General features: G+C 39.6%; 1 protein-coding gene across 3 annotated transcripts; it reads right to left on the bottom strand.

The window, feature by feature from the left end:
• Positions 1-984: 984 nt before the first annotated feature.
• LOC121628872 (disco-interacting protein 2 homolog C-like) lies at positions 985-59,285 on the bottom strand. Of its 3 annotated transcripts, XM_041968242.1 has the most exons (38): positions 58,889-59,284; positions 46,991-47,053; positions 46,274-46,378; positions 44,496-44,621; positions 40,477-40,773; positions 38,880-39,002; positions 38,152-38,298; positions 37,547-37,666; positions 35,694-35,891; positions 34,983-35,074; positions 33,526-33,636; positions 30,490-30,613; positions 30,145-30,254; positions 27,406-27,508; positions 27,224-27,288; positions 26,954-27,047; positions 26,723-26,842; positions 24,596-24,710; positions 24,096-24,235; positions 20,277-20,413; positions 19,516-19,724; positions 17,974-18,088; positions 17,277-17,478; positions 17,069-17,169; positions 15,265-15,345; positions 14,996-15,119; positions 14,769-14,890; positions 13,249-13,360; positions 11,938-12,047; positions 11,566-11,696; positions 10,545-10,713; positions 9,285-9,455; positions 9,109-9,170; positions 8,964-9,021; positions 4,858-4,932; positions 4,422-4,596; positions 4,212-4,335; positions 985-4,083 (listed from the first exon to the last, which is right to left on the bottom strand). In XM_041968242.1, exons 1-38 carry the CDS (start codon positions 58,965-58,967, stop codon positions 3,831-3,833), a joined length of 4,863 nt encoding a protein of 1,620 aa, XP_041824176.1. In that variant the 5' UTR covers positions 58,968-59,284; the 3' UTR covers positions 985-3,830. The 3 variants fall into 3 exon arrangements, with proteins under 3 accessions (XP_041824176.1, XP_041824178.1, XP_041824177.1); XM_041968244.1 differs by lacking the exon at positions 37,547-37,666 and having other exon boundaries at positions 58,889-59,285; XM_041968243.1 differs by lacking the exon at positions 46,991-47,053.
• Between the last annotated feature and the right edge of the window lie 1,663 nt (positions 59,286-60,948).

The raw sequence follows: 60,948 nt of genomic DNA, 5'->3' as shown, positions 1-60,948 counted from the left end.
GCTAATCTTTAAGCCCTCCAGGGGCTCCTCCAGAGAGGGTTGATGGAGTCAAAATGAAACAAGAGTATGTTTAGTAGCCTTTTATTTTATATCTGAAATGACAAAAAATAAGATTAAATTTTCAGAGAATTCAGATTCATGGTCCTAAACGATGGTATCTTTTAAACGTTGATGCTGCAAAACAGCAATGCAGATAAAAATACATTTCCATTTCCTCTTGGTTTAAACCGACATCAAGTGTGCAGAACTCGACAGGAATGATGTTCCCTTTTAATTGTGTCCCTATTTAAAGACAGAAATAAACCAGAGCATGCACAGAGGGTTTGATGGTGAGGATCTGTTGGAGATCAAAGAACGGCGGATGAAGACAGTGGAAACTTCATCCATCAGCTGAACTCATCTTTGTGACCCCACAGATTATTCAGTCATTAATGACTCCGCATACAAAACAAGGATTCTACTGCAGGTTATATAAAGAGGCCTGAAAATTATAAACAGCCTTTAATTTACACTTTAAATATTTACTGTTTTATGTTGGTTTCATCTGTTCATTAGCTGGAAAATGTGCGTTTCTGTAAACATGATTGTCTGTATAAATGTAGGTTTTTCTTTAGGAAGCTGGTATTTCAGCTAGTATTCTTTGCTGTGAAATGCTCAAAAGTTCCATTTTTACCTGCTTTCATCAGACGGTATTAGATAATTGTTATGTTTTCATAAGATTTTGCAAATGTAAAGATTAATGTTATGTTTTTGTGATCAAATCTTCTGCAAAGCTTCCTAAATTATGGATTATAGATATATTTTAGAAGAACATTATAGGAACCAAAACATGCACCTGAAAAGGATTAATGACAACGAAGACAAACTGTAAGGGAAAGTTCCTGCAAAAACATTCCTGAAATGTTTCAGCAACATAAATTTGTTAGCTAGGACAGGAGCAGAAATAAAAATAACAACACAGTCATAAGAATAGGAGCAGTCTAAGTTTTAGCCAATCAAAGCACTTTATTGCACTGTATAGTGTGACGGTGAGCCAGTAGCAGGCTCTTATAAAAGTGTCATTTAATCTTTTCATCATGTGTACAAAACAAGTCAAACACACCTTTACCGTACAAAATCAACACTATTTACATACAGTATACACACACACACACACACCATGCAGTCTCTCTCCCATTCATCCCTGAACACACAGACAGGTTCTCTGGGTTTCTGATGGGATTTCCTCCTGATCTACACATACACACACACACACACACATTGGGACAGAAACATGACCACTACGCTGCTACTTACAAACCCAAACTGCTAAGTTAGCCAAACAAGCGCTAAGCAACTTCTGATATGCATAAAGATTTTCTCATGATGAATATGTGGAGTAAAAAAAAAAGATCATGATGTCAAACAAAGATGAGATGATGTCACACATTTACCCATAGACATGTAAACAAAGTCATTGTTCAGGATTTTTTCTAAACACCAAGACTCTGAGTAAAATGCTTAATACGACCTGCAGCATTTGCAACAGTCTGATGATTCCCAGAAGTCATTAGACAAGAAGACCTAGAATAAACCCATATTTCCTTAAACTCTTCATATAACTCTTTTATCATCTATGTTAAAATCTTATATACCCTCAGTTCATTTGAGGAAATGTTTAGTCAGTGCACATCAGGTGGTAGCTGTCGTACCGAAGCTCAGAGGATGTTCTTTATTGGACATTCTCACCAAAACAGAGAATGTTTTTATTGTTAGCAGACTCTGCTGTGAGAATATTTCTCTACCTCAGTTATGATGCTCATATAACGCCTGTCAATGTGAGAAAAAGTCAATCTTAAGACATATTTAATGATCAGCTTCTCTTAGGATGTGGTGTCATCTAGTGGCACATATGACATATTGCAAACATCTGAACACTCCTGGCATTAACAGACTGTAGAGCCACTGTTTGTTTTGTCCCTTCTGAGCCACTGTAGAAACATGGTAGAGGGCGAGGAAGGTGACCTGCAGTGTGTTTTGATTTAAAACCTACATTGTTATACGACTGTACACTGATACAAGTACAGACATGAACATTGTATTGCACTTCTGCCAGTAGATCATCATAAAAGTTATACATCGGACGCTTAAAATCACATAAATATCCGCTGCAAGGCTGAGTTTGTGATGCTTAAAGCTGGAGTCAGAAGATGATGCAGGAACTATTGTTATGAGATATTTATCCCCAAAAATGTGGAATCCAGACAGCCAGTAAAGAACGTCCTCTGAGTGATTATTGCTACAATAGGAGCTTTTCTATGTAAACTTTATCTGGAGTTCCCTTTGTCCCAACAGCTTTCAGATGTTTCTGCAATTGAAATCTACACCAACTGTGAGGCTGAAGCCACATGATCTAAAATATGACAAAGTCACAATGTAGAAAGGATAGTTTCAGGTCTTTTTGGTTAATAAAAAAAAAACTAAACCAAAATAAAATGGATCAGTTTTCATTAACTGCACTGCTTTTAATTTCACTAAATTTTTAATAATTAAACTCGGCATAATTTAGACTTTTTTGTGCATCATTAAACAACTTTTTTTTCTCTCCACACCATGCCTTGTTTAGTTGATCTTAAGGAAAAAAATCAATTGCTCATTGTTTAGTTTACTCTGATTGACCACTGGCCAAACATAAATCCACTGCAGCAACAGCTGGATGCTGTTATTTCTGATCCATGATGTAGCTTCTCTTAGACTCCATTTACACATTGATAATAGTTATATTTCTTCTTTATATCACACAGTGCACTCTGCTTGACAAGATGCTTTGGGACTGAATTCACAAATCAGTAATTCAGTAAAGAAAGTGAAAGATTGGTTAACTGGCGATAATGAAACATTTTTATTCTCAATTTGGAAATCTGCATCATTTTTACTTTAATTTATGGAGAGAAAACACACATTTGTCTCCCTTTTGTGTTGTTTTTTTTTGTGTGTGTGTGTGCCAGAAAAGTCACAAGAAGAAAAAAACTGCTTTCGTCCTGAACCTTTCACAGTTCAAGATGTTTCCGAGATGACACCGAACGCTGAAAACGCAGTTGTTTTCAGTGGGGTTTGTCCTGCTCCAAAAAACTGTTTTCTTTGATCATTTCAGGATAAAATCTGCTTTTAAAACCTCTTAAAATGTCCCCTGTCACACACCAACAAAGATAAACACGCACATGCACACACACACACACATACAAACACATAGGGTGCAGGTGGAGAGAGCTGCATATAGGGGCTACTACACCTCATTGTGTTTTAGGATCCACTCCATATAGATTATTATGTTTATGTACAATATTTATATTTTTACAACAATCTGGATGCCCCTGTTCTAATTGAAATAATACCACAAATCTGGGATTTTCTTGTTTTGAACAGTAAAACATGTTGACAGGTACAGTTTTTAGTATTTTTCTGGTTCTACTTCAACCTCCTAAAACCTCTGAAAGACGACACGCGGTGTGACGACTGGAGCTGTGGCCCCGAACACAGTGTTCCCCTAAGGCTTCCTGCAGCGACAAGCTCCTGGTAACGGTCATGAGATTGAGCGAGGGTGGATCACTGAGCAGTCAGTCAATCGCTCAATGAGCCAATCAACCAACCGGCACAACACGACTTTAAAGAAAACGGACGACTGACGACCACACCATATGCAGGTTCAAAAATACAGTACATCTTGATTTTGGGAAATAAATGAACAACAACCGCGATATGCACAGCATACAAAAGCATGCTCGCTCTCGCTCACTCCCACACACACACTCCCACACACACACACACACACAGACACGAGCGCAGTCAGGCTACATGTTGTAGGCCACATAGATGGGGTCCAGCTGGTCTTGTAAGAAGCCATCGCGGAGGTGCATGCGCTGTTTTTCGCCACGGGAGTTGATGGGGATGACGCCAATGTCAGTCACCACGACAACACCCACGATCAGGTAGTGCTCCTCTAGCACTGCCTTGGTCACCATGGGAACCAGGTCAAGGGCTTCCTGCTCAGAGCCCTCCAGCTCCACCACCACCACCAGCAGGTTGGTCCAGGTGAAGACGGCACTGATGAGGACAGACCAACACGTTTACGTCGATACGAGTTCTGAAGTTAAATCTATGAAACTGGAGTTTTACAGCCAAACAGGAGGATGTTATACATGTCTTCCTTCTTATTGTTAACATAAACATACCACTCCATGATGCTCTTGTGTGCGCGGATGACGGAGGTCTCGATGTCGATGGGATGGTACCTCATCCCTCGCAGCTCCATGGCCTCCTCCAGAGCCCCCACCACGAACAGGGCGTCATGCCTCTCTGCTCACACAGACAAACACAAAAATCAGTCCTGGCTTTGGCCTCAACAGATTGAGGAAACTTCAGAGACAAAGAGGCAGCATCACCTCCGTTGGCATCGGTCAGCTCAGTGCGACGGAGGAAGCCCAAGTAGCCTGTCCTGGCCCAGACGGTCTGAGTGTCACCGAAGCTGAGTCGAGAACTGAAGTGGTCCGACTGAAGGACCTCCTCACCGTAGCCGCTGTAGTAACCGCTGCCGTTATGAGCACTGTGAACCCAGATCTGCAGGGGAAGCAAAAATACCCATAAAAGAATTTTTAAATCACTGAAATTAATTTTACATTGTAAATAAAAAAAATGCTAAAATGTGATGAAGACAGGAAAAAGATAAGAAGAAAAGGATGTAAAGCACCTGACAGAACCCCCCCCCCAGCCCCCCCCCCCCCCCAAGGACAGCTAAGTTATCGTAAGAAAAGGAAAAAAAGGAGGAAAAATACAAACAACTGTAAGTAAAAAGTACAGAAAAAGTTTATGCTTGTCAACCTCTCCGAGATGAGAGTCTCCCAGCGGTCCTTTGGTTTCTGGGTTGGCAATGATTATACGAACTCCAGGAAGGATCTGGGGGTTTAAAGGAAAAAAAAAAAGTTGCCATGGTTACTATTTCATTCTGAATCACACCTTGGAAATAGATGCAGCCGTTTACATTGAACAAATTTAAAGGCTGATGTCACCAGCAGATTTTTCCACTTACACAACAAACAGTGAAACCTTATGTTCCACTGATTAACTTGGAAACATTTTTTTTCCTCCTCCTCCTCCCACATGCAGTGAGTCAAAATCAACAGCACACTGATCGATTACCGGCCCCCAAACATGTCGTCCTGCCTTTGTGTGTCAGTGTGGGGGAAGATCACATGCGAACAGCTCCATCAGTTTAATGTGCTTATTTTCCTCACAGATCAGAACTTGTTTTCAGACCATGCAACCCAACAAATGGCGATTACTTCACAGAATTCACTCTGATAAATAAAAGTTTACACCATCTGTTTAATGACTTGTTTAGGGAAATGTTAACAGTCTGTTTGGGTACATTGCATGTGTCCAAACGTCTTAGCAGTTCTGTAAAAAAACATCAATTCCATTTTTGTGCAATTTCAAAATGAATGAATGAATGAATGACTGTTGTTTTTTCAAAGATGTAAGGAGTGTAAAATGATCTTGGTGTATGCAAGTATGGTGCTTTAGAGAATAAAACCCAAAGCTCTAGATATTGCCCACTGTTGAGATGAGGAGTTCTATGGAAATCGCCCTGTGTTTGTACCATGATCCAACATGCTAATATTCAGTACTATAGGTGTTGATTAACTGTGCAATAATGCCATCTCAAAGAATGTCATTCATCTTATATATTTGCTAAATTCAAAGGCATTTGTCTTCCTGTTGCATTAAAGGAAAGTCAGGAAATTACAGAAGCCAGCAGGAGACCAGCATCACAAACATCTGCACCAAATTAATCGAGTCAAATAACATTTGATGATTGACACACTTCTATCTAAAATGACTGACTATTACTTCCATCCATCATACGGGAGACTGAAGTCAGAAAAATGAAACGGTAAAACTAGAGGTGATGAAAATGTGTCTGTATCGATAAAATGCGCCGCTTGGCCGTTAGATGAAAGAGTGTAATTTGCTCCTGGATTAAAGCAGCAGATTTGAGGCACCAAAAGAAGGCTTGGTATTTAATGAAGGATAATTTGCATCTTTTGCCTTAACAAAAGCAGCATAGATTTTTTTTCTGTGTATGTATGGCTGCAGGAAGGACCGAAGTTGAGAGGTGGAGGACACCCTTACTTGTTAATCAAACCAGGTATAAAGAACTAATTCTTAAAAAACAAAGATAAAAAAATATGCATGTACCAGATCCTAGTACAATATGCAAGAATATAGAAAAGAATGAAATCTCCACATCTAAGTTTAAGTAATCAGTCAGTTGCCATGGTTACCAGCCTCTGCCTCCTCTGCTTTTGAGGAAGAGCTGAAGCACAGCAGAGAGTGAGGTGGATGAGGCAAAACAAGATGTGTTTATTTAAATTTCCCAACCAACACATCCTGCATGAAAATGTAGATTTATAGTGCATTTATAGTTGTGATGCACATTTGTATAACCTAAATAATATCTGAAAAAGATATATTTTTCACCAAGAATCTTCTTCGTTTGGTACAGATTTATATTAATGTTACCTGTCACCATTTTCAGACTGAAAATATGTGTTAATGTTTGAGTTCTGCAGATATAACTTGCATCGTTACATCTGTAATGATGCTTATTTCTAATGATCCTGGGAAACATCAGAGTCCTCCACATATTTCTGCAAATGTAAGGGTACATTAAGGGTTCTGTTTCAAAGATCCACAACTTTGATGAGCTAAAATCAAACATCCCTGCATTTATTTTGTCACAGTTGGCACAGGAACAAAGGAAAAGACAGCTGTCCTTTCACTCAAGAATGATGACAGAAATGGACATGATCAAGAGGCAGATAACCACTCTTCATCCTAAACCACCACACACCACAACACCTGCTGTTTTTAAATGTGCTCTAAAAATAAACATTCTGTACTGGACTTTATCAAGCATGGGTGAGCTCTCCATCGCAGGTTAGAATATTTCTTCTTTCTCCATCTGTCAGCCTTTGATTAGTACTTGATATGCTTATTTTCTTTCCTAATCTCTTTAGATCATGAACAACTGATAACTTCAGCCTGAAAACAAGACAAATGTAAATAAAAGATGTTTCTTGAGAAAAACAATCACGATTGTAGAATTTTAACAGAACAGTACGTCCACAAATGGTTGTCAAGGTTGTAAAAATGATGTTTTATATATATATATATTGGCTTCATGGAGCTGAAAGCGATAAAAAAAATTGAGCAAAATGACAACAATCTGCACACGTAACTGCAATCACATGATTACCATCACTACAAAACAGATTTCTCATCGACTCCAAGATATTTGCACTTATACCATGGTCTGTGTGAATACTCGATTCTGATTGGCTGGAGGGTGCCCATTAAAAAATGATAATGGACACCTATGAAAGAAGTTCCGGCCAAATAGACTTATTGCTGTAAATTATTGCGCTGACTAAATGATAGTTGTAACCGCGGCAACAGAAACTCAGACGCCGGGCTGCAGACACGCCAGATCATGTCTGTGACGGCTCATAGCTGTGAAAGCAGGTGCAGGCTTATTGGGCTCCGTCAGTCCAGGAGAGACGAGAATGAAGCAACATCAGAGCCGGTTACCTTGGCAACGCGTCACAACGAAAGCGTCCACTCAGCCGCTTCTTGTGAAAAACTTACAATTTTAATGGTAAAAAACAACATTAACGCAATAATAATTTATTTAATATTTTTTTCTTTTGTAAGCGACCATGGTATAAGCGGGATAATGACCTTCAAGGTGTCCATTATTATAAATTAATGGACTTCGCGGAGGAATGAACCATCTTCCGCTTCCATAGGACAGTTGCCTCCGCGAAGTCCATTAATTTATGATAATGGACACCTCGTTGGGCATTATCCCTTACTTATATCATATTCTCTGTCAAAAATAACCACACAGATGAAGGAAAGTCACCTTCAACTAAATGTAGTCAGCCAGTTAGCAAATCTATGGTACACCATTAATACAAAAATGGCCTTTTTATCTTCTCTTGAAGCCACTGCAAGCCGGTAAGACAATTCCCACATGTGACGCTCCCACTTTTCCACAAAATCCTGTAACTTTTTTACACTTTATGACAGATGACAGGCAGATAGGTATTCACATGCTCCAAACACAGCAATGAAGGAGTGACTAAGCTGTTACTTTGCTTTTTTTTCTTATCGTGATGCATCTGTGGTTTGATTAACTAGCTGTTCCTCTTCTCATAGACCTCCACTGGCTGCTGACATAGCAGTGCCTGCAGGATCTGCAGCTAGTGATCTAAACTCAATCATCCAGGCTCATGCTCCTCCTCCACAGCGTCTGGTACCGACTTTACACACAAAGCAGAAGCTTGTCAGACTTTTCTCATCTTTGGTTTCATGATTGAGGAGCAAAAGATTCTCTCATTTCTTTGGAAAACACTCCTAACCTTGCACACCACACTGCTATTTACTTTTTAATGTGTTCTACTAATGCCCTGTCCTTTGAATGTCTCTTTTAATGATCTCCACTGGTTTACATTAATGATAATCAGGATGAGCTAAGAAGCATGAAGTTCTTATGTAAAACAGAATCTAAGAGTATCTAAACCTTCGGAAATGTCTCAGATCTGCAGTTCTGCTGTCTCAATAATGGATGAGGCAGCTTTTCTAACTATGTTTTCAATTTTCTTCTCCCACTTATTCACAGAGAGGGAGGATGAATACTGAAGGCTCATTGTTGACTCAAACCTGCTGTCTGTTCTGACTCACTGAATGTGGGAGGACATGTAGTCGAAAGCAGAGGAAACATCCTGGAAGGTGCTGTCATTCACTTTTCATTCTGACATGTCCTGATTTCTTTGGTATTTAAGACTTTAACTGCTTGTTGTTCCCAAGTGGAGTTCAGTGCAAATCAGATTAAATTAAACTGATTTCTAGTTTAATCCACTCACCTTTCCAGACTCCATTAAGGGCAGACTGTGAGGAGAACCTCTCTCCACTAACCGAACCCTGACAGAGACAAATGTTGACACGTCAAACCTTTGCACACTAAGGAGGGAAAAGGAAAGCTGACAGGATTAACTCAGTCTGTCGTACCTGTCGTGGCGCAGTGCTCTCATGTCCACGTACACTGTAGTAGGGTCTGGTCCCGAAGTGCCCTGCAGACAATCACAATGGAGACAGTTCATTTAACAAGACCGAACAGCTGTTTTTTCAAGATTTTCTTTACACAGAAGAATGAGTCTTAAGAGTAAGTCTTGCTTTTTTTTTACCTGCAGGCAGATGGCCAGGTTGACTCTGCAGCCGAAGGCTGTGCTGACAGACCGCGGGTGAAGGCCGAGGTCTTTGAAGAGCTTAGAAAAAGAGTGTGTGAGTGACATCCTGGGCCTTTCCTCTGCTACTACCACACAGGCCCGAACCCGGGACAGGTCCAGACCTCGAGCCTGGATGTAAGATGAGGAGATAATCAAATATTTATAACCCTTTGTTCTTTAAAATGCTTTGAAGGTTTCTGCATTTATACATTTAGTTCCATTAGAAAACACTTAAATCCCATCAGGTCCATATAAGGAATCCAAAAGTCTGTAAATAAAACCTCCTCAAGTTAAGAGCTTCTCTACCTGTAAATAAAGAGTCCTGTAAAGAAAAAGCCAGTAATAAAGAACATTTCATTTTCTAACTCTGTGTTCAGTCTCCATGGAGACTTAAAGACAGATAATGACTAAAATTAACTCTGCTGCTTGTATCGGTGACCAATCAGAGGCGTCTATGTGTTACTCCAGTCCTCCGATGTGGCCTCCGGCTGAGCAGATGGAGACAGAGTTTATTACCGCTGAGCCAGAGGACAGACGCCTCCTGAAGAGGATGATGAAGTGAGTTAGATAGCAGCAGACTTGGTCGCGATGCTGTCTCGGCTCTCTCAAAGACTCACAGGCTGTGGGTTTATGTGACATTTTACATTTAGACTTTCAGTCAACCTGTGCTGATGCATTCTGGGTGAAATGACTTGCACAGATCCTCAACAAGGACCTTAGAAGGAGAAGTTTCAGGACAGGATTAGGATTTTTTTTTGTTTTTTTTAATCACTATGGAGTTAAATTGTGTTTTATTCGGATTAATTATTTTTAGATGACACCGAGTAAGAGAAGTGAACATTTTGTAACCACACAATTAAACCTGAGGTTGTCTCCTGCAGTCAAAATGAACCACTCACAGTGGTTGTGTAAAAAACAGCAGCAATGAAAGGATTAAATTACTTGTTCACATTTGGCTCTGAAAGTTCTCTCATAATCTTTTGTCATAAAAATTCATTTCAGCTGACAAAATGCTGCAATGTGATGACAAAAAAAGGTGGATGGAGGCAGTTGAATCTATTGATATGTAGCGTATTTCTGAACAGCATTCATAAACGACATAATCAGTTGTTACAAGATTAAAAGAAATTGGTGTGTGACAGGAGAAATACAAGTACATGCATTGTTGCCAAACACAGAAACAAGTATTAGTAGAATTGATGTGTGTGCCACGCTGACCTTGAGGGCTTCAGTCTGCAGGCCAAGTCCTTTGGTGCAGAGTTCCATGACGCTGTAGGAGCAGAAGGTGTCTCGCACCCTCAGCTGGCTGACGGCCAGCAGCCACAGTGCCGGGTTGGACTCCAGCTCCACTGGTGGGATCAGGATGGACTGGTGGCCGGAGTAAACACTGCAAACATGGTTTATCAACAAATGTGTCCAATACTGGATTTAAAACAAAATTATACCATGAAGTTTCTCCCTCTTGTGTTTGAATCCTTTGCGTACTAATGCTGTAAGCAATGATGATTTAACAAAACTAACAATCATATTTCATATAATCAGCCAGTCATGTAAAGATTGGGATTGTACATTCCAGAAAATCTTTAGTCAAAGCTGCAGGGTCGTATCTCATAACAAGCAGTTGTAAATGTGAGTTATTGCTGTTTTACAGTCACAAAGGGGGAAGAAATTCTCATCCTGATGGTGATTTGTAACCTGTTTTACTTAGAAGATGTAGTAGCAGAAATCTGGTCCAGCCAAGTGCAGAATTTATGAAGAGAGAAGCAAGCAGACGTGCAAACTGGAACCAAGATTTAGGGTTTTGAGTTTCACAAGGAGCTTAACAAACTGGACTCACAACTGCAGCTTTGCTCTTCTTACTGGTGAACTTTCTGATGCATATCATAACGTCATAATACAATCATCATTGTATTAAAACACACAAATTCTGACTTTATGGCCTAAGTTAAACATGAATAAATATTCGAATAATAGTTTGTCAGTTTAAAGCATCTTTAGAAAAAGGCAGTTGTTGTGGATTTCTCTACTTCAGAACAGTACTCCAAAGACACCTTAAATGTATAAAGACATTGAACATGCTGTTGTATTTAGCTAACAGATTTGAAAGTAACAGGGTTAAATCAAGCCTACTTCAGCAATAAATAAAATGTACATCCCAACAACAGCTGCTGGGACTTTATATGTTACAGTTTGTCTCTCAAGTTTCATATTAAATCATCCAAAATTTTGTTTGACCAACCTGCAGAGACACCAGAGAACAAAGCCGAGGCCGCAGTAGGGATCCAGGCAGATGGCTACCTCTCTGGACGGGTACAGCTCGCACTGCAGCTTCACCGAGCGACAGAAGGCTCCAACTGCATTATGGGACATCTGAACACAGGAAGGGAACGACAGAAAGACAGAACAACACACACACAGACGAACAAGGAACAAAATAGGAAAAATGATACTTAGTTTTACACACTTCACTCGGTTTGTTTGTGTGTTTTTAAGCTTAATGTCTTTTTATTCTGCTCATTTAGCTGACTTTCACTCTGGAGAGGAAAAATAATTAAACAAGGAGGCCCTGGTGACAGTGTGGTGGGGTGGAGAGGATTAACGCTGAGCTGACCTGAACCCCAGCCAGCATGCCAGTCGTTGACACACTGAAGTCCAGATAGGCCAGCCCGTCGGGGTTGGTGGGCTTATAGAGAACTGGAGCTTTCTTCTTTGGCAGGTCATCTAGAGTACAAACACACACACACATATTTATTTCATTACATTCAAAAGAGCAGTCTGTTGAGGTTTTTTTCCATATCAGAAAGCCTGACCTCCAGCTGAACCTACAGAGTCACTCTGGCAGCTCGGTGAGGAAACCAGAATATTCTGATGTAACACGACACATGCGCCCCTTTCTTTACTAAAAGCAGCTCATTAAAACACGAGTCTGGTCATATTCTTCGTTTTTCCTCACTGTTGATGAAGCCCATGAAAAGACACAAACCAATCATTTCTCTTATTATCATGTTTTCTGTGTGTTTATTTAAAGGCTGATGCAGTTTATTGCTTTGTGCTGCAGGGCTCCATTCTGGTCCAGAACCATTAAAAATCAATGATTCACTCTGGTTCACTGGGAAACAAATTCTTCCATAACCATGAAAATATTACTTTAATTTCACCATATCATCCACATCCATAGTCGTGCAACAAACAAACCAGAGAAAATAGTGATATATAAAAAAAAAAAATTAAGGTGATTCAAAATGTTTGGCTGTTCGTTGGGTGTAAGATTTCAAGCCTCAGTTTTCAGGTACATCTCTCTACCTTGACCATTTGATGATACACAAATGGGGACTGAGCACCATGTCAGATATAATTCAAAGCCCTTTTTAGACCGGTTTAAAAAACCCACAAACACCTGCTAATATCTAGATTTAAGTGCAGTGGTGAATTTTTACAACTGATTTTCAGTCCTGCATTCAATGACATCTTTTAATAAATCTAATCATTCCAACTTCAGCTATTATTCTGCTGCTAACTCAGTGTTTAATTAGCTGCTGTCCTTTTTCATTAACTGTCTGGGTAAAGATTAGGTTAAAGGTCTACTGATACCAACAATCCAAAGTGAAAGCTAACCTGGATTTTTTCAAGCTGCTTACAGATCTCTTCGCATCAATGTCAGAGTCATTTCTTTGACTTTTAGGCAGGATGTGGTTTATTTAGCAGAGAAAAATGTCAAACTTTTCTCACTCTGCACTGAATTATTGACATGAGATAAAAAAGACGGAGAGTAACTTCACTGATCATTACCTCACTGCATCTTCATGCAGCAAATAACCATTTGTAGCTGTAAAAAAGGTGTTAAATATTTCATTCTGGCACTTTTAAGGTTGAAGATGTAGCTTAGGCTTTGGGCAGGCTTGAATAAAAGAATGACTGTTACCAGTGTCCAGGACAGGTGGCCAGTTCCTGATGTCCACAGTGGCCGTGGCCTCCTTGGAGCGCAGCAACTTACAGATGACCGCTGTGGTCATCACACAGGCCGAATGGCTGACCTGCAGAGGCAAACAGAAGAGGTAAAAAGGAGTAATTTAGCTGTGAAAGAGGGCATGTTAATCTTCTGGAGTTTTTCCCTTTAAATCAGTGTAACACATTATACAAATTGTTTTTCCCTTAAGAGGGAAGGCCATCATCAGGTCATTATTACATTAGTTATGTAATGCCTGTCTAAAGGCTGGTCTGACACGTCATTGCAGTTTTAATGTGGTGTCACACAAGCCACTCGGCTGGAATTCAGCTGTGCTCATTAAACTCTGGAATTAGTTGGCAGCAAAGTCTGTGTTTGCTGCTTTAACACTGGTTGATTGAAGGTCAGTGAACTATGAAACTGTAAATATACAGTACTGTGCTAAAGTCTGAAGCTACCTCTCATTTCTCTATATTTTCTCAGGAAATGGTAAATGGAATTCCTTTGAAACATGGAATGTCCATATAAAAGGCAAAGCTTGATATTTGGTCTGAACACCTTTATTCATAAACAACTTTTTCAAGTAATCTTCATGAATTGTTCTCCAGGCTTCTTGAAGGACATTTCAAAACTCTTCCTTTGAAGTTGCTGCCTTTTGTTTCATTCTCTGTCAAGATGATCCCACACTGCTTCAGTAATGTTGATGTCTAGGCTGTGGAGAGGATTCATCCCTCCATAAGACCTGCCATTTCTGATTTTCAGTGCAGTTCTTGTGTTACGTGGCATCCTTCAGCCTTTAGTCCTCCATCAGGAGGAGTTCCACTGCAACTCTCAGGTCCTCTATCAGGTCTTTGTTGTAGTTGTCCTTTATCTTAGTGACATCACTATCAGATATTGTTAATCTGCTGAAGATAGAGTTTTTAGTCCTGACACTTATCCAGTTTTTTTAAATGTTTAAGGACACAGTGTGCTCTATGGCGAGATATTCCAGATTTTTTAGGTAACAGCTCTCTGGGAATCACCTTGTTGGTGCAAAAATATTATTTCACGTCTGTAAAACTGTTATCTTTGGTGGTTTTCAGAGATGCAACAACAAAAGATGTGTCCTTGTGACAAGTGGCTAGTAAAAAGTGTCTAAAGATCTAATTTAAAGTTGGTTGTTTCTGAGTTGTCAGTTATGCCTCAACTTAACATTATTTCATCTTTTTTATGGTTATATGATTCATAAGTCAGTATTAAGTGGCTGAACACATAAAAAAAAAGGTTCAAGTGGAAATAGTCGATAATAAGGACTGAACTGAAACTGAGTGAAAAATCAGCCAATGTCAATAGACTGAATGGAAAGACCTTCGAAAATCCTAGAGAGCTATTAAAAACTGTGCTAATTAAAGATTACAAGAAAGTCTGGCTTCTTAGAGGCATTATATGCAGATATGAATTGTGGCTCGGTACTGTATCGGTTTCATAGAAAGTGCAGGACAAAATGAGAGTCTGACCTCGACAATCATCTTGACGGTGGGCAGGGTGGTGGCAATGTTCTGAGGATGAGGAGGTCGCACTGTGATGGGAACGCAGCCGGCATACAGGCAACCGTAGAACGCTGCAATCAGATCTATACCTGCAGGATGAACACAAAGACAGGAACAGAAAAGGGGAGACATCTCAATGATCACTCCATCCAAATGTTATGTAAACAAAAGGTTTAACGTGCATTATTTCTGACCTGGAGGGTAGACCAGAGCAACGTGGTCTCCTTCCTGCAAACCTCCTCTCTCCATCAGCAGAGCCGCCACTCGCTCTGCCCTCTTATGCAGCTGCAGACAGGTGAGGGAGCTGGACACTGCTCCCTGGAGAATGGGAGGACACATCAGATGTTTAAAAAATGATATTTTTCTTCTTAAAATATTTGTCTAAAAAACTTCTGGCAAACTAGATGTGGTATGGTTGTATGTGATATGAGCTATGACCATGATCAGAAGTGTGTGCTGTTACCCGAGAGCTGAGCAGGGTGTAGAGGACATGGTCTGGTGTAGTCTGAGCTCTCCACTGCAAAACCTCTGACAGAAACAGAAACTGCAATACAGAGACATCAGTCATTTTTTTTTAACCCACACCTTCTTTGTGCAACATTTGATCAAAATACTGTTAACAATCTCATTTTTAATCCCGGAGTTAATCAACTCCAATCTGCAAACTTCTGAAAAGTGAAATTCGCTGTAAATAACAGGGATGCACATAGTGTTTCAGAGTTTTATTGTAACATCAGCATTAAAATATAACTGCAAACTGCATAATTCTTCATTTTAGCCAATATCGGAGTGAATCTGCAGAGCATGTATGCATACATCTTCAGTTTATTAGCTATTAGATGGAGCCTGTCAGTATGTGCTTACTCACAGCTGCTGCAGACAGTATGATTTATTTTTACTGCTGAGTCTCCGTCCACTCCATTAAAGTGGTTTGATCGATATTACCTGCTGTGAAATTTACTAAGAAAATAAAATAAAAAATAAACTTGCAAATACTTCAACCTGCTGATGAGACACTGTATCAGGAGTTTAGTTATGCAACAACTGAAACTTTGCTTGATCAGGCAGCTGCGAAAAGTGATCAGCTGCTCAGGATGTGTTTTGCTGCTTTGTGATTGTAAACCAATCAAAGCTCTCGACTGAGACAAAATTATTTATTGTGATGATTCACTGAAATGTCAAAATTTTCAATCAGAAACAATTAAAAAAAACAAAAAAAAAAACTGTCTTAACCTTCATACTGTTCAGTTATTATTCAATTAAAGTGAATTATTTTAATAAAAATAAGATTTTGTAAGTTTATAGTCCAACACGAAAAGTTGGTTTTCAGCTTGTTTCTTTAGATCCATTTAACATTATGTTTACGTCATTACAGGAAAGGCTTTGTGTGTTCTCACCTGTGGAAAGAAAAATACACATTCTGTTCTGTTAGTGAGATCAAAACTCAAAAAGGGACTTTTTATGTTTGTTTTTTGTTTGTTTTATTTTGTTTTTTATATAGGTTGGGCATAACTTAGTTTAGAATTAATCTGTTATAGGAACGGAGTCTGACTGCAAATATTTTATATTTTTCCATCTGCAGGCAGTATTTAGTGTGTGAACATGCAATAAGGAGAACACAATAGCTTTGATACCAGTTATGCAGACAGCAGGTTTTCCAGCAATGCAAAAATTTGAGAAGATGTTTGGCTCAGATTTTATTCAGCCGAGTCTTAAAAGATTAAATTATTTTCAACAATGTGAAGAATGACCTTTTTTAATTCTAAGGTTTTACGTGGTTCTTACCATGTGCTGAAATGAAGTAAATGAAACTTTGTATGAAAACAAAACATTGGCTATGACATGGTGTAATTATCTAGTAAAGAAAAAAAACTAAGTCAAAATGCAGAAGCAGCGTGTGAAACACTAAATCCCTCCTACTGTACGATTCAACACCTAGTAAAAACTGGTCAAGTCTAAGGCATGATATGCCGCATCATTTTCTGGTCTTTTTTGGTATAAGTGAAATGCCTGTTATCATCATTTGGCCATTGGTAATATAACCAATTTATCCATATTTTGCTAGCAGTGCAAAACCTAGCTAGTTTGGGAGTCACTCAAGTTAATCAAAGATATTGATTAACAGCTCTAAATCAACTGGTTTTATCTCTTTCTAGTCTTTCTAGCCACAGCAAAACAGATTTAAAACTTGTGAATTCGATGCAGCACTGAGCCAACATCTGGACAATATTCTACTTATCATTAAAATATTACGTGTGTGTGCTCACTTGGTCGTTGTCATCTGTCTGTCCCAGGTCTCTGCCGCTAGCCTGAGCGATCCTCTTCCCTGACACCAGATTCCCCACCATCACAGAGGCAGGTCCGATCTCTGCAACACAAACAGAAAACTAGGTTGGCAAATGTCCACACAGTGGCTAATGACAGAAGCTCTGGAACACAAACAAACTCCATGAGTTCTAAACATCCCAATCCCACCTGGCTGTTTCTGCCGCGGTTTAGGCAGGTTGGTGACGCAGGTGTGAGGGCACATCAGGACATTGCAGGGGTGCAGCCCCCCATCCAGGTACAGCTGTTTGATCTCTGATAAATGGATGCCACCCAGAGGAGTCTTGGGAAGGGTGTTGGCCGGAACCAGAGCAAGGCAGAAGACACCCACTCCGTGGATGCTGTCTATGGCCTGGAAAGAGGACGAGAGGTGATCAGCTGAAATTTTTTTTTTTTTTTCCATATTTGTAACTTTTTTATTTATAAAAATAAAATTTACTTCTTCTGGGCAGTAAGTCAGAATGAAGATTTTATTGTATACTGGTTATCTGCTTCTTAATTAATTAATTAATTAATAGATGCAAATTTTATCAGAAACAAAACAAAAAAAAAGTTTTTATTATCCTAACTACAATGCTTTAGAGAAGTGTTCAAAGAACAAACATCTTGCAAAACAAGGCAAAATTAAAGTGAAATTTAATACAGCAACAAGATTTTGACGATCAAAGGTCATAAATCCTGCAGTTCTGTTTATTATTTCTTTATTTGAGGAGCAAATAATAAAGATGTTACAGTAAATGCTCGACTATTACTGAGGCAATTACATGAGGGTAAAATTACACTATTATCTGACACAAACGCTAAAAAAAAAAAACCACAGCATCAGGCTTTTCTCTAGGACAGGTACCTGCAGCACACGACTCATCCACTGGAAGCTGTCCTCCTCTGTGGAGTCTGGCCTCTGCTCAGCTACCACCACGATCCTCTCATCTCTTAGGACCGTCACAGAAAACACAGCTATCCTGCAGCGACAGAGGGCAGGAACATCATCAGTCCAACTTCACTTTACCTCACCCTGTGTTTCAGCAGCCAGGACTACAACATTACAGTATACTTTTCATTAATTTCTCATTATTTTCAGTCATGTGTGCTGGAGCAGGGATACATGGAAAACCTGCTGGATTGCTGCTCTCATAGGATGGGATGGGGTGACTCTGCATTAGAGCATGCATTGGGTGTCACATTACATGGATCTAAAACCAGGTGAGAGAAACTGATTTCAGAGGGTCGTCACTTTCAGACAGAAGCTCCACTGTAGGCACATCACACTGTTTGATGCACCTTTGATGTGTTTGATGTGTATTCCAGCTATCACTCTAAATAATTTTGGTGTATGTTATGATGATGTGTTGCACAGTATAGTTAGACTGCAATGTGTCCATGTGCTTTACTCATATACTCGCCAGAATTTAACTACAATTTACTATTTCCACTTTGCAAAAAAGGTTAGTTTAGTTGCAGGCCAATGACGTGCAGGTTCTCCATGTGCAGTACATGAAGCAACATGAATAACTTGTTGGATCATTTGTCCAAGTGCCATCTGTTAAACCCTGAACTGATAAAAAATTCTATAAATACTACAGTGCCCCAATGTGTCAGGTAGTGTATTTAACTACTTAATTTCCTCTCCAATATCACCTAGATAAACAGTTACTCTGTTCATCGTCTGCTTGTGCATGTGCTGTATTATCTCTACAATCACTCTAACATGAAAGCTGAATCTTTCAAAACAGATTTATCCAACAAAAAAAGGAAAATCAATCCAGTATCGTTAAGGTTTAAATTATGTTTCAGGAATATACTGAAGATATTTTTAGAATTCTAAAAATAAAACCGCACAACTACAGCTACACTCCATGGATGCTATAAAAGCTTTGCAAACAGATGGCACTAAAGCCTGTACACAAATACAAGAAACTAGACTAGAAAAGATCACAACTGCAATAACAAACAATGTAAACCACAAAGAAGCTGATATTAACTAAAAACAAACAGGCAGTTTGCTTTATGGGTTTTTTTTACGAGGATTTTGTGTGTTAACAGTTCCTGCAGCTGCTCTACCCCCAAGTAGAAACTTTAAATAGCTCCAGACGACGTCATCAGAGCCTGTCAGGTAAAAGATGAATTTCCTCTTCGTTGGCTGTAGATACAATTAAACTTCACTTTATTACCGCGTCTGGATTCATCCGCCATTGCTTTTCTTTATTAGATTTATAATGTGTGGGGTACTGCTCATTTATCAACTTGACATTAAATGTGCTAATGTTGGACATCTGGCTGGTTTTATATGGCTGTCAATGAGAATAATAATAAAGTGTTCACTCTGCTGTGTGCTCGACATGTGGCTGTAAATCTGGTTGAAAACATCACAAGTAGGAGTCACACTGACCTGCCCCTGTAGACAAACTTCATGGGTTCCACTGCCAGCGCCGTGGCAACGATATCATCCGCGTTGTGCCTCCGCCCGCTAACCATGATGAGTCCGTCCATCTTACCGGTGATAAAGACGAGGCCGCCGGGTCCGATGAAGCCCAGCAGGCCAGTCCGTACAAAGGCGTACTCGCTGATCAGCGCCCCAGTGGAGCTTACCGGGTAAACCTGCAAACACACACAGAAGATCATCTGCACAGTCGCTATGGCAACCAGCCTGGGCTGGAGCTAAAATAAGATATTTCATTATTCTTTTAACTTCTTGATTCAGATTGATATTGTCATGCTGCTGGTTTTAATAAAGTGGATGTGATGATCAAAAGCTGCATAACTTTAAGCATTGTGTTTTAACCATGTGTGTGGAGAACAAAAGTCAACATTGGACTTTTACTGACTGTAGAAAGAGCTCAAAAGAGACAGAATGGAAGACGGATACTGAATTTAATCTTTATAAACATTTCTACTTTACTAGATCATATGTGAATGTGGTGCGAATGGATGACGTTCAAACATTCTGACTGCATCTTAGCTCTTTATAAACATCCCTTTATTAGTGCAGAAAAGGTGCTTGCATAATTTATGGTCTTTTGCAGAGGACATTTTTAAAGGAATTACTCAGAAATTAAAGGTGTTGGATGCTAAACTGTATGTCATCACTATTAGCTGGTAGTGGTATCACAAATCAGCTGCCTACATTAACCAGGCTTCAGCCCACCTCACCTCAAAAGTGCTCTTGGTCATGCCCGTCAGGCCGTAGTACGACGTGCCGGTGGCGATGGAGCAAACGCAAAGTTCACCGATTTCATCTGTCTGGCACAGCTGAGGGACGCCTTCTGGCTTCACTACACATACCAATCCTGAATATCAGAGAGAAGGACAACAGATGGATTCACCTTATTTTTCACACACTGGGAGGATCCCAGCAGCTGTTTAGTCATTTCTCACTAACCTTTAAGCCTAAAGTAGGTTTGTTTGAACCAGTAAAGGCAGGTTGCAACTGTAACTGGGTTAAAAACAGAACAGCTGGAGCAGGAAGTTTATCCATGTAAGGTTATTTTCAAAGTTCCTACTTCTACTGGTAAATAAATCTGCAATTGTAATTTGCTTATATCATGTCTTTACCTATCAATCCCAAAAAATCCTCCACACACAGTTTTTAAAGAACAAACTGTTAGCATACAACATTATTGTACATTTCTGGATTTTTAAATCACACTTTCTGACTTTTGGATGATAACATCAATCATCATGAGGTGGAACGTCTGCTTCCAACCTATGTCCATAAAGCTAAAAGATTCATAAACTGGTTCTTGGTTTAGTTTGCTTAATGGTAGTAGAGATGTAATTCCCATGGTGAACACATGGTGGTGTGAGTTGACAGCGACAGAAGGCGAGGACAACTTCCAGTTCGTGACGGAGATGTTTAAGAAGCTGTGGCAGCCTGCGTGTTTGATCAGCAGGGTTTACACGTTCCCTTCTGCAGATTACCGCCGTCTTTTTGGATTAAAGGAGAGCAACCTTCACTTACTCATGTGAACTCTATTTACATTCAGTCAGAGCGCTCACTGCACTGCAGCAGAAAAACATGCAGCTTCACTTCCAGTATTGGATGAACTCCCTAAAAAAAGCATAGTTTTACAACCATCTGCATCATTTTTATGGCACACATCTGTAATTCTCTGCATGACCTTAAAAAAAATGATTGAACTGCAAAAGTTACAGACTGTTACTGCTGTAGTTGTGATTCTTTGAAATATCAATTATGATTTTGAGCTGTAGCTAACAGCTAACATGTTTAAATAAACAGCAGTGAAATGGACTGGACTCCAATCCAAAACTGTGTTCCATATACTATTTTTACTTTAATATTTTCAGAATGCAGGTAAATAAACATATGTATAGACAGAATTGCGTATTGGAAATAAAAGAAAAAACACTAACATTAGATGACTAGCTAAAGGTCTTAAACTGAAAACTATATAATAGAGAAATTACCATTTTCATTAATACTGCAAAAAGATGAATAAAGTGTCATTTCTCATAGTGGAATTGTGTCAAAATGGATTGGCTACATCTTGCTTACATACAATGCTGAGTTCCTCCAGCTTTACCCTCAAAAAGCTTCTTGGTTCTGTGACCACTTTGCTGGCTCAGATTTAAATCTCAGCAGCAGATCTACTTCAATCCTTCATCCCTGATCCACATCTGTACTTTCAGACAGGACACTGATGGAGTTGAAACACTGTGTGAGAAAGGTCGCAGACTGTAATGATCCACCTTTGTTTTTAACCTGTGCATGGGTTTACAGATCTGAAACAACAGAAAGTATCTTTTTGGGGAGAAATCAAATAAATGTAAAGCTTCCAGCGGCTCAAATGTGCATATTTTTGGTATTCTTTGCATTTTTGTGACAGCAAATAGGGCTGGGAATTTCTACTGGCTGACATTTTAAATGTAAAAATAACATGTTTTAGATCCAATATGATGGAAAACTTCTTTCACACAAAAATCTGCAGATGATGGAAGAGGCATTGCTGTCTTTGCTCATCTTTACTGGTTTTACACTTCATCGTGCTGAGGTGACGATGCCCTGGTGTACGCCCTCACACAGGATGCTGTAGTACTTCAGAATCAGGGGTGTGATGTGTGAGAGAATCGGTGTGTAGTCTGGAGCATCCCACCATATCAGGCATACATGTCACACATACATTGATTCACTTCTAACTTATTGTTTTTAAGGGTTGACATGTTGACCCCGACATTTTGATTTCTTGGACTTAAGTTGTGGTAAAATCTCCTAGTTTGGTTTAGTCATTCTTGGTTTTATAAGTCTGTTTATTGTTGACTTACTTTTTATGTGTTCTTAGCTGTTTTGCCCTGTTTGGTATTCTTAAATTAGTGTTTTCCCAGATCCCGCTCCTTATTTTGGGGTTTCTGTTATTTTACAAACTGTATCGATTAACCTGCTCCTTCAGCTCTTTGGTTTGTTGCTCCAATCCAGTAAATCATTAAAAATTTGACTTTGCTCCTCACTAACTCCCTCTTGCTTGTCTGTTTGAACAAACTACTTTAGAGAGATAATAATTTATCAATAGCATAATGTTAGACATCAATTATTTGTATCATAAACAGGTTTAATCCATCCATGACATGATGGTAATATGAATTTAATAAATAATAAGACGGGTGTGTTTGGATGAGTTATGTATTTGTCTTATATCCTGGCAAGTAAAACTCAGCTGATTAGGATGGATCGCAGTCGTATTGAAAACTGTTCCATCTTCTGTTTCTTTTTTTTTTGTTTTTTTTCTTCTTCTTTTTTTCAAGTAATCAAGGTTTTGATGATATGAAGCAGATCACATTTAACTTGCTCGGCCAGGAGCAGAGAGGGAGGTCCAGAAATTGGACATTGATGAACAAGAGAGGGCACTCATTTTCTCACTCTTATAACTAATTTAACAATTTAATGGAGTTAATGGACTTTTTGCCATTAAGTCACGCGGTGCGTGAAACAACGGAGGGCTGATAGTTTAACTCCTCCGAGGAGCAGAAGCAGCCCTATGCTTCATCACATACAATAACCTTTACTTTGATTTAAGATGTTATATTAATGTGTACTCTTTGAATACAACAGTGGTGGTTAACTTGCGAATAAACAGTCAACAAAGCAACATCATCCTTCATTTGTAAGCCTGTTGATCTCTGTTGGTTGTTTTTACTGGTTTGAGTCTCAATGAGCACAACATCTGCAGTGTGTTAATGTTCACCAGCTTGTCTCTGCTGGTGTTTGATGTGTGCTGTTAAACAGATGATGTGTTAGGATCTTTTTCTCACCAAATTTCATGCCATGAGAGTAGGTAGGAACTAGAGCTTTTCATCTTCTAATTGTATAAGCTTATATTTAACCGAAGGGCTAAAAAACAGATCGCAGTCTTTGTTTGGAAATATCTCATTTATTAAGCCATTCAAATTAACTGTGGATTTCAATGTCATACTCCCAGCTGTGAGCAGAGGTATCAAACTTCCTCACGTTTCTATCCAACTAGCTTTAATTTACTCCTTATTTTTGTTTTGATATTAACAGCAAATTCCTATCAGCAGTTATAAAATTACCTTAAGAAATAATATAACAATCCTAACTCAGTACGTTCTTCAAATTAAGGAAATCTGACTTCTTGTAAATGTTCTTTATTCTTTAATATAGTCAGACATTGGAATTACTGTTTTCGCTATAAATATATCACTTGTTACTGGTCCATTGCTAGAATAAACTTCTAAATTATATAAACAAAAGTTATAAAGATTAGTCTCTGAAAGTTTGAATAGAGCACAGAAGAAGGGTCTAACAGTGATGTTCAGGGTTTAATGAGTTTATATGACAAAGAATAAGTGCTTGAGTTTAGACTGGAGTATACACTTGAAACAGTTTGTAACTTATGTGTCGTCTTCGTGGTTCCAAAACTACACATTTAAATCATAACGTCAAAGCAATGAAGAGAAAACACTGAGACCAAACGTTTTGTCATGTGATATATTTACCTCCCGGAGTGACGGTGCCCACGTCCTGCACAGTAAGCACAGACAGTCGCTCTTCTGTGTCCACCCGGACCACGCCGTAGGTCAGACCTTGCATGGACAGGACGCCTCGACCCGGAGGCTGGCTGCTATCCTCCACCGGCCTAAACATCAACACATACACAGATTACTGAACTACTGCGTGTCATCATGAGAGTTGTTAAAGACCTGCAGCAGTACATAAACTCTACCAGATCTATTTATGCTAGTGTTTAAATACTTTTTTAATGGATGTGTAAATGTGTAAATAAATTAATCTGCTGACTAGTAACCGACTGGTTAGTGACAGCAGGTTAAATTTCTGTGCATGATGGAAGTAAAAGTAAAAACATGACCTCCTTCTAATGTTTATAGTGCGTATTCTCTGTAGATTATTTGCATACAGTAAGTGGGTGTGTGTGTGAGGCTGTTTGCATATTTATGCAGATGTTTGCATTCAGGTGTACTTAAAAGTTTGTGCATACCTTCTGATGGCGACAGTGAGGGCCTCGGGGGAACTGGCGCAGGGACAGATAACCTCGGCTCTCAGCCCTTTCGTTTGAAAGACGTTGAGGAAGGCATCGCAGGACGAGATGGACCCTATCAGACACACACAAACAACCACAAACATGAGAGCTGTTTCATCTCAGATTTAGAGCTACTTTTGCACAAACTTCTCAGATGTGATCAGAAGTCAACCCACCAGTCCAGGTGAGCTTTTACATCACCACTTTAGGATGTGATTGTTGTCATCGGTCTGGCCGTCAGCAAGGTTATTTAAAATGCGAATGTATTTAACCTTGTTAACATGTCTTAAGATGCTTTTTATGTGTTACAAGACATAACATGAGCCACATCAGCTGAGGCGGAACATTGTAGGAACTAAATCTGACAGAACCGATGAAGAAGCTATGAGGAAAAGAAATCCTGCTGCTCTGAGCGTCTGTTAACATCAGTGGCTACATCTCTAACATCACAAAAATTAGACAGTTCAAATGTTTCAGTTTACGTTATCCTGCATAATTTAGCTTCCTCTTCTTTAGAATTGCTCTTTTGTTTTAAGAAGTAGCCAAAGCATAGCACAGTCAGAGTTAACAGAGCTGGCCAAGTCTTGTTGGCAAATTTTTACCCATTCATAGATCTCCATTCATGGAATGAGGACATTACCCTGAGCCATTTCAGCACTTTAAAACTCTTCAAGAAAAAAAAATACAACTCTTAGGAACACAGATGAGTTTAATATCTACTGGAGCAAGACTGATAACACAGTAGGCCATGGAGTGGTACTGAGACTGAAAAGGATGCAACATTATTAAGTTGTGGAACAGTGGACCAGCTCTACACTCTCAGCAGGGTCCTGGAGGGAGGACGGGACTTTGCACAACCAGTCTGCATGTGTTTTGTGGACTTGGAGAAGATAATTAATAATGTCCCTCCAGGAGTCATGTGGGGAGTGCTCTCTGGTGTCAGAGCTTGGCTCGCATTGCCAGCAGTAAGTCAGACTGGTTTACAGTTCTTTAAGTTATTATGTGCATAACTTTTATGGACAGAATTTCTAGCAACAGCCGAGGTTGTTGAAGGGGTCCAGTTTGGTGGACTCAGGATATGATCTCTACTTTTTTGCAGATGATGTAGTCCTGTTTGCTTCATCAGGAAGGGATTTTCAACTTTTTACAGAAGAGTGCGAAAGCATTGGCACGAGAATCAGAACCTCCACATCTGTTATCATGATCCACAGCTGGAACAGGGTGAAGTGCCCTTTCTGGGCTGGGAATTAGATCCTGCCCCAAGTAGAGGGGTTTAAGTAACTTGCCGTATTGCTCTTAAATGTGGAAAGAATGGAGTGGGAGACCAACAGGTGGGTTGGTGTGGCATCCACAGTGATGCGGCTCTGAGCCAAAAAGTGAAGCTTACTATTTACCAGTAGATCTATATTCCTACTCTCACCTGCAGTCATGAGCTGTGGGTAGTGATCAAAAGAACGAGATCACAGATACAAGCTGCATAAATGTGCTTCCTCTGCATAGACTGTATATAAAAGATGGGACAGAGCCACCTTGATGTCACCTATAGGCTTCACATTTTACCGGCGGAGGTTGCCGCTTGTGTCTGACCCTATAAATCATGTCTAGAAAATTTTAGGGGTGCAGTGCATGACTGAATGACAGTATTGGCAGAAAAACATACCTAATGTACTTCTTAAGGGTTATGCTATTAAAATCAGGCCGATTTTATCTGTCTTTAAAGTTATTATTTTGTACTCGAGTACTAAAGAGAGACATCACCTTCTACAAATAACAACATGTGATCATGGTGGGGCTTTCACAAACTCAACAGTATATTAGAATGCTACCATCAGGGTATGCTAACATCACTTCTTGTGTTGCTGTTTTACCTCAAACCTCTCTTCCCCTTAATTCTGACTGGAAATGATCTATTGTACCAAATGTGCAGAGCTGGACACATCTTAGTCTATTCTTGTAAAGTGACCCAGTTTTCAGGTACCTCAAGAGAATATATCAACTTACTTGACATTTTCTATCTGAAAAACACCTCACTAAACATCTCTGTTAGTGAAAAAGCTTGGCTGTGGAGGCTGAGCATGACCTTACAGGGATTTGATCCATCGGCCACCAGCAGCATACGCAGCGAGCTCAGGTTGATGTCTTTCTGGTCTTTGTGGGCCACTAGAGCCCAGTGCATGTCTCTGGACTTCACACATGCTACCTTAGCTGCAGGGCAGAATACACACACAAACAGAAGAGAGAGAGAATGAGTATTTATCTGTTTGAGAGATGGGAGGATGGCATGACGTGACCGAGCTGAGAGGGGAAGGGTCTGACCTTTGTACTGGCAGACTTTCTGGATCCACGACAGAGGATTGACCTTCATCAGTGAATACGGAACGCTGATCACATGCATCATGTTCATCACGCTCTGCAGAAACAAACATACACACAAAGATTATTTGGGACATTTAAAGCATTTGCTCCATGTTTTTCACTTGTAGCAGATTTCTAATGAAAAACAGTAGATTTCATGTGTTTATAACAGACATAATGAACCTAATGTTGACATATCTGCCAAAACAGTCTTGTAGCTGCAGGTCTTACCGTCAAGATGCCGTGCCACAGGCCCACGTCCTTCTTAAAGTCTAAGACGTTCACTATGGTCTCGGCTGCAGGTCGAACGGGACACAGAGGAGGTGGCTCAGTCAGGATTTAAAAAAAACAGAGGAGTGTGTGTTTTTGTTTGTGTGTGTGTGTTTTAGAGCAGTTTCTGTGTGTGTGCCTACCCTCAGTGTAGCTGCAGGACTGGGTGAGAGCCTGGCAGTGTGTGAGCAGAGCGATCCTCGTCACTGTGACTCCCAGCACGCTGCCATCCTTACAGGTCTTATACTGTGATGAAAACAACAGATGGATCATTCAAAACAGAGGAAAGGGAAGCTGTCAGGGGGATTGTTACTACATAAAAGTCACAAAAGAACTTAAACTCTGAGAATATGTCTTTGAGGGTCCTTTGTTGTTTTTGAAAGAGCTGCAAAAGGTTAATAACAATTCACATTTTTAATTTTGGTTTTTCCAGTTTAATTCAGATACCCGGGCAGGAGAGAAACCTCAAAGACTGCTGAAGACTTCAAGAGCACAAACTTTAGAGTATGACTGGCAGCAGTAGGTTGGCCTGGGAAAACAGTTAAAGTTTCTAGACTTCATCGCTACAGCAAAATTCAGGCCAAACTTGTTCCTGAGACCTGTCTCTTCCAAGTGAGTCGTGCTTTTAGAACTTACAGTTCCCTGGTACTGAACTGAAGAGGCAATCATGCAGAAAAAAAAAAAAACTATCAGGAGCTTGTTGAGTTCTGCTGGGGGAATGGGTGAAAGGCCCATTGCAATCCCATTGAGAAGGGCTGCAGGGGATTCACCAGGGAAGTCTCTGCACCATGCATCCTGCACCTTGACACCAGAGGTGTTGAAGTGATGAAATCCACTAAGAACATCAGTAAAACGGGTGGTATTGGACCAAAAGTGTAGCAAGCTGCTTGGATACAAGCCAGGGTCTAATTGCCCCAGGTTGGGTCGCCCAGGTGAGGGTTTCTAAAGATCTAGGACCCAAAACAGATGAAGACCCTGGGTTCGTTTGGGCCCTGATCTGTTGATGTAATTGTAAAAGTTGCACCCACATATGCACTTCACAGCAGGAGATCCTGATAGGTGTTTTCACTGCTGTACATTCTTTAGTGTGGCATCTGCATACAGCAGGAGGCAAAATATGATGCAAAAGTCACATTTTTGCTGTGTTCACAGCTCAGTGAACACAGCAAAAAATGTGTGTTCAGTGAGGATGGCAGATGAGGCTCCCTACTCATCTGTTTTTATGTTTATGTCAGTACCATCTGTGTTTGAAGGCGGGCACATTGACAATATGAAGACAATATGAAGGCCAAAACAAACAAGGTAGGGAGAAGCAACTGTTTAAAAAGAATGCACATTATATTTTGTGACAATAAGACAAAAAATTAGATCTGGACACACTTTTGTGGACAGTGTAGGTAACAGTGAGGTTTTTAAATATTGTGCTTGTGGGGGTTGCACAAACTTTGAGAAAACAGAATCTCTGTGACCTAAAGAAACTATTAAGTGTATGCTTACCTGCCTGGATGCACTATGTGCAGGTGAAGAGACAGGATTTTTATTATAATAATCATAATATTAGTAATAATAATAATTATATTTATTTATTTATTTTTACTTTATTAATCAGAAAATTAGGTTCTGTTTTAAATGTTTTAGATTTTCTAAATAGCAGTGGGCTGCCATGTTTCTGACCCAGAGAGCATTCAGGAAGTTAAGGGCCTTGCTCAAGGTTCAGCAGTGGTTCATCCCTGTTAGCCTGTCCAGGACTTGAGTTCGAGTCCTCTTGATTCATGTGTGAATCATCTGAAATAAGTAACCACTGGCTACCACTCCCCCCTTTATGATGCAGCTTGAATTAAAACCATGCACGGAGGTTATTTTAGAAGACAGGATTATGTACCCAGATATTAAATGGTGTTCCAGATGGGATATAGAAGCTGTCAGAATTGATTGAAATTGATATTGGATAGCCGTTTACTGTGTGCAGTTGCTTCTATGGTACATCACCATTTGAATCAGGCTGCCAGAGCATTGGTGTGCATAACCAAGGAATGGGCCATGACCCAGTGTTGAACAACTGCTCAACAGAGACGTGGAGTGATGCACTGCAAGTTGTTTTCTGTTGGTTTCTCTTTCATGGCTCATACAAATATATGTTATCCTGGGGGTTGTGGCTTAAAAAGTTTGGGAACCACTGAACTAAAGTCACAAACTCAGCAGTGCACCAGTTCCGTTCGCTTTCTCCTAACTTCCACAATTACTTTCCCCTTGAAGAATGATATTAGACCTGGTCCTTGTCTTTTCCATGTCTATCACACGTACCAGTACCATTATTATATATGATTATTATATATGATATTTTAAGTGTTACAAAAGTCTTCTTAATCAATCCTATGAAGCTGAAACTTTACAAAAAGTCTGATCAGTGTGAGTTGGACAGTTGTGTTCTCATATGCAGCCCTTCTGATAAATGCCCAGATATTCCCATGTCTTTAATATATCTGTGAAAACAGCTTATATGTTCACACATACAATACAAACAAACAAAAATTTTCAAAAACCTAAACAGAATAGATTAATAAAATATACTTGAGGCAGCAATGTCTACGCTTAAATTACAATACTTCATGCTGATACGCCTCTTGAATCATCATGCGCTCATAAATAAGCTGTTAAATTTTGTCTATATAATCAAACTTTATAAAATACAGCTGAATATAAATATTTACTGCATATAACATGGCTAAATGTCCACTGCCGGGGGCATTGTGGGGGCAGATGCAATCCACAATGGCAAACCCAGTGGGCAGTGAGGTAAACAGACAAATGTCAGTTCAAATTTAAGGCAAGCTTCTGTTTGTGTGTCCACAGTGTGTCAATGCGTGCTTGTGTTAGCTCACCTCTATGTAAGCTGTGTCATTGTTTGCATCTTTGATGTGAGGGAACCAGTCTCTGGGAGGTTTGGAAAGGTGCTTGGACTCCGTTACAAACCACAGAAGCTTGGGCCAACCTGCAGGGAGGACGCGTGACAGTGTGGAAAGAGTAACAGGGTGAAAAGACGAGCTCAAGCAAGCAGAAAGATTTGTTGTCATAAATAACCCAGCCAGATAAAAAGCTAATTGTCTCTGAAAACTGTGAACTTTCTCAGTATTTCGAGCACTCCCATTATGTGCACCGAGAAAAGAATCCCCTCCCCCACATCAGGCCTTTATGATCCCAGCCTGATGGATGATTTTCACTCTCACCTTTGAACTGTGGGATCTCTCCTGTTGCGCTTTTGGGAAGTCCCTTATGGCAGGCATCACTGGTCAGCGCCACGGTAACGCCACAACTGCCCAACAGGAATCCAATCTGCTGGCTGCCGGCGTCCTATTGAACAATACGAACAGTGGAAAAAAACAGACAATATACTAAGAAAGATAACAATTTTGATTAAAATGTGGAAATAATTCAAATCACTGCAGAGGATACAATTCTTTTGTAGAAACAACATGCCCTTGTAAGAATTGGTTAATTACAAAGTGCTCAAGTGGGCACTGTCAAGTTTTTAGCTACTGTATATTATTGGTCTTTGACTTTGCGGCAGATGAGACAATGGTCAGATCCACTGGTTACAAATTGAAAGACACCTCGTGGCCCCCCTGACACTACAAGAGTTCCTGTTTTCAGGTATCTCACCTAAATGCTATTCTCTTAGACATGACCCCATAATCACCTTTTTTTTATTTAAAAACTTTTAAAATGGCAGAGAAGCATTGTTCACTGTTCCATATTAATAAAAATATTGATAGGGAATAGACTATTGACAAGAGGCCCATGGGTAGGTAGTGAAACTAAATTATATACATGGTAAATACTCTTAACATAGTTTTTGTGGTTTGGCTTCTTGTTATAATATCCCTATTCATTCTCTGTTTTACTATTTTAGACTATTTTCAGCCCTCAAGACACATAGCATCCAGTGGGGCCCTAATCTAAAATTACATCCAGCTACTGATGTCATTTTAAATGCTCCTGAGAAGATTTTATCATTTATTAACTTTTGACAGTCTGACCATTTGAAGTCCTCTAATTATACAATTACAAATGGCAAAAAGAAATGGTAAATTTGAAGGAACACATTGGCAGTGATTCTGTCATGGACAATCAAATAAAATGAAATCAAATTTTATCAATAGAGCTTTTCATGCACAAAGCAACATAAAAATAAATAGTGCATATTAAAATTAAAATTTAAAAGCCTTTACACACCAGAGTATATAACAGAGCATTCAAACACACCTCATTGTAGTCTTCTTCACACACAATCTCACATGGACTCACACACATACAAACAAAGAGCATGTACACTCCCCACACCCACCCATACCCCATTCTGTACAAACTTGAACTCCCATTCCTAGTTACTGTCTTTAACTGAACGTAAGAATGAAAATATCAATGGAATAAAAACATCTGGTTTGACTCTGCTGTGAGGAAACTGTATCTTGGGGATCCGGTCACACAGGAATCCCCCAGATCAGGGCAGACCAGGGTCCACACCACAGCCACAGGGCTGCAGTGCAGGACCCCCAGCCACCCAGACAAGGGCAGTCACCATGGCAACAACCCCGCAGACAGAGCAGGTAGAGCTACTGGTGTGGAGGATCCCCAGCAGGAAAACACTGGAGTTCAACAGTAAAAACAAGAATAAATAAACTTACAAACAATAATAACTGATAAGAGCAACAAGAATAAAAGTACAGATAAAGGAGTTCAGGAAAATAAAATAAATTAAAAGAAAAGAAAGGTGTTCATAAAAAAACTGTGTACTTGGGTACAATAATTTAAGTTTATCTAAAAAACACCAGTCATTGGTTTATTAATTTTAATATATGTGAGTTAGTTCAGGAAAAAAAATGTATATATGTATATGTATATATATATCTATATATATATATATATATATGTGAAATATGTAAGAAAGTTCAGGATTCCCAGTCATGGAGAAATCAAGTAATGTGTGATTGGCCTGCATGACGGCAGAAAAGAAATCAGTAGTTCAGAAGTGGCGTAAGTTCTCAATGAAACACTGGTTATACACTCTGTTAGATATCCTGCATTTGGAACCACCCTCAGCTAGACTTAACCATGCTAGGTCTTCCACTATCCGAACATGGCTGAAAGGAATTGATTGAAGCTTCTTGATACTGCTTGACTTAAGTTTGATCTGTTAATATCATATTTTGTTAGACTCTTCTGGAATGTATGTCTATTCTTTTGCTCTACCCTTTCTTGATCTATATCATATCTTAGTCTGTTTATCTATTATGTGTTAGTGGCGTGGAAAAGGGGGAGGACTTGTTTTCTTTTCTAAGATTAGAGTGTAAAACAAATTGCATTACAACAGTGTTCATATTAATTCTACAAACATTACACACAGTAGTGTTGCTGATATGATGAAAGTGATGTTTGCTGCATAGTTTTTTCCATTTTATACTGGACTTTAATGTTAAATCCTGCAGCATGGATGCAGGCTGGAGAAATTGGGTTCAAGAAACAAAGCCAACGTGCAGCAAATAGCATTTTGTACTGCAGCAAGTAATCACTGTGTTGCCATGCCAACCATAGTGCTGCAAAGACAAGCAGTTATATCTCACTGCTGGTCCACAGTGACCACAAATTAAAGCACAAAGAACTGCATGTACTAAAAAACAGCCATCAGCTCAACACACACAAATCAAGAGAAAATAGATTTTATTTATTTATCACCATTCACTCCATACATAAAGCCTTCTGTATATGTCCAGCCTTTTAGAAGAAGATTTAGTTTAGGTTTCTGGAGTTCAACAGTTGTATGTAAATGTCAGTATTTTTACTGTACTGACTGGGCAACCTGCACCTTGAGTGTCAGACATGTTTTCCTGCTCCCTGTTCAGAGAGGATTATCTCCTCACAAACACTTGCTGCCAGCAAACAGCTGAGACTGAAGATCCAACACAGTTTTTCAAGATTGCAGTACAAACTGAAATGTCCACATGAATGGGACTTAGTAAAAAACCCAGCGGGAGTCTGGAGAATCTTTCTGAGTGTGAGATGAAGTACCAATGTGGTCAAACCAGAAAGGATTAACATTAAACAGCAGCGCTGTAGAAGATCACACTGAACTCCAGCAGGGAAACTATCCTCCTGCAGAACAAGCTGTCAGTGACTACTTTAAAGCTGAGGGAAGGGTGTGGACAGCTGAGACATAATACAGAGATAGATTTTTTTTAAAATATGACACATATTAAATTACAAACCTTACGACTTAGGGGCACCTCTATAGGAACAGGGACCACCTCAGCCAGCAGACAGCCATAAAAGGCCACCATGAAGGCCACTGGATCATTGTTAGGAAACACCAGCGCCACCTGTGAAGGACAGAGGATAGTAGGTGTGTTGTCAGACATTGGGGAGTCTGGTTTTGGAACAAATCCCAATCCCTCCTCTTAGCCCTGACATTTGACTCCATCCCTCCATTTAGCAGAGGTGATGCACCTGTTTTCTTTTGGAAACAGGCACATTTAGCGCTCATCCGGTCCCCAGTTAAAGGACTAAAAGGGGCACCTTACTTCTGCAAGATGGAGTGGTAGTGCCATGGGGAAAAATCAGAGATTTGGCTGTGAAGCTTTGTGTGTTTCATTACTATGAAAATAAAGAAAGGGGTGGAAAAGCAATGAACATCAGTTCTGATAAAATCACAGCCTGGGTTGTCATCATTACATTTTTTGATGATTGTTACTGACAGATTTAAACAACACTTGGCAAACAGACGTGTATTACAAACACCAGTAAACAGTCCTGCAGCACCTGAGAACTGGCAACCCCACTTCACAGTTTTAGTTTTAATGCCAACAATTAAATAACAAAACACTGTGTCAATAAGAGACACATTACAGCAGATGCAACCAGGATTTTGTTGGAAGAAATGGGATGAGAAGGTAAAAGCAATAGATAGGACGGGAATAAAAATGGTCTTCACTTGCAAGAGAGTTAAAAAAAAAACAAACAGGATTTGAGATGGATGCCAACTAAGCCTTGTTTGTTTACGACTGGTAAGTAAAAACTGACTCAGTGTTTAATAAAGGATATGTTCGCAAGACTTGTTACCGTTTTCTTCTGTCGTACTTATCAATCATGAAAAGGGACTGGTAGCTTACTTTGAATTAAGCAACATTACAAGGTTTTGGTGTAACTTGAATCACAAAGAGGAAAATTAAAAGAAAAAGGTGCTTATGAATCTGGGATGATGTCTTTAATGGACTGAGATTGGCAAGCCCAGCCTCTTCCCTGTGAAGCAGCTTGACTCATGTCTGACACACATCTGACATCTGGCCGTGGTTGGTGTGGTCAGGTGGCTTCTAGTATGCTGAAGCAACACATCAAAACAGTACTCTCAGCACTTTTGCTTCATAAGAACAATACAGAGTTAAGTAAACATATCAGCTCTAATAATTGCTTTAAAGTGATTATGTCCCAAGCTAAACTGTAGTTAGCAGGCTGTTGGCTGTGTTCACAAACTTGTGATGACTCAATTCCTCAAATTGATAAAAATAAAAAGTAAATAATTACTCTTCAGTCAGGGAAAAAAGGGAAAAAGACTTTTAGGTCATTACAAACACAGTACACCAAAGGACAAAACTGCTAGAGTAAACGGAGCACAATCAGAAACAAGAAACTAAACGTGTGTGTGAGATGGTGGGAGAGTGTGACTCACCCGATCACCTGGTCGCACCATGGGCTCCTGCTTGCTGCCCAGTTTGTGGAGGATGTTGTAGGCAAGCTTGATGCTGCGAGACCAGAGCTTCCCTGCAGGGAGCAGACAGCACAGACAGTATGAAGGTGTGAGAGGCTGAAGTCAGTTGATCTGAAAGTGTGTGTATTTTTGGACTTCAGTTCTAGAAGAAAGAAAACAAAAACATCTGAATTGATCATATTTAATAGTTATCAGCTGTGCAGAGAAGTTATTGATTTGACTGGACAATAGATTATGGATTATCTTTAACAACAGCTGTTGTTTCCTGGACGGTCACTGGACATGATTCCTGCTCCGTTCCAGTGCTCGCTTTATTAAAAAATGCTCAGACCTTTTCCTGAATCAAACTCGACCATAATGAGAAGAGCTATGTTTGTAGGAAAACACCACATTGAACATGAGGAACTTATTCCATCTGTGAAACATGGTGGTGGAAGGGTCATGGTTTGAAGAGTTTCCCATCTCTGATCAAACAATCAACCCTAAAATAATCTGTGGATTCAGTTTCATAAAGCAAAACAACATCCCTGAGGAGACAAGAGGTTCATCCAAAGAAAGGTTAAAGAAAATCAGTGTTAATAATTTGGAAGGGTAAAGATAACTCCTGATGTTAAAACACTAAATATACAAAACTAAATAAGGTAAATAATAATGCAATTAGTGTCTGGTTACCGTATGTGAGGACATAGAGGGGTTTCCCTGCTGTATCCAGGCTGGTGAGGCAGGGGGCTTTTGGGGAAATGGTACCCCAGCGTTGAAGTGCAGCCTCCAGGGAGGGTGGCCAGTTGGTCACAACCCCCAAAGCTTCTCCTCGAACTGGCATCATCTCTGCGCCCTCTGGCCGAGGCTGATTGGGGTCCGGTTGCTGGACTGAAAATGGACAATGCCGTGAACCTTTACTTTATGGTCTGTTTGCAGCAAATGTAGGTGTGAAAACACAACATGGAAACATTTAACTGAAATAAACTGAGGCAACTCATTAGCTGAACTTGTTATTAACACATATGTACAGGTGGAGATGTGTAGATTTTAAGTCTGAACAGCTGATTTGTTTTAGGAGTGTAAACAGCAGTGGGGCTGCAGCAGTGGGGAGGGATCTGGCAGGATTCAGCTTTAAGCTGCTTTCATCAAAAATAGTCAGACTGAAGAGAAGATCTTAACCACAGCAAAGACTGACTGGAGATGAAGATATATAGAAAGACAGAAAACACAGATGGTGAAGGCTGAGCAAACTGAGTAGGATATCTCTGGCTTGAGATTCACTAAGTTCAACATTCTTTAAAACCTGCTGAAAACTTGTCAATAGTTGTGCTCTATGAGCCGATCAGATAATGGTGATCTGCTCTATGAGGCTCTCTGGATGGAAAATCTTGGTGGCAAACAAAAATGCCAGAAAATTTTAAAAAGCCTAAATACTTTGAGTGTTAAAAGAGGACACTCTTTTTGTTTTTAGTACAGTTTAAGCTAAACCTACATGTGTTTTCAGAGTGAATGGCAGAAGCCATGTTTGTACAAAAATACTTGATTTTGAACTTTCATGCTTCAGTATCACTGGTTAAATTATACCCTAAATGCTAAAAAGACCCCAAAAAATACTATTTTTATAAGAGCAATAGGTATGAAAACGTTTATATAGGTAAAAATATTTTATTAAAATTCATTTTTGTGTCTAATTTTTGGAGTTCATCTTTAAACCTTTGACTTGTGAACCACTGCTTTGTAGTCAGTTTTAAGGTTGAATGGAAAGAGAGGGTCAGATACTCTCAATGATGACATTTGGTTTTGAGTCCCAACTTAAGACTGATATCTGTCATTTTTACTTCCTTTGCTCTACAACTGCATGACTTAAATAAAAGTACTTAGTTAATATCAGGCATTTAAAGTATGTTAGGACTGGTAATAATGTATTTGGTTAGGGTTAGGGTAGAAAACAAACATCCCGGTTAAGCTTAGATACACAAATATAGACTACGGTGACACACCTACGACTGCTACGGGGTGGGAAATAAACAGATGGAGATCCAACTGCAAGTCGTCCACATGGGATTTTCTGCTGTATTCGCCTGCTATCCACCAAACATAACCAATACAAACCATCCATTTCAGCTGTCAGAAAGGCCAGGCCTCTCTCCCTTTATCTACCCATAATCTTACAGGCTCACTGCTCTGCATCCAGCTGCAGTCTCCATAATTCTCTTTGTGCTGCTGAGCAAAGAAAACAGAAGCAGTCCAACAACACTGATGTGCTAAAATGTAAGGCATCAACTTCTACTCTCCCTCTCTGTGCTTTAAGATACCACATGCCATATTATTTCTTAAACATGCTTGAGGACCAGCAACAGCCTTTTAGATTTATAACTAAACCTTTGCCCTCATGGCTCCCTGCATCATGCCAGCCACAACCTTTCACATACTGAGGACCACAAGATAAATGCTAATCATGATCATTTATCATATCAGAATGCAACCAAAGACAGACAGATGGAAAGACAGAATGTCATGCAGACAAAAAGACAGTTTCTAACCCTCTAGAAGCTCATCGAAGTCATCAACAAAGAACTCTCGTAGCGGCGGTCTGCGAGGCTGCTTCAGCGTGTTAACGAGCTGCTGGATCTTAGCCGACACACGACTGCTGACTGGAACACCTGAAAAAATCCCAATGGGGAAAAAAAAATGCCTGAATAACTTACAAGACTGATCATCTTTTCAATAACAACTCCGAAAAACCACAAGAGTTACAAGTTTAGCCAAGAATGAGTTTAGATCTCAAGACTGGCTTTTATAGAAAACCACTGAATGACAAACGTTCATGATCAAGGCCTTCATCGGTCTGCTTAATGCTGATAAAGACGAAGATCGTTCTGAACAGCTCGCAGTTTTCTATTTACCAACTACAAATGAATAAAGTGCTCAGTCAGCTTTGCGTAGAACATAAAAGGTAAAAATAAAGACCAAAGCATGATCTGTTCATCCAGGGCACAGACATCAACAGAAACAATGTAATTGGCTAGTTCTCTGAGGCGCTGGTCCAATTTGAGCACACTTCCTGATTAAAGAGCTGCTATTTTTAATCACACTGGCTGCATTCAGCCGAACAGTGTGCAGTGTATCTTGAGGCGATGACTCTTACCATCGCCTGTCTCCATGCGCTCTGCGTTGCCATACTTCTGCGTGTTCCTGGCAATCGTTCCCATATTGGACATGTGGTGACGCTCGGTGTGGGAGTGGGATGAGTCCGATGAGTATCCTGTCACATCCGGGGGGGCTGAGTGATTCTCTGAAGGGAGACGGAGATGAAAAAAGTGAGGCAGACGGGTTGGGACAGAAAAAACAGCAAACAGCAAGTGGTGACTCACTGTTCATCTTTATCACTGCACTGTTTGTCAAGTGCTATGTTGTATTGTCTCCACGGTCAATTAGACACATTTTGATGGTCATTTTCTTTCTTGGGTAATTGGGTCACATCACTGGCAAACAGAAGTGAGTGAGTTGCACTTCTGCTTAATATGCTGTCTGTTTCAAGACAGCAGTCCATTTATGTAATGACAGATAAATGATAAGACAAATATATAATTTCCAACTGAAATCTTCCTCTTAATACGTAATCATACTTTCATTTCTTCATCTTATAAAGCTTATATTTATAACAAATCTCTTGTCATTTTATCTTAAAGTGTTGGCCATTCTTAAGACCACTAGTCAGAGCTCTTCAAGTTGTGATCAAAACTCTTGATTAAAATAAACAAACATGTGTTAAAGGTTATCAGTTTTCCAAAGTCATCACATTTATTCCAACAATTTAAGCCTCCATTGGGCTGAAATATAAGCCAGATTCAGATGATAATTGGTTGGACTGACCATCAGACTCCAGAGGTGGCGGCCACAGCATGTCAGATCCAAACTCGCAGGATCGTCGCAGAGATCCGCCGTTCTCCGCTACACTCAGAGCTCCCTTCCTCTTCAGAGAGAGGTGGCCGATCCCTGGGGGGATAATATACAACTTTGTGATGTTGTTTATTTGAGAAGTGAAAGTAAAATTAAAGTATATGTAGCAGTAAAAATAGAAAATTGCAGGATTTAAATGAGAATTACTTTTTTGTTTTCTTTTTACCAAAGTGGTTCTAGTGCAGGTCAATAGCTTGAGCCTGGCTTACGATCTGCTTTTTCTTCTTTAACCAGTAAAGCACCACATTAACTTGAATAAAATACTGAACCAACTGGTCCAGGGAAAAGAACTGCTCTCCTGGGGCTTAACTGATGGAAACTAAACAGATAAATTTAAATGTTGTGTATGCCATGTATGAAAGTCCAGATCCCACAAAGCATTTTGGCTGCTGAAATTAGTAGAGAAAAAAAAAACCTGGGCTTCAATGTGGATGTAGGATATGGAGTCAACACAGCCTCACTCTTCTTAACAGCCTCTCCCTGTATCCCTACATTTTCCTGCTGAGCACTACACTGCATAGAGATGCATTTACAATCCCTTCTTTCAAATGAATTCATAAATATTTTTAGCAGCAGCGTTTAAAGATCCTGCTCAAAACTGCAGGTTCATCGCGTTTGCAGCAGTGTGCTAAAAACTACTGTTTAAATTTACATTTGAAAACTACACTCACTTGTACCCCAAAGGGGCAACCTGCATAAATGCATAAGGGTTGCATCAGGAAGGACATCTGGCTTAAATATACCAAATCAATATGTGAATCAGTTCAGGATCTTGGAGACAGAGGCAAATGATTCAATGTGGCAACCGCTGAAGGGAACTGTGGAAAGGAAAAGAACTGGTAGGCATCAGTTTGCAGGAAAACCTACTCAAACACAGTGAGCTGTGTAGACAAACCTCCTCTCCGCACTGTGGTCCTCTAAAGAAATTCAGATTACTTTAGAAGGACTAAACATGCACTGAAGAGACGTTTAAAGTGGCATCATGATGTGGTTCTGCGGTGGTACTTTGGCTCAAAAAAATCAATCCTGTGTATCTACTGATAACTATATCAACTCAAAGTTCTGTCATATTTCCTTAATGAAGTAATTATTAAATACTAACTAAAAGCTGACAGATTTTTTCATGTAGTTGTCATGGAAATACAAATAACTAAGTAGAAAATGATCTGTTTATGTGAGCTTAAAAGCATATCTATGGTAAAGGTAATGCGGTGGATCTTAAAGTCTGGAACGACCACAAAATGGAGTTTATGTTCAGAGCATCAGTCTGAATTTTTTATATTGTGCTCTCTGGCTTTTTTTTACCTATTGCTTAATACAGGCATTGATTTGGTTCAGCACTTGTTTTACAAATCTGGAAATATAATAAAGCTGACATGTGTGGGTGGGTAGATAATTTGCAACAAATTCCATCATCAAATGGTCATTTTAGGATCATTGTTCAGGGTAATACCATTAAATGAAAGCCTGATCTATCTCACACATGCACTTATAAGAAGCAAAGTCTCACCGTGGTGTGACTGAGACAAGTGGCTCTGCTGGTGGAGAGACTGGCCCAGGTGTGCGTGCCCCAGGTGTGTGTGACCCAGGTGCGAGATGTGCGTGTGCGCCAGCGAGTCGGCCAGTCGCCCGGCATTCCCGCTGCCTCCACTCTGCGTGGATGAGGACGAGGAGGAGGTGGAGCCAAGGTGGGCAGGGCCTAGCTGGGAAGGTCGGCTCATCCAGTGCTCCATGCCCGACATGTCGTCGCCTGGCCCCGCCTCCTCCTCGGAGCCCGACGACGAGTCTGAGCACAGGGGGGACAGCCCTGGTGAGAGTCAGTTATCTGTTAATATCAAATCTTCAAACAGCACAGAAATAACATTAGTACACTAGAATATCTTACAATATAATAAAAAAAATCTTTATTCAACAATAAAGAAGGAAAGTTTAGGAAAAGTTTTGTTCTAACAGGCAGTTAGCATAGCATCAAGCCTTCCCTGGTTACCACTTTCCAGTCTTTAAATGAACTTTGGCTACACAGATGAAATTTTTAAAAGACTCAAGATGCCTCTTCTTAATAGTATTAAAGGTAGTCCTTACTTCCGGTCCATTATCACTGTTTATATTGAAATGCATTGTGGGTAATAGTAATGTAAAATGTCTAAAAGCATTGGTTATTGTCTCTGTCATCCTCAGTTTAAACCCACGTGTAGTTAAAGGGACGAAGACAAGACTGAAAACTCCTTGAAATGTTATCAGAGTTGAAGAGGATGAAAAATGTGTGAAGGCGAGAGTCAAGCAAAGCCGGCACCTTTGATAACAGCTGAGAGCTTCAGTTTGAGAGTGGCAGGGGGTAGTGTTTTTTTATTTTTTATAGAGGACTGCTGCATTATAGTTTGTGTGAAGAGTCATAGGACTGTTCAGCTCAGGTCCAAACTGTTAATATATTGTGGTTCAGTTTTGCTGGTTTGGACTTTGGTTTTTGTAGGTTTAAGGCCTGAATGGCTGAGAGCAGAGCTACATCTGACAAGCAAAGACCAACAAAGACAATCAACCAGTTTGTGGATAGGGGTGTATGGAGTATTTTTCCTGCTCCGGTGTTACGTCGATAGCATCACGGTCATCACGGGAATGCGCACAGCTGAACGAGCTGAATCTACTCATTCTAGGAATTAATTATTAACATCAACACGTCATCTGAGATCTGATCTTTAATAATATTTAGAAAGACTCCACTGAATTAAAATGGTTTCAAGACATTTAACAAGTTCAACTTTTTTTCTGTCCCGAGTGGGTTTATTTCCCATCACAGCATTTCTTGCTGTGAATCTGGGGAAACACTGTACTGTTACTGGTATTTCAGAAATACATGCTGAAATGTCAGATCAGATTACTACAGTAATCTGATTACTACCAAATAACTGATTTTGACTGTCAAGTGAATGCATTGAGTGTTTCATAAAAATAGGTATCTGAGAATTACCTCAGTATTTAATAAAAATAGGTGGTCCTACACAATGAGCTGTAAATGAATCGAACTAAATTGGATTTAATTGAATCAAAAGAGGCTGTTGTGAATCGAATCGATTCAGAAAATTAGTGACGAAACCCAGCTCTAATTTTAACAACCACATATTTTTTTGGTATTTCCATTTATCATCCGCATGCAAGCACAGTTTAAGACATAGAAATCAAGTCTTTTAGAAAATTCCTTCAAAAGTGAAGATTTTCACTTACTAAAACTTTAATGTTTGTGTGACCTAGCTACGATAGCACTAGAGCTAACCTTGCTTGCTGGCTGGCAGTATATGCAGGGAAGTGTCGTGCCACATAAAACAACACTCAAATGACAGCAACATTTGGTTTTGGACAAAATCTGATTGGACCTTGAATTGATTTTTTTTTTTGCTAAGAATGTTAAAAGAATTTCTGCATGTTCAGGACATCCCTGTTATATTTGACTGAGCTGCCTCGGCCTTTGAAGAGCAAGAAACCGTTATCAGAAAATGTGATCATCAACCCTAATAAAGAAAACTTAAAGACCATTATATTAGTATATCAACTTTTCACTTTGATATGATAGAGTGTAATCCAGCAAATTTCTTTTAATAGAAAGTTGCTGCATACGAAACAGGATGTGTGGCAGGATTTAAAAAAAGGGTCATGAAAAGTGTTTTTTGGGGGAGTGGCAAGGAGGCACCCATCTTAGTTGTCACTGTGGAAACTTTGTGCTACGTGGACATTTGTTTCTAGATCAGGAAGCTTAGGTGGTTTAAAACAAACTGTATTTTGTGTCTAACCCTAAGTATTGATTTTATATGTAGCAACAATATATACTTGTCGACACTGCCCTTATATGACCTCTAAATGTGACCAAGCTCGAGAGTTTGAGGACACAAACTGTCAGTAATTGGTCAGTTTGCACAGACTGGCTTCAAACTGAAGATAAAGACTTAATCATGTGAAGATAAGTTTCAGACAGATAAATCAGTCTGTTGATTATTTGGATTTTAATAAAATAACAGTGTTTAATATTGTTTTTTTTTATTTATTGTTTTATTTAAATTCCCATTATCTGCAGCAAAACTGCAACTATTCTTCCTGGGGTTAAATTACAACAAAAGTAAACATAAAAAGGTAGCATAGAAAAAAAAAAGAAAAGAAAAATAGAAATAAAAACAAAATAAAAGTCCTTAAACATTTAACTATAAATCAAAACAATACATATCCATATGTTATGTAACTTGCATCAACAAATTCAATGTATAGTTATAACCAATGACCAACTTTAATAAATATTTAGATTATATATGTTATTTATATTATATTATTTATTTATTAATAATTATAATAATTATGGTTTTCTGAACTGCAGCATAGGTTTTTGGTATAGAACTTGCTGGGTTTTTGACACATTTCTTATAAATTAGAAATGAATAAAGTTCTTTCTGTTACCACTAACCAGTTGAGATTTCTATGCATTTTAAATACATTTGTCCTGAAATCACAACGGAGGACAATGCCAGCTGCTCTATTTTGCACTCTGAAGTATATTGATCATGTCCGCTGTGACTTTTGATCAGACCACTGGGCAGAAGTAAAGATTTGACAAGATTAAAGCTTGTATTATTAATTTAACTGATTTTAGTGACAAATATGCCCTGCGTCTTCTAATGACAGAGATGCCACTTCCCATTTTATTAACAATTTTATATCTATGTGTTTTACATGAAAGTTTGTCATCTGGGAAAACTCCCAGCAGTTTGGTCTCTTGCACTTGGTTGATACACACCTTCTTGATTTTTAGATTTAACTGAAGATTTTTTCTGATGTTGTAATGAGAGCCAATTACCATACAGTTGGTTTTAGATACATTCAAAACAAGTTGTTGTTTTTTTAACCCAGTTCACAACTGCTTTTAAATCTTCTTTTAAAACTTAATCTAAGTCATTGTTAGTAAGTGAAGAGGCATATAAAGTTAAGACATATTTAGACAAAAAGTTTCATGAGCCTTTGGGGAGATGTCAGGTCTGTTTAATAATGTTCTCAAATGTTAAAAAGCAAATTACACAGGAAACAAAGTTATTATATTTCCTTCATTAAAATTCAATCAACACCAATCGACTTTGATTATGGTCAATCTGATGAGCTCGTATTTGAGGTAAAGGTCAGCCCTGCTAGCCCTTTCCAGTCATGATTCAGTGGTCACAGTGAACAAAAAAAAACACTGAAATATTGCTAATAATCTGTATTACTCATATTTCAATTATACATTTTACAAAACCTGACAGGGTGTAACCTTACAGCTCTCCATGTTTTGCTTTTAGAGTAAATCTGTCAGTGGGTTTGCAGTTTTTGATGAGTGCATTTCGTTTCTGTTCGAACGAAAATGTCTAAGAAAGTTCAGCCTGCCTGGATTGAAATCATAATTTGCTTTTATCATGTTTTTTAAACTCACAAAATCAGTCTATAATGGAGACCATGACAAAGAAAAGGAAGACTAGTGAATGATCAGTGCAGGTGAGGTTTTTGTCTGTGTGTCGTCACCTGGAGGAGTGTATGCATCCATTGAAGTCTGAACCACCAGGGAACGTCTTTTGGAGGGCATGGGCACTGCCATCTTTCTCTCTACGTGTCGTGCCAACACTGCCTGCACCGCCTCTGTGTGGACGTCTGAGAAACAAATGGGAAGTCACAATCAGGCAGCAGAAAAGGAACGTTTCATGTTAAAAGTGGATCTCATAGAGGTAACACTAAGGTGCTGTGCAGTGGACCATTTTGCATCCTCCTGCACTCTAACATTAACAGTATCAATAATGATAACAAGGTATTATGTATATAGCACCCCTCCCTACATAGTGGTGATGAGGCAGCCATATTAGCAACAATATTCATCAGACAATACTAAAGGCCTTCCAAAAAAGTAAAGTTTTAAAAGATTTAAAGGTATCAAGAGATGTTATGTGTCTGAGTGCAAAGAGGTTCATTAAGCGGGGGCTCTTTGTTACAAGCTGGGATCTGAGGATAGCTAACAATATCTGTGAATCTCAGTGGTCCTGAGGGCACATACCAGGTCAGTAAATCTGAGATATACAGTATGTCAGGGCAAGGACATTTAAGGCTTTGAAGGTGAAGGGTAAGAATTTGAAACCAATACTAAATCTAACAGGAAGCCAGCGAAGGGAAGCAAGCACAGGGGTGTTGTGCTCATACTTTTTCTTGCACAAGTAATGAGTTTTGTTGCAGCGTTTTGAATTAAGCAAAGTCGACAGAGGGAGCCCTGATCTGAGTACAACGAACTACAACTGTCAGGGCAAGAATAGACAAAAGCATGCATGACCTTTTGTAAGTGAGAAGGTGAAAGAAATGATCTAATTTCAGTTGTAAAGCTTGACCTGAGCATCAAAACTAAGGTTAAAAAAAGATATTCCTCCTAGATATTAAGCAGCCTGGGTGATATCTGAGAGATTACCAAGACTAGAAACAATAGAAGGAATCACCTCAGATTTTTTTTTTTTGACATTGAACTTGAGAATATTTGGGCGATGTAGGATTTAATGCCAGAAAGACAAACTGTGAGATTTGTAAAGCCGGTGGGTTTTATGGGCACGTACAACTGAATGTTAAGGCCAAGAAGGAAGTAAAGGTTGGTAACTGATACTGATTTCTTTGAATTGAATTAAAAAAATAAAAGCAATATGGTCCTTTCCCTCAGGCAAAAACCCATGAAGCAAAAGCCACAGAGCTTACAGGAAATCAGGCTTCATGATGTTGGCCAATCAGAGGAAAGTAGGGTTTTTAAAGAGACAGGAGGACAAATTCAGGAGCTGAATAAAAGGCTAAGTGTCAGAGACAATACTTTCTTTTCTTTTAACTGTGATTATTTTTTTAATAAAAGCAATATAGAGCAGGAAATAGGCATAATAATGCTTATTTGGAGCTGAAAAAGTTGTGCAGACTGTGGAGAAAATATTTAGTAAACTTAAACATTAAACAACAAAAAAGATAAAAGATACAGTACATTTTCAAGAAAAAGTTCTCTACACATCTTCAAATCTTTAAAGTATATACACTAGTATTATTTTTGTTATCAAAAGCAGACCTTGTTTTACTGCAAAATCTAAAATTTTCCAAATATATGGTTGAAAGTTCTTCCACTTTAAGTTTATGGGAAAATGCGTAAATCAAAACAGATTTGTCATCCTGCTTAAAGGAGGCTAACGGGTGAGGTCTCAATACCAGATGAGTAATTCAGTTTTAGTTTATTGTTTCTATTCTGCATCAGAAGTTTCTCTCCACGAGTCCTTGTTTTCTAGTTTCTTTACCTGATCTGTAGCGTTCATCTCTTGTGCCAGAGGTTCTCCGCCGGTGGAAACGGGCAGCAGAAGGAGGGCCGAGTGGGGCCCGATGAGACATTGGCCCTTCCATACCTACAGAGGCAGGCATATAAGCAGGCGGACGGACACACACATATATGTGCAGACACACACACATATGCACGACCACATTTGACAAAAGCAATAGATAGAGTGCCAAAAAGAAAAACAAACATGGAGGTGACTTGATCTTGCAGAAAAATATGTATTTTTCTGACTTCATAACATAAAATAACCAAAGGAAATAAGAGAAAACAAAATCAGAAAATATGGTAATTTCATCTCTGCTTTGTGACAGAACATCCCTCAGTATCCCATGACCCATTACTGCAGAAGCCTGTGATGTACGACAGGGATAAACCCGGGTGTGTGATGGATGACTGTGTGTTTTAGTAGCTCTGAGGCCTGTTGGGGCCTGTGAGTGTGGAGGCAGCGAGTGACTACAGAACGACCAGATGCAGATACAGAGGAGCAGGCCCAAGCTGAGCTCTAGGGAGTCCTAACCTAAATTTGCTAATGACGGCGGCTGAAGACTGAATCGATAAAGTAGAGTACGGTGTCAACGCAACTGTATTTGTCATGATACCAGATCGATGCTCCAGTAGTGGTATGGGAATATTTTAGCTGAGTGGGGATGTGTGGAGGGGTCAGAGGTTGCTAAATTACCTCCAGCATATGCCCTTATCAGCTTGGACCTCTTCTTCTCATAACCCTTCTGAGTGATGTCCCCTGTAAACAGACAGAAATAAATAGAGTGAGAGAGCTAAAGATGGCTGAGTGGGACGGTTTTGTCTATCTATGCATATTAGTAATTTTTTAATCACCAATTAATCATTGCCGGTTTTGTTAGTAGCTCATACTATTGTTGTTTTTTTTTTCCTTTTTGTTATAGAGAATGCTTGAAACTTGGACAAATACGTTTATCTGGTCTGAGACGTTTGTCTCATGACACACAGCCTCTTCTATCTCTCCCAGTCTTTAATGTTTGCCTCTCACTGTTAATTAAAAATAAAAATGTGAACACAAATAAAACATAAAATGAAGTAATAAATGAGGATGAAAATGAATAATGAGAAAACAACAATAACGCACACTGATTTCCACAATTTTCCATTTTCCTTTATCTTCAAAATTAATTTCTTGTTTCAGTAACAGATGCTGGACGGAAATGGAAACCTGAGGATCAAAATGACCCTGCAAAGATCGAGGATGGATAACCACAGGCATAAACTTCTCCCTGGCATGTAGCCTCATATTAAATGTAAATTTGTCCTTTATTACACATCATGTCCAAAGCATTGCTTGTTGGCCGTGAAGAGCTGAAAAGAAATGGTTTACACATCTGAAATGCTGATCTGAGGTGACAAAAAGGTCCCCAAACTCCCAGTCACTTTTTCTTATTTCACAGAAACATCCAAATGCAACAACAAACGTGGACAAACGTGTGAGTCTTTAAGAATAAAGTCCTTCACTTTTCTATACAATTTATGGCCTTGAGACTATAAAGTCTTATAAATCAAGAACGCACAATGATTAAACCAGACTCAGCAGATGAGTGATGATGAAGCACTGACAGACTCCATGTGTTTAAGACAGACACTGTCAAAATCTCAGCTGCAATAAAGTAATTATAACAATCAGAATGGTACCAGTACAGTTTCATCTGAATCTTCATGACTGTTGTCTGACAAGCTGTTGGTCACATGAAGGTTGAATTGTGATCTTTATTTAAGTCACAATCATTGACAAACTAAATCTGAAGTTTACTTTTGTGGTTTGGATCATTGTCTTGTTGCATGTCTCAACTGTTCCTTAGCTTCAGGTCATGGCCTTTCATTAAAGTTCCTGATAAAACCGCTATCTTAATGAGTGCAAATCATCAAATTTACTTATTTTCTTCCAGCTCAGACTGTGATTGATTGCATAGTGTTCATAAAGACATCAAAAGTACAATAGTTCTGATTAAAGGAACTTTTTGTTGGCTCCAATTCTGTCTTAAAAATCCTTATCCTGACATGATACCAGTGTGGGTCACAAATTTTTACATATGAATGTTGCTATCTTGTTTGACTTTTACAAGCCCATGACAAAGGCACCTGCTGTAGCTGACAGCGCTGAATATTAGACAGTCACAGGATATAAAATACCCAACATTAACATACTAGTACTTGCTGTCATGACTGTCCTGTTTAGATGATTTTGCTAGTCTCCTCAATTTCCATAGCAATGTTTCAAACACTAGTTAATTTTATCAAGAATTTACCAGGGTAGGCAACAGGTCCAGTTATTCTAAAGCTCTGATGCTTCTATCTACTTCTGGCCTGAAGTTCTTACAGATTGTATTTTTATAATTAAAAGGGAATACTGATGGTTGAAGTTTCCCCACACTGGAACAAATGTTCTTAACTTTAAAGAAAACATGATAGTCCTATTTTGTATATTATCACTTCAGCCAGAATTTGTCGATGATTGTGATTTTGAAAACCCAGACCATGGTTTTGGGATTTTGTTTAAAACTAAGCTTAACGAAACTCAGATAGTGAGATAATGAAAGATTTTTTAGTCATAAAATTTGTTAATGATGAGTATAACATATGAATGAGGAACTGCTTCAAACAACATCACAAATGTCCTTTCTGTGGCCTTGCATTATCATTTAAAACACGTTTAATAAGACATTTTAAAATACTTCTTAAGATGAACTTAGATGATCAACAAGCATCAACCATCAATAGCCATGACCATAAAACTTGACGCAAATTGGTAACAAGTAGTGAACACAGAGATAGATCAGTTTGGTTGGCCTCTATGGTAAAACTCATTACAGTCTCTGGGGAGGCCTGTGTTACCTTGGCAACCTCCCTCCTATGGACACAAACAACAACGCCTATCAATCACAGCACCCTGGGGTCCTTACGGCAGGACTAATATGAGCTAATACTTCCTTGTTTATCCCAATTAAATGCTGTTAAACTGTCTCACACCAGTTTGCTAATTACTGATGCTCATTTAATTGCCAGAGACTGGAAGTCTAATCAAATCCGACGATAACAGAGGAGGTGCATTTTTCCACACCAGTGCTCTCAAAATATCATTCTGCACAGAATAAGTGGAAATTGCACCAATAAGGTGCAAATCAGTCTGAGCTCTTTTAAAAACCAAAAACAGATTTTTGCTTTAATGAAAAACTTTGATTTGTGCTTAAGATTTTTTGTTAATATCAACAAAGACAAATGATTTTTTTTTTTTTTCAAAAACAGCTGTAGACTTTAGGAAATGTTACCCAAACAGGAGACGTGGTATCTGTTAGGGACTATTTTCAGCAGCAGATTAATCCAGCGCCTAAGTGAGTCTTTCCTGCCGCAGGATGATTTATGTGGGATTAACTCAAAATAAATTTCAGTGTGTTTGCAGTTGTGAAGTAACACGCCACCTGTTAAACTGATATGTTTCTGGACTCTGTGGTTCAGATAAAAAAACAACAGGAGTTTTAGATACACCGCCAGTAAATCAGTTCTGGTTCTGATCCTGTTGTGGAGGTTGTTTTGATAATAAAAAAACCATAGGGCTGTATATGATCTTGATTACTTTGAGTGCACATTTATACCGCTACAGCTGCCTCACGCTAAATAGTCTGACATTTATCTGATATAACTACTGAAACTCATCGCCTAACAGCAGAAGAGGCTCACTTATTGCAGAGTGGGGGGCTCTTCTGTCTTTGTCAGATAACAAAAAGATGAACTCAGCTGTTCACACACAAATGGTTTCAAGAACTGAGGGCACAGATGCAAACAAGTTCAGACTGCAAACAAACCCTGACACATTGCATTTGTACAAACTGGAGCTGCAATGAATCAAGTTTCCAAGACAGAAATACATATTTCTGCCCACTTCCTGGACAGTATGTCCCTGCACAACAAGTGAAGCTCCCAAATCTTCTGCTATAGCTCAGTCATATCTTCTGATCAAATGCAAGAAATACACAGAAAAAAACAAAACAGTACTGTAGTGCCTGTGAGGTAAAAAACTGGACAAAAGGAAGAAAAGAATAAGCATCAGGTTTCCATGTTTCCATGAGGCAGAACCAAGCACAAACTCAGAGACAAATACAGTGATTTGAAAAAGAGATGCAGAAAAAGAGTCTGATTTTGCAACCGGATGGTGGAGAACAGCCAGAACATCTGGGTACAATCTGCTCATCTGTTCTGCTCAGCTGTGTGTGGATCTGAGCGAGGCCACCTCTCAGTTCAGCCGCGGTGTAACAATATTCCTGGTTCTTCCCCTGTCTCTCTCTCTCTGTCCAACACACACACACACCACACACACGCAGACACACTCGTGTGGTCCGTGGGGAGACGCCATCTTCAACTTGCAGTGCAGCAGAGCAGGGAGGGAGTTGCCTAGCAACGGTTCTCCTGGAGAGGGCTTATAACAGCCATCTTGGATTTGGTGCATCAGATGTTAGAAGAAGGCTAATGATACCTGCTTGGGTGGATGTATATTAGTTGTGTCTCTGATGTGTGTGTGTTTCATACTGGCCTTTATTAGCAGTCTGATTTCCATCCTCCTCCTCATGGCTCCCTCTCCTCCCTGCTCCCCAACACTCAGCTGTTTTAATGACACACAGCTGAGCGGATCGATTGCGACCAACTTCAGATCGGAGTTTTTCTGCCTGCTGAGACTTTTTTGACGTTTTGTCAAGAACATTGCAAGCTTGTGATGCCCTCTGCAGCAAAACCCATCAGTCCTGATCTGATGCTTTTCCACCAGCTTTCACCATAAAAAAATAACCGGAGTTTAACTCACAGAAACCGCTGCAACCTCTCATCAGTTAATGAGCTGATTAATTATGTTTGAGCCAAACAACATCTGAACATAAATAATTGTTATAATATCCTAAATCCACTCTGGATGTTTCTATTGCTTGTTTAATCTGACCAGACCCAGATGTTACTATATATTATATATAATTTCTTGAGAAACTTAAAAATGGGCTAAGAAATAGGTTCACACTACAGATTAGAAAGAAGACGTAATCACCATCCACCATAAGAGATCATATCTGGGAATTATCACCATTGTTGAGACCAGATTTCACATCAACCTGCTTTGTTTCAGTCAACACCAGCTACATTTCCCAGAATAACATGCACCTTTTGCTCAGAGTCCAATTTGCTGTGCCCTGCTGCTATGCAGCACCACTTCCTTCTACTGTTGTCTTCTCTATGAATTTCTGCCCCTTCGGCAATAACTCAGTGAAGACCTGCTCTTTGATTCTCAGAAAACTTGACATTTATCATCTGTGGCTCACTCTAAATGGTGTTTTAGCATCAAGTGTTGAAAATGTCAAATTATTAACATTTTGGAAGTGTTATTTAAGCATTTGTTTGATCAGTTTTTGACCTAAAGAAAACTGGCTGAGATGTGTCCAAAACAGCAACTGTACCAAATCCCATGTTCCAGATGTTACTTAATGAGACAGAAATCCAAACCCATTTATTCTGATTAAGATTATAAAAAGCCAAAGGCTGAGAAGTTTGAGCTTGTTGATTAAAAAAGAAGTATGGAAAATATGAACCTCTTTCAAATCAAGTACTGAAGTTCAGCAGCAGTTTCCATCTATCTTCTAGCTTTTAGACAGACAGACAGACAGACAGACAGACAGACAGACAGACAGACAGACAGACAGACAGACAGACAGACAGACAGACAGACAGACAGACAGACAGACAGATAGATAGATAGATAGATAGATAGATAGATAGATAGATAGATTTATTCATCCCCAAGGGTAAATTAAGTTGTTATAGCAGGTATCGTACACAAAATGCACAAAAATACTCAGAAAAAAACACAATAAGATGAAATATTGAAAGTAGAAAAATTGAATAGATACACTTCAGGGTACTTGTGAGATGATAATATAATAATAGTAAAAGTAACAGTGTGATAATAACAGTATATAATGGTAGCAGCAATTTTACATCTGGCTCTCTTTCTTGTCATCATTAACAATCAGTCCACCCAGCAAGCCACCATGGTAACTAAATCTACCTCCAGCAGCCCACACACACACGAACGCACACACACACACACACACACACACCCATCTGAAGGACTGGATGTGTCACGCTTCGGGGACCTTGGGCTGTCACACTCACATGCAGGGACCCGTGTGGACTGCAGAGTGTCCTCTAACTAAAACTCATTTGTCCACAGCAGAGCCAGGGGCCACACACACACACACACACACAAACATTTGCAGTAGCAGCCAAGAGTCACTCCCACAACAACAACAACAAAAAAAGATAACTAGGCCAGACTGTGGGAGCAGTGGGTTAAGATGTCACCAGTTAAAATACAAACCTCCAGTGGTCGACCACTGTGGGCTTTTTGGTTGCCAGTGCTGATTATTTAGGAAGCAGCTGAATGACTGTTGCCTGACTAGATGTATTCTGCACTCTGTGCTACACTTCATAGACAAAAATGCAACTACTTCATAAATGACCACAGGTAATCCAAAGCAGGGGTCTACATCATTACTGTCAGTTCATCAGATTCATGAAGACCAGTGGCCGGAGCTGACCATCTCAAAAGGGCAAATATAACTGCTTGATTATTAGTGGGCCAATCAATTGTTCATAATATTGAGGGATAAGAGAGAAAATGGTTTATTCCGTTGGCTTGCAATCAAAGTTGACATCTTTGGATGTCCATGTCAAACCAAACATTCAAACAGATTTTCAGATATTCACACAAGATCTAACAACACAGGGTCTTATCAAACAATCTTAAAACTACAAAATCTTTTCTATTTTTGCTTCTTTTTTTATTTTTCTCTAAATAATAGTTTCATTTCATGAAAATGTGCAACATTCTGACACAAATGTCTCAACTCATCACTAAAAGCCCATGTGACAGTCCTACAAGCTGCAAATGTTTGGTGTTTGCACTCAGTAAATAATGCCAGCTGTTCATCATTTTTATTTTGTTTTTGTTTAGCCACAGCAACACCTCTCATCTCATTTCTTCTCACTATTCAGTCTGACCCACTTAAAAAGATTTTACTGTTAAAAGCAAACAGGAGGAAGTGTTTCCTGCTAGGGTGCTGCTAGCACTGCATACTGACATCAAACCAGCAAAAGGCAGGTCAAGATCTAATGAAGTCTGAGATGCAGGTTGATCAAGATGAATATGCAAATTAGTATTATATTAGTAGTTAAATCCCATCTCTCTGGGTATCGGACCCCTTGTGACAATCTGGCTTCATTGTTTATATTGATTATTGGGAATCTGAAGGGTGGAGGTGAGCCAGGATGATGCTGCAGTTCTTACTGCTGTAAGGTGAAGTAAGCTACATGCTAATAAGCATCCTTTTCCCTCACTGTTTACCTCCATGAGGAACAAAGCAGTCAGGACTTCAACACCTCATGAGGCACGATGGTTTCAGCAGATCAAGTACAGCAGACCTGTCGTCGTTCATGAGCCCTGATAGTGGATCATCAGCAAACTCATGACATTGATTTTCAGTCAGTCTGAACTATTTTGGTCTGAGTTGTCCTCCGTGAGCAGTCAAATTACACAACACGCCCACAGAACCAGTCCACAGTCTAGTTCTGGACGTTGTTAGGCTCAGCGGGTAAAGGGATGGAGACAGACGTCATTTCAAACAGGCTGCACAACGACTGACTGACAAGCGCTCCGTTCTGATAACACACCAACGCATCACTCATCAAGCTGTCACCAGCTGGCTTCAAAATTATGGAAAAAAAAAGGCTCTGCTTTTGTCTCGTGGACTAATTATGTCGGATTTAACCAAATAACCAATCAATAAGGGAGGCTTTCAAACATCAATACTAATGGGCACTGATGGTACTTTCTGTTGGAAGAATTCTTGATCGACTACTTGTGTTTGTCCAGTCTTTGGCTTCTTTAAAAGGATTAAATATGTTTGATACAAAAATGCCTGAATATTTCTCAGAGTTTAGAAATTTAATTGCAGTACAAAGACTCCTCCAGCTCAAATAGTAGCTTAAAGTCAGGTAAAACCAGATTCAGGATTTTGTTGTACTGCCGGCCATTCAAGATGTTTGCGCACTTTGTGAGTTTAAAGACACACACCACCACATTGTCTAAATCACAGAACAAAACTAACACAACTGAAAAGGCTGCAAATAATCATTGCAATTTATTATTTCTGGTACCCTGAACTTCATTAGATCGGTCCTGCTCAAGGCCTTCTTTAAAAAGGTTGGTCCTGGGATAACGGAGTAGTACGCCTCAACTCTAGATCTCTGCTGTTTTATATAAGCTCCAGGACTGGCATTAAATGTACAGCAAAGCTATTTCTGAAATGTTCTGGAGCTATTCCAGACTGGTGTAAAGTTAGAATGCAACAGTTCCCAAAATTCTTCTGGGCTTTCCACTCAGGCCCTAAGTATAATCTCTACGACACCAGCAGGTGAGACAACGTATAAATGTGTCCAGAGCATTTGCAGCTGGTGTGCACAGGAGCGTGTGTGCTTCATGCTTATGAAGGTGTATCCATTCGGCTGAACTGTATGCTGCTTTCCACTCACTCCCTGCTATTATAGTTACATATAGATACATGCAGTACTCATATCAACAAAACAAGGAGGCTCACCTACTGTTCTCAACATGTTATAAAGAAAACGCAGTGTCATTTCTGCATCCAATGCTGCCTCCTGCTTGCTCTGGACAGCTAATACCCTACACCTCTTTCTCCCCTTACACTTCCAGCCAGGACAACGCATCTCTAGCAGAAAACCTTGCGCTGTGATGTTTTTGTGTGAAAAGCAAGTGCGGAAAAAGATTGGACCAAATTGTTTTTCCTGATAATACTTGGAATTCAGAAGTGAAAATGGGGATTGATAAGAAACTGGAGCTCACCAGCAGCACTGAGTCAATAAGAGGTGATCGAATGACAGAAAGACCACACAGTAATATTCCTGTGAACACATCATGACCATGCCTACAGTAAAGACATCAACATGATGCATTCAAAGTCACTATAGAACAATTACCATCTGATATTATCTGCTTATTTCAAAACTTTTTATTTTTAAAAGGTTAAATGTTTTATAAGACAAGAAGAGTACAGCAAAATGTTTGGATAATGACACCAGTAAAAAAATAAATAAATCAGTGAATTCTACTATAAGTTCCCCAACTACACAAAAACTACACTCCCCATCAGCTTCATGGTTTAATTCATTAAGTCTGATTAAATTAAATATGCAGTTGTTTTGTTGTGTGGACGCCGAAAGTAGGCTTTTTAACGAGGATAATAAAGAAACGGCAACAGTGCACCAATTTACACGTGCAACCACAACCAACCACTGGCTTTTAAAAAAATATTTTTTAAGAAACAAAAAAAAAAAAGTTTTGTATGAGATGTGAAATATTTACTAGAGGAGAAAATGTGCTGAGTTTCACACCTGAGAATCACTGTTGATTAAATATATCTGCGGGCATCCCCACGTTCCAAATCGGTTTTTCTTTTTTTTTATGTCTTTGTTTGTTTTTTTCTGGTGAGGCATATTAAATTTAACACCTCAGACTGTTTCCAGAGTATAAGAGACATAAAAACACAAGGTCCTTAAACTCACCAAAAAATATCCATAATGAAATATAGCTTTATCATGACGGTTACTTTAGGGTCTGTAGGACATCTAAGCACTAGACTTTATAACGTTCTGAAGCTCCTCAGTGGCCCTGTAACCAAAAGCTCATAGAGCCTCTCCTCTTAATATCCAACAAGTCCATTGGCAACTAAGTTCCTCTCAACCGCAAGTCACTCTGCAAAAGAGCCACGGCTAAATGCTCCGACACACCAAAGACCAGCGCCTTAATGCCTCCAGGTCACAGAAACATGGCAGAGATGATAGGAGAGAGGCTTATCTGCCAGAGCTCAGATGTCAGATAAAGAGTGAAGGTACATTTCACACCTCGACCTTTCACATCTGGCAGCCTGAAGGTTTCTTACTGCACCTAACAGTGATGTTCTTCAAGCGACGTTCACTTGGAAGAAGAGGTTTCAAACCTTCAAGATATTTGTTGAACACGTCTGTAAGCACTTGATTTGGAGAAGGTCTTTTTTGTGCATCTCTCAGATAATATTCAAAGGGTGAGCTGAAAATTAAATTAAGTAGGGATCAAGTGTGCACTTGACTCAAAATGTACAAGTACATCAGAGAATTGCTGTATTTGTACAACTGTTAAGTAAAAACCTTTATACCAAGTAGGGCTGCAGGATATTATCAAACATGTTACATGCAATACTCAGTAACTTTGTTGAATACTTCAGTTGTAATATGCCTTGCAATTTATACACAAGTATGTCAATACATGGTACTAAACTCCAAATCTGCAACTGTTTGTGTCTTCTTGACTTGCAGTTAAAAACATCTAGACTAAAGACCTGAAAATATCATCTGTTGGTACACTGACTGAAAAAAAATATAAATAAATTATTTAAAGCTTATTTTGCCACAATGCCTTCAGATGTCTTGATTTTCATTTAGCATGTTTTAGGATCACCAACAAGAACAGAAGCGACAAAATTTTCATCATAAAAATGGCTCAAAATCTCCAGCCTGAAATGTGAAACACGTTGAAGAGACGGACAATATAATTGTCCAAAGCCCACGGCTACATCTTTGGGTTGGATCTTATTTTTGTTCAGTTTTAGTTCTAATGAAGATGGAGAAACAGAATATCTGAGATTAAATAATTACCTAAATGCACAATCTACAGTCATGAACATGGTCTCCAGAAACAAAACCTGCATCAATTTTAAGACAAACAGTCAAAACTACTGAAAAACAAGCATTTCCCTTTCCTTCCAGGACCAGTCTAAGCCTCTTTGAAAAGATGCCATCCATTTAAACCGCTTCATCTGCTGCTCACCATGATCTTATTTTATAATGACCACACACATACGTAAGCCGCACACACTTACCATGAGTGATCAACACACTAACCAACAGAAGAAATGTTGTCAGCCTGTTTTTTTTTAGCACAAGTGACAGACCCACACACTGACACATCTATCAGGAGGCCTGTCAAGGCTTCATCCTGCTGTGATCCACCACTAACCCCACCAGTCCTTTGCACACACACACACCTAAAGGTTTAGAGTGACGTTGGGGCTATGACGTTTCCACTTCCTACCACCGTTTCCATCATTAATAACATCTGCCAGCAGCAGGTTCTGCTCTGATAAACACTCCCGGCTGGATTAGGAGCTTCAGCAGCCCTGCAGCTGCCAATGTTTTACCTCACTGTGAGTGTGTGTGTGTTTATGTGTGTGTCAATGCAGTGGGAGAAAATAAAAGGCTTTTATGAATGATGAGGCTGATCAGAAAGAATAAGGACTGTTTGATATACTGAGGCTGTACTGCTCTCAGGAGATCTCAAAGGCTGGTACTGATGTTTTTAGAATATAGCTTCAGATTTGGGATTGTTTGCACATGCAGTATAAACCTTTTCATGTTGAAATATTCAACATTTGTCCTAGAATTTATACTCTACATCTTCCAGGAGACTCTGTGACATGACACAATATCAGCCACAAAATATCTGGAAAAAAAGCCATTTTTACTAACTGTGTGTCTCACACACCTGTACATGATTATATAGGCCTACAGTAAAGAGACATTTCAGGCGGCACAGCGTGTATGGAGGCTTCACCCCTCACAATATAGGCCTTCCCAAGCCTGTATGAATAAAATATGCCATTTCCATTATAATGTAAGGAAGATATTCCCTGCTTCTATTGGAGATGGGTTGCATTGTGGATGGGCAGGGCGTTAAAGTGTTTGTTTTATGTGTGTATGGGAAAAAAGAGGAATAACGGAGGGGTGTGTGTGTGTGTGTGAGTGTGGTGGGGGGGTTGTATTCCCAGGCATTCTCCTCATCCTCAGCTGCTCCACAGGCCCAAAAACACAGAGGCTGGAGCCTGAGATCACGGCGGGCAAGCCAAACTGGCCCTCTACTGCACCGTCACGCAGGGTTGCATCGCAATGCTATTATTAAACCCGAAAACACACGCACACGCGCGCACACACACGCACACACAGGTAGGCTCGGATGATTGTTTCAACATGTCAAGGTCAAACACCGGTTCTGATTTTGGACCCAAAGCGGAAGAGCAGGACGTTTGGATGATTTTTTGTTTTTTGTTTTTTTTTTATTTATTTATTTTTTCACCGCACCGCAGCTGAGACAAAGAGCCGCGGCCGAAACCCGCAGCGTGTTCCCGCTCTAGCTTCTTCATCCTCTCTGGGCCACACAGAGCTGTTCGGGCCGGTTCTCCGGCTGACAAACATCTGGATGGGAGGAGCGGCAGGGGACAAGAGGAGGAGGTGGAGGGGGCCGCAGGAATGAAAGGTTGGATTCCGTTAGTAGGTAGGCTCCCGGTGTGGATGGTGATGGTGATGAGTTAACGTGATAACGATAGAAAAGAGAAAGAGGAGGGGGAGAGAGGGGGAGGCTTGCGCTTTTTTTCTACTCCCCCCCTTTTTCTAATTAATTTCTTACCCTCTGACAGCTCCAGCTCCAGCTCCGCCAGCCGGGCTCGGATCTCCAACGGTATCGGCGACGCCTCGCGGTCCGCCATTCGGCTTGTACCGTAGAAAATACCTCCCCGGTTTAAATGCTACTTCCTCCGCCGCTGGTGTAGCTACCTCCTCCTATGCTCCGAAAGGGAGAGCTGCTCTTCGGCGGCCCCTCCTCAGTGGAGGCGCGTAAAGACTGCGCGACGATGAGGGAGAACAAAGAGGATAAATCTGGGTCTCGTTTTAACGTGGGCCCGCCATGGCGCCCGGCTCCTGGAAACAGTAAAGACTCCGGTGGGCTCTCTTCCCTTCCGTTGCGGTGGTTGTGGTAGCGGTAGTGATGATGATGATGAGGCACGCGCAGCCCCAGTCTCAGCGCCGTTTGCAGCTCCTTGCAGCTGATGTCACGTGACTCGACGGAGTTAAGAAGAGGGAGGGAGGTGGCGGTACCGGTCATCACCGACAGGTGGCGCAAGGAAAACCACACCTTACGGTTTTAATTACACCTGACAGAAACGGTGCACGAGAGCACTAAAGTGGTACAAAAAATAAACAACAATACTTTTCTGTTTTTTTTCATGTTTGCATCTGTTTTAATTCTCTTAAAAGTTTTGAAATTGGTATTTTCTTCATGAAACTAGTATTTTTTCAATATATGTCCCATTTACAAAAAGTTCTGATGCACTCTTGACAGTTTCAGCCTATTTTGTTTCAAAGCAGCCATACTTTGTCATCTTTTAAAGTGGTCTTGAACAATAGTTCTTCAGGATTTCTTAAGATTTTTCAAAGTTTTCCTTTGGGCTTTTGACCTTTATTTTTCACTCATTTTAAGTCCAGTCCTTATAGTAGACCTTTTTCAAAAGTGTCTGAGTTTTTTCTTTTATTATTTTTTTATTAATATTTTTATTAAACCAGAACACTGACCTGATAATTTATTCAACACAAAGAAGGTCCTAACTCAAAGGATGAACCAGTGGTGTCCATGCATAACAAGCCATTTAGCAAGTACCAATGTCTACATTGTGTTTCTACACACTTTGCTATTAGCAGCTTGTCACAAAAACAAATAATTTTTCTACATTTCTTTTGTTGCATCCACAAAAATGCCAAATATAACATAGTTTGACTGACATAAAATAGTTTTTTCGCACCAATAAGGAGTTTCCCAAAAAGCTATTCGCTGAAAACATGGCATATCCCAGCACGGTGTGCAGTATGAGGAAACTGCATACACGAGTGCACACACACACACACACACAGGACTAAAAAAGAAGTGACAGGTCTGAAAAAATCTACAGCAGATGAACAGAATCTGAGAGTGATGTTTTAAAGAAATAGGGGAAAAAATCCAGCAAAGACCTGACACAAGACCTGAGAGATGCATCTGGACCTTCGACAATATATCTACTGTTCACCGAAGCCTCATCAGAAATAGTCTCCATGGAAGGATGGCTTTCAATAAGCCGTTTTTAATGTAGAGAGAAAAGCCTGAGGTATGCTAAATCACACAAGAACTGGACTGAAAATCAGTAACAGCAGGCCTTATGGATTGATGAATCCTCCCCAGCCTGGACCTTAATATTACTGAAGTTGTGTAGGAACATCTTGACAAAGAATAGAAAAGAAGACAGCAATATTCAAAGACAAGTTTTGAAATGTCCTTCGAGAAGTCTGGAGAACTATTGCTAAAGAGAATACGCAGATAACAATAAGTGTTTGGCCCAGATATGGCTCACATCTGCAGTTTTGTTTGGCCCATATTTGGCCTTCATTAACAGCGTTGACTATAAGTGTGGCTGCCAAAACTCAGGCACGTAACAACACGTGGCCCACAAAGAACTTGCTGTGATCTATGTCCAGGTTAGCTCCTCATATTTGGACCACATCTGTACAGATTGCCAGTACTATAACTGTAACCATAATTGCCAAAAGTAGGACCAGATGTGTCTGCTATCTGGGTACTTAAAGAAATTACAAGAAAGCTAGTCCAAAAAAAATATTCATACCTAAACATTTACATTAGAAGTGATTTATTAGCTCTTC

Source organism: Melanotaenia boesemani, chromosome 18 (genome assembly GCF_017639745.1).
Source record: "Melanotaenia boesemani isolate fMelBoe1 chromosome 18, fMelBoe1.pri, whole genome shotgun sequence".
NCBI classification, from domain to species: Eukaryota; Metazoa; Chordata; class Actinopteri; order Atheriniformes; family Melanotaeniidae; genus Melanotaenia; species Melanotaenia boesemani.
The sequence above is the reverse complement of the archived record's forward strand: the minus strand, read 5'-3'. Positions and strand labels throughout refer to the sequence as shown.

Bases quoted from the DNA above. Each gene is read 5' to 3' on its own strand.
- LOC121628872 (XM_041968242.1), bottom strand. From the start codon at position 58,967: ATGGCGGACCGCGAGGCGTCGCCGATACCGTTGGAGATCCGAGCCCGG. The intron at 24,236-24,595 runs GTATGCACAAAC...GTTGATGTTTAG, and splicing joins CTCACTGTCGCCATCAGAAG to GCCGGTGGAGGATAGCAGCC. The intron at 9,022-9,108 runs GTACGACAGACT...TGTCTCTGTCAG, and splicing joins AGAGCACTGCGCCACGACAG to GGTTCGGTTAGTGGAGAGAG.